Source organism: Malania oleifera, chromosome 9, assembly GCF_029873635.1.
Source record: "Malania oleifera isolate guangnan ecotype guangnan chromosome 9, ASM2987363v1, whole genome shotgun sequence".
Classification (NCBI taxonomy): Eukaryota; Viridiplantae; Streptophyta; class Magnoliopsida; order Santalales; family Ximeniaceae; genus Malania; species Malania oleifera.
The window spans coordinates 86,268,260-86,340,348 of NC_080425.1; the positions used below are offsets into that span (position 1 = coordinate 86,268,260).

General features: G+C 36.3%; 4 protein-coding genes across 5 annotated transcripts in view; 3 read left to right on the plus strand and 1 right to left on the minus strand.

Moving 5' to 3' along the window:
• Positions 1 to 1,770: 1,770 nt before the first annotated feature.
• Positions 1,771 to 4,367, minus strand: LOC131164138 (growth-regulating factor 5-like). Of its 2 annotated transcripts, XM_058121122.1 has the most exons (4): positions 3,613 to 4,367; positions 2,944 to 3,445; positions 2,403 to 2,842; positions 1,771 to 2,288 (listed from the first exon to the last, which is right to left on the minus strand). In XM_058121122.1, the coding sequence occupies exons 1-4, from the start codon at positions 3,794 to 3,796 to the stop codon at positions 2,281 to 2,283; spliced, it is 1,134 nt and encodes a 377-aa protein (XP_057977105.1). In that variant the 5' UTR covers positions 3,797 to 4,367; the 3' UTR covers positions 1,771 to 2,280. The 2 variants fall into 2 exon arrangements, with proteins under 2 accessions (XP_057977105.1, XP_057977104.1); XM_058121121.1 differs by having other exon boundaries at positions 1,771 to 2,842.
• A 30,720-nt stretch (positions 4,368 to 35,087) lies between these two features.
• On the plus strand, positions 35,088 to 36,146 carry LOC131164154 (auxin-binding protein ABP19a). The gene has a single exon (XM_058121146.1). It carries the CDS (start codon positions 35,248 to 35,250, stop codon positions 35,998 to 36,000), a length of 753 nt encoding a protein of 250 aa, XP_057977129.1. The 5' UTR covers positions 35,088 to 35,247; the 3' UTR covers positions 36,001 to 36,146.
• Positions 36,147 to 43,074: 6,928 nt separating this feature from the next.
• LOC131164357 (uncharacterized) lies at positions 43,075 to 45,494 on the plus strand. The gene has a single exon (XM_058121484.1). The coding sequence runs from the start codon at positions 43,319 to 43,321 to the stop codon at positions 45,380 to 45,382; it is 2,064 nt and encodes a 687-aa protein (XP_057977467.1). The 5' UTR covers positions 43,075 to 43,318; the 3' UTR covers positions 45,383 to 45,494.
• A 23,923-nt stretch (positions 45,495 to 69,417) lies between these two features.
• Positions 69,418 to 72,089, plus strand: part of LOC131164215 (uncharacterized) — a 5,207-nt gene continuing 2,535 nt past the window's right edge. Inside the window, exons 1-2 of the mRNA XM_058121235.1 lie at positions 69,418 to 69,527; positions 69,919 to 71,954. Of these exons, the coding sequence (XP_057977218.1) occupies positions 69,962 to 71,954 (1,993 nt within the window). The 5' untranslated portion in view covers positions 69,418 to 69,527; positions 69,919 to 69,961. The remainder of the gene's footprint in view (positions 69,528 to 69,918; positions 71,955 to 72,089) is intronic.

Here is a 72,089-nt window from a genome sequence, read left to right on the forward strand (position 1 = left end):
TATTACAAAAATGATCATTTATTAATAGGGAAAGGAAAACCAAATGACTTTCGGTTCTGGAAATTAGTGATGACCACCATTCTGGAAGTTATGTATAATGTTAAAATTTTGGTGAGAGGTGGGAACTCTTCTTTTTGGTTTAATTGGTGGTTTACATCAGGCCTGTTAGCGGTGCACATTGAGGATATTTCGAACAAGAATCTGTGTATTAAGGACTGCTAGTTGAATAACAACTGGAACTTTGATTTATTAATGGAATTGGTTGGGGCCGACAAAACAATGGAAATCTTGCATAATGTGCCAGCTGGTAAAAGGGCTCAGGGTATATTCATCATAAAGCCTGCCCCTGATAGCAAGTTCTCTACAAAAACGGCATGGGAGGCAGTGAGGAGAAGAAGTGATAATTTTGAGTGGAATGACTGATTTTGACATTCTCTATTGCCTAGAAGAATCTTAATGTGTTTATGGAAAGTCTAATTTAGATGTTTGGTAGTAGATGATAGAATTCAGGTTAAAGGAATATCGATGGCTTCGGCTTGTGATTGCTGTGTGTAGAGAAGTTAGGAAAATATTGATCACATTCTTTCTTTAGGTGAGGTGGTTTCAGAGGTTTGATGTCGGGGTAGTATGGTGTTGTGGATTCCTTTCCAACGATTCCTTCCCTGTAAAAAAAGAATTGCAAACTGGTTCCACTATGCTCGAAAATCATCTATTAAAGGTATTTTAATCGGTTTGATTCCTTGTTTGATTACGTGATGCCTCTGGAATTGAAGATGCAAAACGATAATGGAAGGAGTTTATCAAAGCACGGATCAGACGTGGAGAAGTGTTTAATACTGGGTTAGTTCTTTAGTTGAGAGCTCTAATTCTTTTCGAAAATTGAAGATATGAGACATTATGATTTTAAAAGAGTTTCAAATTCAACATTAGGGAGTTTGCACCAGACCTGAAAAAATTATTTCGTGGGTTAAACCCATCAAGGTAGATAAAACTTAATTGTGATGGAAGCTGTAGGGGCAATTTAGGTACTTTAGGAGGTGGAGGAATTATTCAGGACTGCCATGGCATGATGAAAGCAGTTTTTTCAAGTTATTTTGGCACTGGTATGAATAATAGTGTGGAATTAAAAGCAATTCTGGAAAGAATTCGTTTATACAAATAATTTCATTATTTTAATGTCATTATTGAAAGTGACTCGCGAATTGTTATTGATTGATTTCGAAAAGGTAAATGTACCTTATGATATGTTTGAGATTTTTGCGAAGACCTCGTGGCGAAATTAGAATGAGTAAACTTCATAGTGATCTATCACTATAGGGAAGACAATAGTACGGCTGATTTTCTCGCTAGAGAAAGAGAAATGGGAAACGATGTCATTTACGAAAAACATCTTTTATCACTCTCTCTGAGATGTATCTTTTGGATAGATAGGTTGGATCTCACTTCCTTTCGTTATTAGTTCATCCTTTTGATTTCTGTTTGGTTGGTTTAGATCTTATGATTAAAAGTGATTACTTGTGGAATCACTTGATCCAATTTGCCTAGAAGACTAGAACTAATAATACTAGCAGGGATGCTGTTCAATTAAACTGCATTTGAACTGTAATACTGAAAATTTACCATTTCATATTTAAATGACTTTGAACTACTTTATATATGTCGAATCCATTCCCTGGGAAGGCTAATCATGAAAGTCACAAAGAAAAAATTCACAGCGAATGAACTTTTAAACTGGTGAAATCACTCGAGCAAGAAAGTGAAGCCCACCCATGATTCAAAAGCGCTTACATTACATAATACATATCCTGTCCTCTGATGAAAGCAAAGGGGGTCCCCATCACTTTTCAGGTTAAGCTGGGGAAATTTGATGGTGACAAATGAGCTAAAGCCATTTATTTATGTACTCAGTTGGGTCCCTCGACCTGGATCAGAATAGGCACGAAGAAGCTGAAAGAAAAGATGCTTAATACTGCTCCCCCACTATGGGAATTGGGAGGATGGAGACCCCAAAAGCATACAAGATCGATATTTTCAGTCAAACAAAACAAGCCTACAAATCCCAAACATGTTTCTCCATGGGGGGAGCAAAGCAGAAACGAGAATCAAGAAAAGCGCAAGACAGAAAACTTCCTGCGACCCTACACTATTCATCAGCAATCCACCAGCAGAACACAATTAAGCATTTCCTCCAGCACAAAACCAAGGAGGAAGAGACTAGAGAGGCACTGACGCACACCTAATTGTACTCTTTTGTCCATGGCTTGAAAATACGTCCGGACTTCATCCAGCTGCACAAACAAAACCAAGTTTTTATAAAAAAAAAAAAGAGAGAGAACATAAATAGTTAGAGCACCCAAAACAATCAATATCCAGAAGTCTTTGATCTGAGACGTTTCGATTACCAGTGTGGACTCTGGAATTGGAGGCAAGGAAGTCTTGTGAGGACATTGGAAGGGAAATGGACAGCTGGGTTGTGGAGAATGACGCGTGGGTGGAGGGGTCCTCCTCAAGATCAAGCCAGGAGTCTCTGTTCTTCAGCGGCCAGTCTGTGAAGAAGTGGTACTGTTGCGGCTTCTGGGCTTCTCTTTCTCTTTCCCCATCTCCCTTCGTTGGTTTCGCTGATTTGAAATCCGTACCCATAACAAAACAATGCTGCTCTTGCTGCTGCTCCTGCTGCTGTTTGGAGTCATCAGTGAGGCTTTGGTACTCTAACTTGGAGTAGCCCTTAGAGGAACTCATTGTCAATGGCGTGTAGTATGCATCATTTAGGCTTTTCACATTTCCCGAGGCTTCTGGGAAGAAGGCTCTCTCATCCGCGCCCTCCCTCATTCCCTGAAAATACCTGTTTGAAAGAAAAACAATTGTGCGTTTGGAGTTTTTAGACTATCGCAGGAATGGAGAACTGAAATATGCGAACCATAATTGTTTTTTTTCTTAACAAACCTGTAATCCTTATCAGCTGCCTGGGAGTAGGGCCCGGAGTCAAAAAACAGGTTGTGGGTAGTATTAGATTGAGGTGATGGATAAGTGCATGGGGTTGTAGAAGATGATGAATGAGGATACAGAAATGGGTAAAGATCTGGCGGGTTTTGGTAATTAGGGTGGTGATGGAAATGTTGGGTTTCTGCAGAAGCCATTGATGATGAAGAAAGTGAGGAGAGAGAATAAGGAGGCGGGTTAGGGTTGGGAGTGGGCGTGGGGGTGGAAGAGCAGATGTTACTGTTGAATGATGAGATGGATATTGATAAAGGGTTATTGGTTGTTGACATAACTTCTACAGGCTTTCTTGAGCGATTTTTGCCCCTGTGCATGTGCCTCTCGCAGTACTTTGAGTCTGGGAATGCTTCCTTGGAGCACCTCCATTTCTTCCCATCTGTTCTTCTGCACCTCCCTGGCTCTGGGTCTGTTTTCCTGCCGAAACCCATCTGAAAACAGCCCCACCCAACTGATGCAAACCAGAGTACACCATTAACCATTCCAGTCATTTGACCCAAATTTGTTAGCCCCAAAAAATACCAAAAAAGCAAAACAAAAAAGAACTGAACTATTTATGAAGCCGTAGAAACTAGGAAGGCATGAATATTATGTATATAAGCTTGCTTGAGTGCTTACTGGGTTGGTGAGGGAATAGCCTGGAAGACATTGAAGAGTCCAAAGTTAGGCTTCTCTTGGAAGGGTAGATGAGATCAGGGGGGACGGGAGCTCCTGACTCCATGTATTTGAAGATGAGAGCCTGGTGTTCGAGCTCTTGCCACTGAGCTGCTGTGAAAGGGGACCTATTCCTTGCGTTCATCATACTTGTGGAAGAGCAAGAGATGCTCCACAGAAAGACCAAGAAGAAGAAGAAGAAGACTAGGGGGGGGGGGATAGAATTAGAAGAACAAATTCTTAAAAGATTTTCAGAGAGAGAGAGAGTGGGAGAGGATTTGCTGTTGTTACTGTTGGGATGGAAGCTTTGAAGGGCGTATTTGCAGAATTGCAGGGCCCTTTGGCTGCAGAATCTTGGGTCAGTGCGTGGATAAAACTAATGGCTCTGATGATAACACTGCCACCCAGCTCCCCCTCTCTCCCCTGACTCTGCTCTTATTATGACTGGACCTCTGTCGCTTCTGCGTCTGCTCTGCTCTGCTCTGCTGCCCCTGCTGTCTCTGCCATGCATCTTTACGGAAATTCATAAACAAATGTACAGGCGAGAGAGGGAGAGAGGGAGAGATGTCTTCGGTCCACCCTCGGCTTTGCTGCTTCCACATCATATTAGAAGCCATATTACCGCAGACAGTAATAAAACCTTTTGTGTTACATTAGAATCAGGGTTAGGATTGGGATTCTGAAACTTGAGAGAGAGAGAGGTGTCGTATCTCAAGTTCAATTGTCACACACCCACGCACAAAAAGATATCTGCTGGCTTGTACGGATGGATGCTTTTCTCTATTACTTTTTTTCCGCTTTGTCCACCAGAAGCCCTCCCCCTCCTTGCATTGCCACTGGATTCTGCATTCCAAATTTCGAGGGGGAAAGTTGGGGGATCAAAGACGCTGCTTTCTTTTCTTTTTTTTTTTGGATTACGCACCTGTGATAACATCATGTTGTGCTACTGCTGCCCCTTTTCTTTGTCACTGTTAAATTTCTCAAGTATGCACCTATACTTTCTTTCTATTATCTTAATAGAAATACTTTGTAGTTAGCACATGACTTGCAAGTTGATTTATCCCCCAGTGCATTTGGAGGCTCCTTCATATGGGCTTTCATACAAAAGCGCACTCATTCAAGATCAAGACACATAGGCTGGCAATAGATGTATAAGTGGTTTTTTTTATTGCTTCTTTTGGTTCATTGATGAATCCAATTTTGATGTTATATATATTTATGTCTGAAAAATTCGTTTCTAATTGATTTGAGATGTTAAGAGATTTCTATAGATTATGGTGACATTTTTTTTATATAGCCAAAGAGATGGTACTATGATCATAGGTCTCAGCTAGTAAATTTTACTGATCTCCTCTGTATTTGACTTTTTTTCTTAAGAAAGACACTTATTGTCTAAACCTTTAGGTTTTGTTAATAATGACATTTTGTGATAATGATGTCTAGTAAGATCCCTCTTTTGGGGTTAACGAACTATCTTTGTTGAAAAGTTGAAAGGGCATAGGGGCAGTCTTATCTTCTTTTTCCTTGTTAGGCCCTTTTGTGGATCACTATCACATTGATTGTTCATCCTTGGTGCAAAAATATGGCATGTAGAATTGCATTTTAAGAAAAAAAAGGCAAGTAGAAATGGAGTGGAAAGGGCATTTCTGTAAGTTTGCTAGTAGTTTTAGGTCGGTGGAAGTGATCAGCTATTGGGCAGAGCAAGGGTTTGGTTTTGTTTGTTTGCATTTTTTTTTAAAAAAATAAAAAGAGCTTCCTTTGTTGAAAGTCGGCAGGAGGTGGAAGGGGGAAGTGCATTCTGAGGACTGTCCAGCCTCTGTTCCTCTGCTCCAAAACACATGCCCTACTCCTTTATTGTACCTCAACCAACTCACCCCTTTCTTTTCAATATACAAATTTAATCCAGAGCTTGCTTCTTCAATTACACACCTCAGAACGCCTCTCTTTTCCCTATTAGTCATAGTCATCCCTGTCATCTTTCCTTAAGAAGCATTTCTTTTGGCAGCGTGTGTGCAGCTCACAGGGCCTAAAGCTTTGCCTGCAGTGCAGGTGAATGGGATATCTTGACTGATCTGCAGCAGCAGAACAGCTTCAGCTTGGAACCCTTTACTCAGTCAGCACCATATATCAACAACATGCTTGCATAATTGATACTCGGCTCAAAGTGTTTCTTTTTGGCCAAAGCAAGCTTTATGAACAGGGGAGGATAGGGATAAAGATAATCATCCCTTCCCAATCCTCTCCCATAATTTGAGTGTGAGGCTAGACTTTACAGAAGAAGATGTCATTGTGTGTATATATATATATATATATATATATATATATATATATATACATGTATGCATGCATGTATTTATGTATGTGTGGTATGCCTATTAGCCTATGCACAAAAATCAACTTGGCATGTTTGAGGCAAGGCGCCAATGCCATAGCCAAGGTCATGTGAACAGTGAACCATGGACGAGGACCATGGCCAAAGTCTGTTGCTGTTGTTGTTGTTCCTTTGGACTTGGCTAAATATCTCAATGTGTTCTCCTTTAATACCTACTTCTACCGTGTAATGGGATGAAATTTGAACGTCTTAGCAATAATTGACACTATGTATGTCTGGGGGGATATCTTTTATAATATAAGTCATCGATTCTAGCAATTTTTCCCAAAAAAAATTTATTTATATATAGATACATAATTTTTTTTAACAATTTTCCATATTATATCTGAGTCTATTTCCCAATAGAATTATCTATATTATACATATATATATATATATATATATATATAGAGAGAGAGAGAGAGAGAGAGAGATGATTCTCTTACAAATGTTTTTTGCAACTTAAAATATCTTATTTTAAGTTTTTTTTTCTTTCTATATTAGACTGTCTTATCTTTATTTAGGCAATTGTAATTAAAAAATAAATATTTTGATACTTTTTTCTTATTTGACCTTAATTAAGAGGTCTTGGTATTAGTTTTTGTATGGGTCTTAAATTATTATTTCACATATACTTTTCATTGGTTACCAATTTTGGTCAAGATAAATTAGGTGGATATTGGACGAATACACCCATAATTTTTTGGTCAAAAATCCACATCAACCTAAAATGCATAACTTAGGTGAATCATCTCCCATATGTATCTCCTCTCAATTCTCAATTTTCACCTAAGCAAAACTCAAACTTAAAACTTTTTACATGAAAGACTCAAACTTTTAACCATTCCAGGACAGGATGCGTTTAAAAATTAACAATATATATACATATAAATTGGGCGTCCTCTATTATGAAATTCTCACTCTGTCCCTGCCCGGTGCGTAGGCTCACATAATTACAATTATAGTTATCTTAAAACAAAAGTAATCATGGTCATAATCATAATTGGAACTCATACAAGGCCACCTGGCCAACCTCAACCTTGGACTTCCAGTCAGGTGTCCCTAAACTCTGTTTGGGCATTTAGAAGAAGTTGAATAAATTTGAGTACTGGAAGAGAAGGGGGGTGGGGGGCGGGGATCTTTTGCTGGGCAATGTCATGATTCTGTGCAGCTGACCCAGCAGGCCACCAAGTTCAGCTTGGACCATGTGCTTGCCATACATACTTGACAGATAGTACTGGGGAGGTTCAGGTCAGAAGTGTTCACCCACCAGCATCCACCATGCTCATGTGTTTTTCTTCAGATTTCTAGCCACGAATGAATGCCTGCACAAGTCGTCCCATCAGCCCTTTACACATCCCACTTCTGATTGTTTTCACCTTCTATCATATTTATTTCACCAATGTAATTCATGAACTGTTTTGCTTTTACTTTCCACTTTCCATTTTCAAAATTCCATGGGTTGGGCTATGGCTTTTGTTCGCAAGTTTGGGAATGGACTAAAAAAAAGTTGAGCTTCAGTTATGAAGTGTTTCGATACTTTTTGACTGACAGTCTCAATTAAGATATTACATTTTAAAATGGCCCAATAGTCCTTAATCTACATCAATGTTTTGTTATTAGGTCATACATGTTTAAGTATGTAATGCACTGACATAATGAACTATTTATAAGTACTTATTCAAATTTAAACGAAACATTATTTATTGGTACAAGTACTTATAAAAAGCACTTTTTAAAAAAAAAAAAAAAAGAGTGCTTATTTTCTTAAGGCATCCAAACAGGGCGTAAAAGCCTTTAAAATTGAGAGACCGCTTAGTGTAAATGGTTGAAAATATTCTTGCAGTCATAAGCTATTTTTATGATTATAAAAAGCTCATTCCTTACCTTAACAAATATTGTATACATATGGCACATAAATGGTTAATAAATTTTTTAGATAAAATTATCCTTGCAAGTGTAAGGAACATTATTATTAATAAATTTTATGGAATGAGTAGGCAAAAATGGCCATAAGGAAAAAAATGATAAGAAAAAATTTTTTTTTCTGATGTGAATGATTAAAAAAATAACATATTAAAAACATTGAAAAATTAATTAAATTATAAGAATAAAAAGGATAGAATGATTGAGGGATCAAATAATTAATTCTATAAAATAGAAATACACTGTATATGCATTACACAAAAAGTATAGTATATGTTAGTGTATTTTAATATTATTATTTTATCTTGAAAAAGAAGATGTATATTATTATTTTATCTTGGAAAAATGAAGATGTACCTTGGATTGGGTGATGCATCTACATTTAATTATGGTTATTCATTCATGTATTTGATAAATGCATAATTAATTATATGAATTTACCTTGCATCTAAGTATGTATTTACTTAATATATACATATCATATTTATTAAGTACATGGAGAATGAATGGTCATTTTGTGCCTATAAATAGACCCTTGAAGTATTAGCACAATACACTAATTTCTTCTCTTCATTCTCATCATATAATTCTCATCTTGAGTCTAGAGAGTTTGGCAAGCAAAGAAAGGTGTTTTTTTTTTTTTTTGTGGAGCTTTAGACTCCTTTGTTTGTGCAGAATTGGGGGGATTCATATGATTCAAATCCGACTGTTCTATCCCGGGGAAGACAAATCTTGAGAAGTTCTACTGCACCGGTTCGTGGGCTAAGCCAATAAACCATAGAGGGCTTAAATTTCCTTAAAGTGAGCGAGATATTTGTGCCTCAGCCTAATTCTGAATCGTGATTTATTTTTTATTTTTTATTTTGTAAATTTATCATTTTATATTACTAATATTTCTAACAATTTTAAGGAGATTCAAAGTATGGAGTCTACAGTCCTTGAGAAACCGAGTGAAAATGTTGGAGATCACGACAAGCATTTTCAATTTAGAGGAGCCCACTTCAAAAGATGGAAAGACAAACAGATTTTACATAATAAGTATGACACCAAGGAGGAAAAAGGTAAGATGTAATTCTGTAAGAAAATGGTAATATCAATAATGGTAATACCACAAAAGTAAATTTTATTGCTTCCGAACATAATACTTTGCCCAAAGGTCTTTTGTAACGACCTGTATAATTTACAATATATTTTTTTCCATAATAACATTTAATATAATAATAATAATAATCTTAATATCTTGTTCAACTGAATAACATAATCAACCTGGAGCCATGGGTACTAGGAATATACCCAAAATACAACTCTGATACCTATGCAGCAGGAAACGTAATCACATACATATCATCTAGCCAATCATAATACCGAAGTTCTACTAAAGCTTTTATATATACAATCATTCACCAAAAAGGTCAAATGTACCCTAGGGTCTTAACGCAAAAATAAACCTGACTCTAGCTTAACAACTCACCCTTCAGACAGGGTAGCCCCACCAGTCTCTACTGTTGCGGAATTCTATCCGCTCCTCTACCTGAATTTCCTGAAATGTGTATACAGCTGGGGTGAGACACCTCTTAATAAGGGAAATAAACTTGTTGAATCAGGTGTAATCCCAAGAGGGGGGGTGAATTGGGTATTTAAAACTTCTTTGCCACTTATTCAACACTTAAACTCTTCTTATCTATTTACCAATGAATTCTTGTTACTCAATTACTTATGTGCAATAATATCCAACCCATACATACGATATAAACAATTTAAATGCAGTGCTGAAAGTAAAGAGTAAAGGGAAGAAAGAAGACAAACACGATTTTTATGATATTCAACCGACTTAGCCTACGTCCTCGCCTTGAGTAACCACTCAAGGATTTTACTAAATCTTTGCTTCATAAATTGGGACAGAGCTTCCCTTACAATCCGCTACCTACAAGAGGCATAGCTCCCTCCTATTCCGCTGCTTACAAGAGATATAAGTCTCTCCTCAAACTCTGGTTCACACACCGAACCGTGTATACAATAAAAATATGAAACACTCAAAATTGCTTCCAACAAAAAGCTTGTAAGTATAATTCAAATTCCTAATACATTAACATATAATATAAACTTGAAGCTCAAAATGTATGAAAACGATACAATCATTTATGTATGATATGCTTCAACACACAAATCCCTCTTTGACCAAAACTCCCAAGTAATGATGTATTTAAAATGCTTTGGAGAATTTTAGGGTTCCTAGTTCGCTTTACACAAATGCACAAATATGTTTGATGTGAATTTACTAATAAAAACTTTGTCTTGAATATTAAATCAATCAAAATCACAAAGTTTTCTTTCAAATATTCAATCACAACACAACCTTTGCAATCTGCAAATATATATAGATATGTATTCCAAAGATCAAAAACCAATGGGATCTATTTCAGAAAATATCATTCAACAATATATGTATTTAAGAATTTCAAGGATATCTAATCAAGTGGATTTGTACTTATTAAAAATATCAAGTCTTTGAGTGGAAAAACTCACTCGAACCTAAAATATTTAAACAATAGCTAAAGCTCTTTTCAAGTGGTAATCTTATCAAAGTGATTTAATATATAAATATGCACACTCAAGATCTTCCTCTTAATACTTAATCAAAAAATAGATTTTGTAATAATAAGCTTTATGAACAAGTATATATATATATACTCTTGAATTAAAGACCAATCAACCAATAGCTAAACAACTTTCTCAAGTAATGACCTTTTCAAAAGCAGTGTTTATATGTATGTGCACACTCAAAAAACTCAAAAAAAAAATTTCTCTAATGATATTCAATAACAAGTAATGAGATGAGAAATTCTTGAAAATAATAACTTGAATAATCAAACCTCAATACTAGAATGAGAATTTAGATTAGTAAACAAGTTCCCTTTGAGATTCTTAGATGATTTGTCCAAGTTCGATGATTAGAAATTGAAGTGTAGGCAATCGTATAGCAATTGAAGCAATTTTTTTAATATTCTTTCAACAAGATGTGTTCTTATCTTTCTTGTGTGTCTTAGCCTCATTCTAGGGTTTAGATATTCAGTATATATAGTGTCTTACCCTTAGGATTGAGCTTAACCATTGGATCAAAGAAATAACTCACGTGTTCGTTTAATAAAAATCAAAATTTTAAGTTTCCCGTAGGTTTAGGCGCCTAAGGGTGAATGCCCAGGCGACCGAAGTCCCTTGATCCTTTGAAAAATTAACTTGGAATGCAGGGTGAGGCGCCTAAAGATAGGGTCAGGCTCCTGAAGTGGTTCAGGCGCCTGAGGTCTCAAGGTCAGGCGACTGAAAAGCCTCGGCCAACTTGCTGTGTTTCCCATTAATTCTTCAAGCTACCAAACTTAATCTTCATGCTCCTAAAGAAATTCTTCAGGGTACCGAAGTCCCCTTTTTCTTAATTTTTTTTTCTAATTTAAAAATCTGCTTCGCTCTTTTTCTTGGGTCTTTTATAAAACATATTTTTCATGATTTTAAAAGCATTTCTAAGTCCATGAAAGTTCTCTAATGATATACATGAAATGCATGAATCCTAAAATCATTCTAAGTTATGTTGAACCTCAAATTAAATCATATGCAAATGTAAGTACATAAGTTTTAAATACCCATTCCCAAGATGTTCTTGAACTTTGCCCCTTGTATCTTGATTCTAGTACTTTTTGAGTTCCATGGATCTTGCCAAGATATGTTAGCTTTACTTTTGTGGCTTTCATGACTCGTTATCCTTCTGTGCATGCTTAATATAGTTCTTGTTCACAAACTTAATGCACAGATCAAATACCAAGTGATTTGTCATTATCAAAACCGGATTGGACTCATAGAGTCAACAATCTCCCCCTTTTGATGATGACAAATGCACAAACAAAAATATACAATGGGTTACGCCTAGCAAGGCTCCCCCTCAATTGATGCATCAAATATTCAATAAATGACAATATGCTTATGATATTTCAACACTTTTTGTTATTATACTTTTCCCCTTTTTTGCACAATTAGTTTTACCAATAGTTTTAGCTTCCATTTTATTATTTTTGCTCCTAATTTTCTCCCCATTTTGACATCAACAAAAAGGTGTAAAATAATAAAACATGAGTATACGTACCCTTATGTTCTTCTCCCCTTAGAAATCTTAAGGTTTTAAACGTGTTCAATAAAAATAAAAATAAAAACCTTTTCACACTTTTTGACATCAACTATCCCCCTTGCTAACGCATACATTTCAAAGGTTACATGAGGATATCAAATGTTAAATTAAATGTTATGTCGGATTTTTGATACCAAGTGTTTATTAATGCAATACCAAGTGATTATATTGTAAGTGGCGTTGCTCCCCTTGAATTATATCATCTAACATAATTCTAAGTAACCTCTCAAATATGCATGAGACCTAATTCACGCCTAATTTGGATAAACCTATCCTACGCAAGTGGTTTCGTGAATATATCTGCCCATTGTTCATCTGTGCATACAAACTCTAGTGTTATATCCTCTTTTTGTACATAATCATGAAGAAAGTGATGTCGTGTTTCTATGTGCTTAGTTCGTGAATGTAATATGGGATTCTTTAAGATATTTATTGTACTTGTATTATCGCATCTAATAGGGATTGTTTCATAACTTAATCCAAAATCCTTCAGATGTTGCTTCATCTAAAGCGTTTGAGCACAACAACTACCTGCCGCTATGTATTCAGCCTCAACTGTGGAGATAGCAACTGAATTTTGTTTCTTGGAAAATTAAGAGACCAATGAATGTCCTAAGAAATGACAAGCACCACTAGTGCTCTTCCTATCCACTTTACTACCCGCAAAATCGGCATCTGAATAACTAATAATATCAAAGGATGTGTACTTAGGATACCATAACCCAATTTCTACGGTTCCTATCAGATATCTAAGTATCCATTTAACAGCTAGCAAATGAGACTCTTTTGGTGCAGACTGAAATCTTGCAGACAAACATACGCTAAATATTATATCAGGTCTACTGGCAGTCAGGTATAACAAGCTAACTATCATTCCACGATATAGCTTGATATCTACTGGTATATCTTGTTCATCTTTATCTAATTTCAATGAAGTGCTCATAGGTGTACCTAGTATTTTTTCCATCTTCCATATTGAACTTTTTGAGTAAATCTCTAATATACTTTAATTAATTTATGAATCATATACTTTGTTGACCTTATAGGTCACGTCCGGTTTTGATAATGACAAATACTCTTGTATTTAATGAATATCTAATTCATGTGCAGGTCCATATTAGTAGATACACTGACGGCATATGAAAGCTTGAAGTGGGTTCATGTTTTCAATTGTAATATTCAGTAGTTAAATTTGTCTGTAATAGTAATTAGGATATTTGGTTTGTAATAAGCACACACAACACATGCATGGTTTATTATGTAAGTTCAAACCAAATACAAACTAAAAGTGACCGTAGAAAAACCTTAGGGTTTAGCATTCCGTCAACCGAAGGTCAACCGACACCGGATTCTTTCGGTGTCTTTATTTTGGACATAAATGACCCTAGGACACTCACCTTTGTACTTGCATGTATTAGGAACTTGAATAGGGTGAATGTGTATTGAAACAGAACAGAAATGCATACTTTGTGCACTTTCGGGCAACCGGCCAAGGCAGTTCATCCTGCCCTGGTTGACTGAACAGGCCTGAGTCAACAGTTGATCAAGGCTCTGGTCGACCGAATTAATGTAGTTCAAAACCCCCCGGTCGACCTAAACACCCTGAGGTCAACATAGTGACCATTTGGTCGACCGAGAAAAAATTGTACTCCAACTACCTGGTTGACCAAGGGTCCTCCAGAAAAATCCCAGCGGTCTAGTTGACCGAACCAGCTAGTTCAAAATGGCCTGGTCAACCAAACCTCGGAGAAATGGGAAATCGCCTACTTTCGATCGACCAAGCCCTTAGTTCAAAATTCTCCTGGTCGACCAAACCATATGAGATTTGGTCGACTGAAACTATTCTGGTCGACCGAACCTCTCGAGTTGCTTTGATTTTTACCAAGGTTAAATATTTTTAAACAGGGTTAAACTATTTAAAATGTCATTAAAATTTTTCTAATAATTCCTAATAGGTCCCCAATGGTTAAAAATTATGGGGTGTCTATATATACCCCTTCATTTGGGAAAATTAGAGACAGATTAGCAAATCAAATTCTCTCAAGCCAAAAATTTCCTATTGCTTTTATTTTCTCTACAAACACTCTAGCTTGTCTTTTAAAGTTACAAAATCCTCCATAAGTGTTCTTGAGTGTTTAGATAAGAAGGTTTGCTCTCTCTTTATTGTGAGATTGATCCATTTTTATTGAGAGTCAAACCAAAAGGCTTTTTAGGGGACTTTGCTAATAAGTTGATCCTAAGAAGACTTTACTAGATCTTCTGAGATTGCATATTCGTTGCAACATCTTGAGAAACTCGTATTTGCTTTTGGTTGTGAAATATTTTCAAAATCATTTACAAATATCTATTGTGCTTTATCTTGAAAACCATTTGAAGCATCTTTGTTGCAATATTTAATCACTTACATATTATTTTCTGAAAACAAAGATTATATATATTTTGCAGTCTAAGCATATACATATTTATGTGATTGAGATATTCTGCCGATTGATATTTTTGAGGCTTGCTTGATATTCCGTGTGAGCACGCTTGAATGAATATTTTGAAATACACAGATTGTCGTTGACACTCTCACGTACTCACTACATTGATAGAAAATACATTTGAGAGTTGAACTATTTAGACCACACTAAGCTTACATTTTAAATCATCTGTGGTATATGTGATTGAACGCATTTGGGTACAAATCTGCTTTACGTGAAAGAACTTTGATATTGTACCATTTGATTGTATATCTGAGTGTTCCAGGCGTGACCTTAGGGGGCGGTAATCCAACCCGGTAAGGATTGATGTAAAGGTTGAGGTCAGCCCTGTGCTAATTGACCTGGTTTATATAGGTGTTGCTCCACTCGTTTAAGTGAGCAAGTTATTGTGATAATCCTTGTGCTAGTTAGCCAAGGTGGGGACGTAGGCAGTTGGCCGAACCTCGATAACATATCTACGTGTCACACTCTCTTTATTGCTTTCTGGTGCTTATGTGAGTAATTAAACTGCTTTACTTAATTTCTGATATATTTATATTACTTGTACTAGATTGACCATAGGTTTGTGAACATACTGCTGTTAGGAGGAGTACCTACGAGATAAATTTTAGAAATACCAATTCACGCCCCCTCTTGGGATCACGGTAAAGCTAACATACTTTGACTGATTTATGAATATTCCATGATTTGCTTGTTTGATCTGAAGTCCTTGGAAGAAATTTAGTTCACCCATCATGCTTATCTCAAATTCATTTTGCATGGTATTGGCAAGTTCATTACACAATTCTTTATTTGTAGCGCCAAATATGATGTCATCTACATATACTTGCACTAAAAGAATTTTATCTTTCTTAGACTTTATGAACATGGTTGTATCTATCTTTCCTATTATAAATCCATTTTCTAATAGAAAATCGTTTAGCCTTTCATACCAAGCTCTAGTAGCTTGCTTTAAACCTTACAAGGCTTTTGTTAGTCTATACATGTTATCTAGATTCTTATGGTTTTCAAAGCCTGTGGGTTGTTCTACATACACTTCTTCATTTATGTAGCCATTTAAAAATGCGATTTTGACGTCCATTTGATATAGTTTGAAATCCTTAAAAGCTGCATATGCTAAAAGCATTCGTATGACTTCCATCCTAGCTACAGGTGCAAAGGTTTCTTCAAAATCTATACCTTATTCTTGATTATATCCCTGAGCTACTAATCTAGTCTTATATCTCACAACTACTCCATGTTCATCTTTCTTATTCTTATATATAAATTTGGTCCCTATAATTAACTTATCCGCAGGTTTGGAAACAAATTTCCATATTTTGTTTCTCTCAAATTGATTTAATTCTTCTTGCATGGACAATACCCAAGATTCATCCTCTATAGCTTCACTCACATTCTTAGGTTATTCTTGAGATAGAAATGCAAAATGACTAACCATGTTCCTAAGAGAGGAGCGAGTGGCTACTCCACTTAATGGTTCACCTATTATTTGATCAATGGGATGATTCTTTATATATTTCCATTCTCTAGGTGGTTCATTAGCCTCATTTTCAGTTTGATCAGTTTTAATGGATGGTTCCTTAAGTTCATTTTTTTTTTTCTGAATCATTCTTAATTGATAGTTCTTCAAATTCCTTGTTTAATTCAATTTCATCTTCATCAGTTCTTTTGGAGAAGGGGTTTGACTCATCGAACACTACATGAATAGATTCTATAACCGTCAATGTTTGTTTATTATATACTCTATAGCCTTTACTATCTAAGGCATACCCTAAGAAGATACCTTCATCAGATTTTACATCGAATTTTCCTAAATGCTCATTGTCTCTAAGCACAAAACACTTACAGCCAATGACATGAAAATATGATATGTTTGGTCTATGGTCATTCGATAATTCGTAAGGAGTCTTACTAAGTGATGGTCTGATTAATGCTTTTTTTAGAACATAGCAAGCGACATTTACTGCCTTGGCCTAGAAGTACTTAGGTAATTTATGTTCGTTAAGCATAGTTCTGGCCATTTCTTGTATAGACCTATTCTTCCTTTCAACTACAACGTTCTGTTGTGGTGTTTTAGGTGCTAAAAAGTTATGGGCAATTCCTAATGAATTACAATAGTCTTACATGCCTTGATTTTTGAATTCTCTACCCCTATCACTTCTAATTTTAGTAATTGTATATCCCTTTTCATTTTGGACTTTCTTGCACAGGTTTATAATTTGTTCACATGCTTCATCTTTGTGATCTAAGAATAGTACCCCTATGTATCTTGAAAAATCATCAATTATGACAAAGGCGTATAATTTTCCTCCAAAACTCTGAATTGGGTTTGGTCCAAATAAGTCTAAGTGTAGCATTTGGACTGACCTAGTAGTGGAGATCTTTTTATTCTTCTTAAAGCTTGTTCTTACCTTTTTTCCTAGTTGGCATGCATCATAGATTTTATCTAATTTAGTCTTAGGAAGTCCCTTAACAAATTTATCTTCCATGTTTGCGTGTCCTAGTCTCCTATGCCAAATCCATCTTATTTCATTCATAGCAGATAAGCATGTCACACTCTGTGAAGTTAAGTTATCAAAACTTGTGGTATATACGCTTTCATGATGCCTAGCAATGAACAATATCTTATTATCAGTTTTGTGTTCAACTATGCACTTGTCATGTTCAAATGATACTTTGTAACCTTTATCGCATAGCTGACTTATGCTCAAGAAATTGTGCTTTAAACTTTCAACTAATAAAAAACCTAGCCGCCTCCCCCCTCTCTCTCGCTGCTCCAGACTCGCTGCAATAGCAGCAACTTCCCGACGCCCCCTCTCTTTTACTTTCTTCTACCTCGCAATCTCCCAAGCTCCCTCAGCCCTCAGCTCTCTCCCCTTGTTCCCCTCGGCCACCACATCAGCCCCGTGAACCTCCAAAATTCCCCAGCAGCAGCAGCAGCAACCTGCTGCCTCTCTCTCCACCGACCAACATACCCGAGCACCAGCCACCCCGAGTCACTCGCAGCAACAGTTGCTGCCGTCGTCCTCGCCTGCAACTCCAACCACTCATCAGCAGCCCCATCTTTGTCAACATCACCAACGTCACCGCCTTCAAGCACCGGCAACGACGGAACCATGCACCAGCACAGCAACCAGAGCACCTCAGCAGCAGAGAGGCCATTCTTGGCCAGCCAAACCATTCCCCTGCAAACACCGACGGCCACACCCATCTCAGACGAATCTGCAACTCCAACAGCCCCCTGCAACTCCGACGAACCTGCAACTCCGACGACCCCCGCAACTCCCACGGCCAACTCCAAAACCACAGCCGAGCCCCCCTTCTGCAACTGCTACTGCTACCCCTCTCCACGCTGAACTCCAGCCACCACCGACCAGTCCCTTCGGCCGCACCCCACTGTGAGTTCCCTGATTCTCGGCCACCCATAGCACACACACACACCAGTAAATAAGCACACACAGACAACACACACACACCAGTAAATAAGCACACACAGACAACACACACACACACACACTTACACGCACACACACACTAAAACACACACTCTCTAAAGGTGTAATTTCTTTTGTATGTTTTCCTCCTTGTTATTATTATTTATTTATTGATCTTGTATATTCATATTGGTCATACTGTATCATTTAATATTTTACCATTTGCAAGAGGTTCATGTTTATTCCTTTGTATATTTATTTAGAGCATTTTTATTGTTAATATTTCATCATTGTTATATATGCATTTTTTTTATTGTTTGTATATTGTTTAGGGTGATTTAGTATTTTATTATGGTTATTTATTTGTTTGTATATTGGTTAGGGTGGTTTAAGGTTTAATATTTTTGTTTGTATGTTTATTTAAGATGGTTTAGTATTGTTGTGTATGTCATCATTGTTATTCCTTCATTTTTTATTGTTTGTATATTAATTTAGGATATTTAATTTTGTTGTATTTTTTTTTACCATTGTTACATATTCATTGTTATTGTCTGGGGCATTTTTAATATTGTAATATTTCATCATATCTATTTTTATTATTTGTATATGTATTTAAGGGGTTTATATGACAATATATTTATTTTTATTTGTATATTTATTCAGGATATCCATATTAATGTTTAATCGTTTAATGCTTTATCCTTATTATATATTTGTGTTTATTGATATTGTATATTATTGCATATTTGAAATTATTGCATTACTGTTATATATTTTTAACATTGTATATCATATTCTGATTTATTGTATTATCATTGCTGTTATGCATATTAAGGTTAGGGTTGATTTTGTTACCATAATTTCATTAATTGTTTTCCATATTTATTATTGTATATTTACATGTTAATTTTCAGGTCGATTTGTCTCCATAGTTTCAATTATTTCCATATTTATTATTTTGCATTTTGTACATTAATTTTAGGGTTGATTCTTTCCATATATATTATTGTATATTTACAGATTAATCTTAGGGCTACTTGGTTTCCATAATTTGATGAATAGATTGTTTCCTTAGTTTTAGTAATATTGTTTCTATATGTATTTAGTATATCATTAATTGTGTGTTCATATTAAGGCAAGTGTATTTTAGTTAAAATATGCATATTATCTTTATTACTATTTTAATATTATTATTATTATTGTATTACTTACTATTACTGCTAATACTACTATTATCATTATTATTACTATTAATATTTATTATTATTATTATCATTTTTAGTATTGTTATCAATATGGTATTAATTATTATCACTATTATTATTATTATTATTATTATTATTATTATTATTATTATCACTATTAATATTATTATTACTATTGTTAATTTTTTTTGTTATTTGGTCTTATATGTACTAGAATATTTATTTTTATTAAAATATTTTCTTGATTTTTAATCCCTATGATTTTATTGCGGGGGTATGAGCCTTCAGGCATCACGTACCTTAAGCTCTGAGGGAATATATATATAGGTATGTATTATATTTATTTATTTATTTTGCATGTGTATTTATAAATTCATAAAAAGGAGTAATTTAAAGATTTATTAGATTAACTTAGGGATAATTTCAAATTAATTAGGTACCGTTCGTAAGAACGGGCGCGTAGGGGGTGCTTGTACCTTCCCCTCGCGTAACCGAACTCCCAAACCTAACTCTGGTAACGTAGACCCACTCTACTCCTAACAGGGTAGTAATCATGTGTTCTAACCACACTAAAAGATTAGTGGCGACTCCGATATTCTCATTTTTCCTGAAAATATTAAAATTGATTTTTATTTCGCCGCCCGGGGGCACACGCGCTCCTGGGACGTCGCGACATATGGTACTGTAATAAACTCATGCCACACATTTGAATAAACATAGTCTCATGCTCAATTTCTGTAATTTCTGTTATAAGGTAATATTCATAAATCTCTGGAAAATAATATGTTATACATGCTTGAAACACTCATTCATAATCATCTGTATACATAATAAAAATTGCTAGCATAGCATATTTCCCTTACTTTAATTCTGAAAAGCCCTTATTAAATTCAGGCCTTATACCCGTAGGATTCCTAACTCAACATCTTGAAAACAATATCCCCTAGAACAAAATATCAGTATTTCCTTACCTACAACATTTCTCATAACTACAAGGAAGACATAATCTGAATAAAATACCTTACCCTAGATTTGGGATGAATTTCAAATCAACTCTCCCCACGATATACTTTGGCAGACTTGCATAAAACTTTGCTGGGAGCGTCGTGGTGGCCTCAGATCTTCAATCCGGGGAGAAATGGGGCCAGGATCGAAGAGAGAAGGGGAGGGGGTCGTAGGAGAGAGAGAGAGAAAGAGAGAAGGGTTATGAACTGAAATTTTGGTTTAAAATCTGAGTTTCAGCTATTTATAGGACTGAATTCGTCGACGAGACATGTCACCTCGTCAACGAGTCCTTCAATAATTTCGTCGACGAACTTCCTCCCTCGTCGACGAACTTCTTCCCTCGTCGATGAATTTCAGACTATCGGTATCTTCTCGTCAACGAAACTTGTCTAAGTGGACGAGGTCCCCTTATGCACTCATCAACGAATCCCTGTGTTCGTTGATGAGGCCCTATGTAAGAATCCCGGGTTATTCCATCCAACGTTCGTCGACGAAGCCTACTACCTTGTTCTGTTCCTGTTTCCATTTTTCTCTCTCTTTATTATTCAAATACCAATATTTTTTGCGTCGTTACACTTCATATGTAACTTCTAATTTTTTCCAAATTTCTTTAGCTGAGTTACATGTCATTACCTAATTAAATTCATTGACATCTAATGCACAGAAAAGTAAGTTCATGACAATGGCATTGATTTGTACTGACTTCCAATCCTCTTTAGTGTATTCATCTTCAGTTTTAGGTACATTAATCTTATCAATTACTTTCATGGGAATGTGATTTCCCTTAGTCACTATTTTCCAAACCTTCCAATCTATGTTCAATAGATATATGCTCATCCTACGTTTCCAATAGGTGTAATTTACATCACAGAAAATGGGTGGTCTAGTGGATGAGTGTCCCTCGCCAAATGGAGTTACACCAATGTGTGTCATGTGATCGTTTTACAAATTAACTATCAAGTCTATGTGAACCCATTCTGATACCAATTGTTGAATCAGGTGTAATCCCAAGAGGGGGGGGGGGATGAATTGGGTATTTAAAAATTCTTTGCCACTTATTTACCACTTAAACCCTTCTTATATATTTACCAATGAATACTTGTTACTCAATTACTTATGTGCAATGCTATCCAACCTATACATGCAATATAAACAATTTAAATGCAGTGCTGAAAGTAAAGAGTAAAGGGAAGAAAGAAGACAAACATGGTTTTTACAAGGTTCAACCGACTTGGCTTACATCCTCACCTTGAGCAACCACTAAAGGATTTCACTAAATCCCTACTCCTTAAATTGGGACGGAGCTTCCCTTACAATCCGCTGTCTACAAGAGGTACAACTCCCTCCTATTCCGCTACTTACAAGAGATACAATTCTCTCCTCAAACTCCGGTTCACACACCGAACCATGTATACAATAAAAATCTGAAACACTCAAAAATTGCTTCCAACAAAAAGCTTGTGAGTACAATTCAAATTCCTAATACATTAATATATGATATAAACTTGAAGCTCAGAATGTATGAAAACGATACAATCGTTTATGTATGATATGCTTCAACACATAGTATGCTTCAGCACATAAATCCCTCTTTAACCAAAACTCCCAAGTAATGATGTATTTAAAATGCTTTGGAGAATTTTAGGGTTCTTAGTTCACTTTGCACAGATGCACAAATATGTTTGATGTGAACTTAATAATAAAAACTTTATCGTGAATATTAAATCAATCAAAATCACAAAGTTTTCTTTCAAATATTCAATCACAACACAACCTTAGGAATCTGGAAATATATATAGTTATGTATTCCAAAGATCAAAAACCAATGGGATCTATTTCAAAAATATCCTTCAACAATATATGTATTTAAGAATTCCAAGAAAATCTAATCAAGTGGATTTGTACTTATTAAAAATATCAAGTCTTTGAGTGAAAAAACTAACTTGAACCTAAAATATTTAAGCAAGAGCTAAAGCTCTTTTCAAGTGGTAGTCTTATCAAAGTGATTTAATATATAAATATGCACACTCAAGATCTTCCTCTTAATACTTAATCAAAAAATAGATTTTGCAATAATAAGCTCTATGAACTATATATATAATCAAGTGGATTTGTACTTATTAAAAATATCAAGTCTTTGAGTGGAAAAACTCACTTGAACCTAAAATGTTTAAACAATAGCTAAAGCTCTTTTCAAGTGGTAATCTTATCAAAGTGATTTAATATATAAATATGCACACTCAAGATCTTCCTCTTAATACTTAATCAAAAAATAGATTGTGTAATAATAAGCTCTATGAACAAGTATATATATACTCTGGAATTAAAGACCAATCAACCAATAACTTTCTCAAGTAATGACCTTTTCAAAAGCAGTGTTTATATGTATGTGCACACTCAAAAAACTCAAAAAAAAAAATTTCTCTAATGATATTCAATAACAAGTAATGAGATGAGAAATTCTTGAAAATAATAACTTGAATAATCAAACCTCAATACTAGAATGAGAATTTAGATGAGTAAACAAGTTCCCTTTGAGATTCTTAGATGATTTGTCCAAGCTCAATGATTAGAAATTGAAGTGTAGGCAATCGTATAGCAATAGAAGCATGTTTTTTAATATTCTTTCAACAAGATGTGTTCTTTTCTTTCTTATGTGTCTTAGCCTCGTTCTAGGGTTTAGATATTTAGTATATATAGTGTCTTTCTCTTAGGATTGATTTCAACCATTGGATCAAAAAAATAACTCGCAAGTTTGTTTAATAAAAATCAAAATTTTAAGTTTCCCGCAGGTTCAGATCCCTGAGGGTGAATGCCCAGGCGACCGAAATTCCTTGACCCTTTGAAAAATTAACTTGGAATGCAGGGTCAGGCACTTAAAGATAGCATCAAGCTCCTGAAGTGGTTCAGGCGCTTGAGGTCTCAAGGTTAGAAGACCGAAGAGCCTCGGCCAACTTATTGTGTTTCCTATTAATTCTTCAGGCTACTGAACTTAATCTTCAGGCTTTTGAAGAAATTTTTCAGGCTACTGAGGTTGAGTTTAGGCTACCGTAGTCCCCTTTTTCTCAAATTTTCTTTTCTAATTTAAAAATCTGCTTTGTTCTTTTTTTTTTTTTGGTCTTTTATAAAACATATTTTCAATGATTTTAAAAGCATTTCTAAGTCCATGAAAGTTCCCTAATGATATACATGAAATGTATGAATCCTAAAATCATTCTAAGCTATGTTGAGCCTCAAATTAAATCATATAAAAATATAAGTACATGAATTCTAAATACCCATTCCCAAAATGTTCTTGAACTTTGCCACTTGCATCTTGATTCTAGTACTCTTTGAGTTCCATAGATCTTGCCAAGATATGTTAGCTTTACTTTTGTGGCTTCCATGACTCATTATCCTTCCATGCATGATTAATATAGTTCCTGTTCACAAACTCAATTCACAGATCAAGTACCAAGTGATTTTTCATTATCAAAACCGGATTGGACTCAAAGAGTCAACAAAACTAATATCAATGTATGGCGATATGAGCATTATCATGTTATACATATAAATAGTATAATAAGCATATTTCGTAAAAACTATCTGTAATGGAATTGTGTAAAACATGATTGTCATATCATACAAAGCACATTAGATTTCTATACATGAAAATCATCTTATATAACTGTACAACACTGAAATAATAACCAAGATGGATAGCTAGCTGATGTCATATCTTACCCCCACATGACTGGATTGTGCAGTCTGAAGGCGGGACCTAGTAATGACTGGCCAACCATGCTAGATCAATCATAAGTCTATAAGTACGATGGGCCTGCTCCTCCTGATCTCAGACTACCAGGGGAATAACTCCACTCTACATTAAAGCCACTTCAACTGCCCTCTCCCACACTACTAATCGTGTGGTAGCACTATCATAATTCTGAATATATAGCTACGGTACCGTGCTCCTGAAATTGAACTAAATCATACCATCCATGTAATGACCCAAAATACAATGGTATTTAAATAATAATTAGGAGAGAGAACATGGGAATTGAAAAGAGGGCGCAGCAGACTTCACGTTCGTCGATGACGCGACAATTGGGCTCGTCGACGAGGGTATGTCTCGTCCATGAGAAAATACCGAGGAAGGTTTTGGCAGTTCTGAATTTCATTGACGAGGGGTGAAGGTTTGTTGATGAAACTCTTCAGGGACTCGTCGACGAGGTGAGGTGTCTCATCGACAAATCTAACTCTATAAATAGTGCAAAATTTTGATTTTACGCAAGAAAAATTAGATATTCTCACTCTCTCTCTCTCCTCCCTACGATTTCTCTCTCTTCTCTCTTTGATTTCAGCTCTATCGTTCTCCGAATCGACGATCTAAGGCCACCACGACGCTCTTGGGCAACTTCTCTCCAAATCTGCCGAAGCGGATCGTTGGTGGAAGTAAGTTAAAATTCATCCCTAAGTTGAGGTAAGGTTTTTTAAGTCAAATTGGGTCTTCTCATAATTATAGGAAATGATATTCACGAAAAAATACTAAAGTTTAGTTCTGTGAGTTATTGTTTTTAGGGAGTTGAACGGGGAACCCTGCGAGTGCAGGATCGGAATTTTTAGGGGGTTTCTTTCTAGTGTCAGGTAAAGAAATAAACTAAAACAGTTATTTTTCTATGTAAATTAGTATTATTTATCAGTAAATTAATTTTCAGGAAAACATGTTAGAGTTGGAGACGAGCCTCTCAGCCAATAGGTAAGGGAAATATGTTATGCTAGGAATTTTTACTATGGTTATTAGTAAATTATATGTTTTTTTAGATTATTATTCAGTTCACAAATTATTAGTATATTAGAAAATACATATTCTAGAGCATGGGAATTGATTTATTTAGTTGTGTGGCATGAGCTCGTAACAGATCAGTACAATATTTACACTGCTTTCAAAATCATGTTTTACAATATATTAGCAGAAAATATCATTATACAATTTCGGACTATCATGATTTATAGTATTTACAAATTACCATGATTTCCAAAACTTTGAAGCCATAACACTATAATATTACAATTTGTACAATTCAGATATTACAGGTCAATTATTATAGATATTTTAGTTTAGTTATTACAGTATTTTCATATCAGTTTGCGATGTTATGGTTATTTTTGAAATCATGATGAAACAGAAGATAATACATATAGTATATACAATATTAGATCCTGATGAATTAGATCAGTTGTCGGTAAAGCACGATACCGTCGCTATTTCAGATCAATGTGCAACCATATAACTTAGATAGTATATAGGAGGTTTCCATCTACCTTGCCTGGAAATTGCAGTCTCCCAAGAATTCTGGGTTGAGGAGGCTGGTTTGATGATGTAAATACCTGTTACCGTGCCATGGAGTGGTTGTAGTAGGGTCGGGCTAAGGATTGGTGGAGTACAGATTGATTTATCCTGGTAGGTCAACCAGTGTTAAGTCTCACCTACGGGCCGCACAACCTTGTCATGAGGGGTTAAATCATTATGTACAATTTTTCAGGGTATTATCACCGTCATTTCTATGTATATAGATTTACAAAACAACAACATATATTTTACAGTACTAGAATTATGAATAAATAGCACCCAAAGATGTCAGTTGTATTTTAAACTATATGGGTGTACGATGTATTATGAGATGTTTTACCAGCTAAATTTAGTTTCAGTTATTTGTTGATAATAGTCTAAAAATTCAGTATTTTTATAGACTTCATAAGACTTTATTACACTTCCATTATATTAATACTCATACTTTTGGTCAAAATAGAAACTCATGTCACAACTTTAATTTGTATTGACTTTAATTGTAAAAATAAGATTATGCATACATGTTTAGGTTGTCTTGAGTATTATTCATAAAGTATAATATTTATGTAGTGTATTTGTTGTGTGCAAATGGAAAAAAATGTGTGAAAGAAAAGCCAACAATTTCAGCTTGCTTACCTACTGCATAGCAGTCAATATTTTGAACATATATGAAGTTGTAGATCTCCAAATGAGTTGATATTTTATATATAGAAAGACAAGACATATATCTACAACTTTTATCTTTTTAATAAATTCAAATTTGGTGTGCATGTAGGTGAAATATGGCAATCAATCTGTGTGCAAAATGTGGGCTGCGTATAGCTTGCTATTTTGGACATAGTTGGAGCTGTAAACCTTGAATGAAGATAAAATTTGATATCTAAATGTCTAAGACATTGGGTTACGACTTTCATGTTTTTACCAGCTCCCAATTCCATGTGTAAAGGGGTAAAAATGGAGCAATCTCGTGGAATTTGATAAAATTTCAGCTTGTGTTCAAACTTGTGTTCACACTTGCATAAGGTGTTTGTTATGCCTATAAAAGGAAACCTTGGGAGAGTTCTAGGGACACGAAATTCTGACCATTATTCTCCCAAAAGTGTTGTAGAACTTCTCTCTCAAGTTTGTGAGATGAATTGTAAGTTAGGATAGAGTTCTTAACAAGGTTAGAGATGAACATCTATGTGTAGTATTTCTACTTCTCTGTTTTGATTCAAATTGGAGTTTAATAAATGTAACTTTTTTTTATTATGTATGAAGCTCTTTATCATTTTTAGTTTCAATTAAATCAAAGATTATGATTTTCAAGTTCGTATAAATTCAGTCATGCTTTCTTTATGCTATTTCTTTTTAATCATAGTTTTATTTTATAGGTTGATCTTTTACTGCAATATTGTCAGTAGATATATTGTCGATTTTGGATAACCTATAAGATAACATTTTCTTGTTCTCAAGGAAAAAGATTTTTATGCATATTAAATACATTTGCTTATCATTTGTTCTTCAAAGAAATACTTTCCGATTGAAGGTTTGGGACGTGAAATTTTTAGTTGAGTTATAAAATTGAATCAAAATAGGAAATAGATTTACGAAGCATAGAAGGGATTCTCAACGCGTTGTTATCCTTAATACTTGAGTCTCTTCAACTTATTTTGTTGTAAACACTTCCTCGTGGGATCGACACCTCAATATATACTTCAATAACCGCTAGTATATTTTGAGTGTAATCATTTGTCAGTATAATATGTATGTAAGCTCACTTGCCACACACTAGTAATAGCATATTTCTTCTTATTAAGAGTTGTCTCATCCTAGTAATTTAATATTTTTTTCAAGTGATCTAACTAAATAAGTAGATCAGGCTCGCAGATAGTGAGGTTGTCTACACTACCTTGTTTGTAGGGTAAGTGTTAACAGGAGATTGTATTTTTGGGTAGTAACCAGGAGTTTTAGGTATATGATACTGGGATGATGTGTAATTATGTAATTATGTTTTGGAAAAAAATTGGATTCTGGTATTATAAATATGGATTTATATTTTTATATTTTCTGCTGCTTAGGTATGTAATATGAGCAGGGTTTCCTCAGTGCTCACTTGGGGCCTAGGAGGTTATAGCATATAATTTAGGGGTATCAGAGTAAATAGGTAAAAAAAAAAATGGTATAATTTTTGGGTCGCTACATATACATACCCTAGTGAACACACATACCAGAGTACTAACCATCCATATACATGTCTAACACATTCTCAAAAAGAAATACAACATACTTTAGGGGAATCCTCCATCCCTAGTTCAGAACACTCACCCTGACTACGCAGGGTATTAGCTCCCCTCTATCTCGGAGCTCTATTACCTGGTCTATCTCGATTTCCTGAAATATTTATAAGTTTGGGTGAGACACATTTCAATAAGACAGAAGAAATTATTTATAGTGTGTGGCAATATAAGTTTCATTATATCAGGACATACTCTTTAAAATCATCATATCATATGAGAAAATAAACTGGTATATGCTCATAATCATATAGATATAAAACCCAAGCTTTCATAAGCTTTTAATTCCATTTCCAAATCCATTCACATGCAACCCACATTTACCAATGAAATTCCTGAGAATAAAGGAGATTACACACCTATACATGTCGCTCTCCTCTGCTTTTATATCGTTTGCATCCTTACCCGATTAACTCGGGTTCGGCTACAACTGATACTTATTAGGGCACTTACCTTACTTAGTAAGCCCTAAAACGAAGTGTTTTACTTCACTTTAATTATTTATATTATTAACTCACGCTCTTTCATTTCTCATTTCCATTCTCATTTCCATTTTCATTTCATTTTCATTTCACATCTAGCTCATGAGTGTCCTTGGTAACCGATACATCCGCGTTTGTAACTCATGGCTGCCTTGAGGATATTTTCCATGCCATGCTTCACCCTATGGTCAAGGTCACTCTCCATACTCCACGCTATGCTTCCCCCCATGGTCAGGGCTGTGCACTTTGAAGGCTAAACCTAACCGGGGTTGGCCTACCTGGTTAGATCAAAATGAACATACCATATACTCATCTATAGTACGAATGACCTGCCATATACCTTAATCCGAGCTCAAGGGGCAAAAACTACCCTTCTCCCTAGCTCATTCGAGTTGTCACACCACACGCTCCATGAGTCCATGTAGTTGCACTTAATCACCACTAGCAATGATACCGTGCTCATTTGAACAATACATCCATCCATCAGGGTTCCCATTTCCACATTTCAATATTTCATAATTGCAGTATTCACAATGCAAATTTTTACATTTCCAGTCTTCTCATTACACATTCATATTGTAGTATTCACGTTGCAATATTCACATTTCTAAAATTCACATTTTCATATTCACATAGCAGTATTCACATTTCATCATTCTCATTGCAGCACTAACATTGCAATGTTCACATTTTCAGTATTCTCATTTCGGTGTTCACATATCAAGATTTACATTGTAGATTTCACATTGTAATATTTTCATTTTCTACATTCACAACTCATTTCACCATTTCAATGGTATTTCATCAATTCAATACTCATTTCATCTCATAGTAACATATACATATCTCATTTCACAATATTCATCATTTCTCAATAAAACATTTCCATATTTCATATTTCATCATTTCTCAGAAGGTACTTTTCAGTACATATCACTTTTCATTATCTTTCACATTTCAAATCTCATATTTCAATACACATTTCATAGCCTCATTCTTCTCAATGTAAACCATTTAACTCAATTTCAAATACATTTCAGTATAAATCATATGTCACACAATTTTCATCTAATATTCATATCATAATAAATTTGATGTAAAATATCATATTTCCATTTCTCATATTTCTCAACCAATAATTTTCAGAAAAGACTGCAATAATTTATTCCCCTTACTTGACTTACTGAGAGGTCCACTAACACCCCAAAGCATATGCTCCACGACGTTCACAGTTCAAAAGCCTAAAATTCACATTTATCCCAAATTATTCAATTAAACTCCGAGAAAAATTTTCGTTTAACACTTCCCAGGTTTCGTATATTCCAAATTAACTTTAAAACTCTAAAATACACTGCTTACCCTGATTTTGGGATGGTGCCCAAGAACCCCAAGCTAAAACTCTACTCTGCCTAAGTTGTAGAGAATCTTCCTAGAAACCTCGTCGTGGTTCTTAATCGTCAATCTAGGCTTTAACGAAGATGGAATTAAGGAGAGAATAAAGAGGGGTTCATAGGGTTTTAGAAGAGAGAGAGAGAGAGAGAGAAGAATTTTGTTTTGTTAAATAAAATGAAGCTCGCAGGTTCCCTTATAACACCCACTACAAAGAAAACCGTCGATGATTTTTTGCACTGTTCACAAAATCGTCGACGGTTTGGGCTTTAATCTGCCCATTTTCATTGTTTTACCTATTCCCAAGCCACGATAAAAAGAAAACTGTCGACTGTTTTCTGCGGCCCTCACGAAACCGTCGACGATTTGGGCTTCCCAAACTAAATTTTTTCCTTTTCTTATTTTCCTTATTATTTAAAATTTCTCGGGTCTCTATAGCATTTGTTTCTTGGAATAGTGAGATTTTGTTATGGCATTCTAGGATAGGTCATCCAAATTCTCAATACTTAAGACATTTATTTCCTTCCATTTGTTCAAATAAAATGTCTTCTAAGTTTCATTGTGAGATTTGTGAATTTGCAAAAAACCATCATAATTCCTTTCCAAAATCCAAATACAAATCATTCAGACCTTTTACTATAATTCACAGTGATTTATGGGGGCCCTCACGCTCTCTTAATCACACTTACACGAAATGGTTTGTTACTTTTATTGATGATCAAACTTGTATTTGTTGGGTTTATATGTTGAAAGATAAAACTGAATTCCGTTCTATTTTTATCAATTTCCACTCCATGATTCAAACAGAATTCCAAACTCACATTCAAATCTTGCGTACTAATAATGATACAGAATATTTCAATACTATCATGGGAAATTATCTTCAAGAAAATGGAATTATCCATCAACGTTCCTGTGTGGATACCCCTTAACAAAATAGGGTTGCTGAACGCAAAAATAGGCATATTCTTGAAGTAGCTTGGGCATTGATGTTTACTACAAATATGAAAAAATATTTTTGGGGCAATGTCATTTTAACAGCTACATATCTCATTAATAGAATGCCTAGTCGGGTTCTTTCTTTTGCCACACCTCTCCAAAAATTTCAAGAATGTTTTCCCATCTCTTGGCTCAACTTCATTCTCTCCCTGAAAATTTTTGGGCGTACTATATTTGTACATGTTCATGCTCACAATAGGGATAAATTGGACCCTCGTGCCATTAAGCGTGTTTTTATTAGTTACTCTCCTACTCAGAAATACTACAAATGTTATGATCTTGCCACAAAAAAAAAAAAAAAAAAATGTTTGTTAACCTTGATATCACATTCTTTAAAATCACTCCTTACTTCCAAAAGCCCTCTCTTCAGGGGGAGAATTAGAATGAAGATCGGTTCTTTGATTTCTATGTTAATGAATCTGTGCCATATACTAAGTTTGCCATTACACCATTCCGTGACCTGTCATGTACAAAAGATCACTTAAACTCAATGGGAGGAGTAGAAAAACAAAATAACAAGGAAATATGTGTTTACTCAAGGAAGCCAAAAACAAAGAACAGAGAGAATCTCATACCTAAGGCACCAAGAGAGTTGGAACCAGTGATAGCTTCGAGCAACCATGATTCCACACCCAATCCCAATCCGATAATAGATGGTCATGAGCTTCCTTCTAATAAGTCTACACCTAATGACATCAATTTACCCATTGCAGTCAGAAAACAAACTAGGAAATGTACTCTATAACCCTAGTAAAAATACATGTCCTATAAAACTTTGTCTACAGGGTGTCGTGCTTTTACTTCTAACCTTGATAGGATAAAAATTCCAAAGAATATTCAGAAATCCTTGGAGATTTCTGAATGGAGGGAAGCTGTCATGGAGGAAATGTGGGCCCTGGAAAAGAATAGAACTTGGGACGTTATGAATTTTCCAAGAGGGAAGAAGTTAGTAGGCTGCAAATGGGTCTTTATAGTGAAATACAGAGATGATGGGACAATTGAACGGTATAAAGCTCGAATGGTTGCAAAAGGGTTTACACAGACCTATAGCATTGACTACACGGAGAGGTTTTACACCAGTGGCAAAATTGAATACAGTTCAAGTCCTCATTTCCTTGGCAACCAACTTGGATTGACCACTACAGCAACTCGACATTAAGAATGCATTTCTAAATGGTGAGTTAGAAGAAGAAGTCGACATGACGACACTGCCAGGTTTTAGTAAGAAGGTGAAGAAAACAAAGTATGTAAACTCAAGAAGTCCTTGTATGGACTCAAGCAATCTCCTAGAGCATGGTTCGACGGACTTGCTAAGGTGATAAAGAACCAAATATATCGACAAGGGCAATTAGATCACACTATGTTTTTCCAATAGTTTGAAAGTGGTAAGAAAACAATTCTGATTGTGTATGTTGATGATATAATCCTAACTAGAGATGACACAATGTAGATGGAAAGATTGAAGAAAGTCCTAGTTGTTGAGTTTGAAGTTAAATATCTAGGAAAAATGTGGTACTTCTTGGGAATGGAAGTTGCTAGATCAAAAAAGGGTATCAGTGTCTCTCAGCAAAAGTGTATCCTTGATCTCCTAACCGAAACTGGCATGCTTGGATGCAAACCTAGTGAAACCCCCATTGAAGCAGTACAGAGAGTTGAAAACTGTGGAATATCGATTGAAGAAGAGAGGTTTCAGAGATTGGTTGGTAAACTAATCTATCTATCATATACCAGACCCAACATTGCATTTGCAGTAAGTGTGGTAAGCCACCACATGCATTCACAAAAAAAAAAACTCACCTAGATGTTGTGTACAAGATCTTTAGGTATCTCAAGGGCTCTCCGGGTAAAGGACTCTTCTTCAAGAAGTGTGAAAGTAAGGAAGTAGAAGTTTTCAAATGCGGATTGGGTAGGATCAGTGGAAGATAGAATGTCTACCACTGAATATTGTACCTCTGCATGGGGAAATTTGGTGACTTGGAGGAGTAAAAAATATAATGTAGTAGCTCGAAGTAGTGCTGAAGCTGAATTCAGGGCAGTTGCATAAGGGATATGTGAAGGACTGTGGTTACGGAAACTCTGGAAAGAATTATAGATCTTGGTGAAATCCCCTATCAAACTCTACTATGATAAAAAAGCAGTCATTAGTATCTCTCTGAATCCAGTTCAACATGACAGGACTAAGCATATAGAAGTGGACCGACGCTTTATCAAAGAGAAGGTTGAAGAAGGAACCATTGGTATGACTTATGTACCTACCAAAGAACAAACAACGGACATCTTTACCAAAAGGTTAGTTCGATAGGTTTTTGATGATTTCATCTGCAAGTTAGATATGATCAATATTTATAATCCAACTTGAGGGGGAGCGTAGTATTTTGGAGTGATTTAGGGGATATTTATGTAGATAATTGTATATTATTGAGAGGGATTATTGTAAGAGATTGTTTCTATATTTAGAATACACGATTGTATTATAAGTATTGTATATTGGCTTATACAAAAATTATTCAAGAAATATAGAAATTATTCATTCTGATTTCTGTTGGGATCTTCATATTAATATGCGTGGTTGAAACGTTGTCGGCACTGAAGAGCAAGATGGCCGGCCCTGTTGCAGCGATGGAGTCGACAAGGAGACGAACTTTGCCAAAGTAATCGGAGATGGATTGGTCACCTCGGGAAAGATTTGTGAGTTGGAAACGGATTTGAAATTCTTTGGCATGAGCTTGATAGGAGAACATGGATGAAAGGGAGGTCCATAATTGATGGGAAGTTTTGGAGGACACAACGTGACCTAAAATGGAGTCCGAAAGAGAGGAGAAGGGAATGCTAAGAATCAGTTGGTCGAGATGCCTCCAAGAATGAAAATCAGGGTTGGGTTTTGGGTTTGATTGGGAGGAATTGGGAAGAAATTCTGAGGGAGGTGTGGAAGAACTATCGACAAAGGAGAAAAGGTCTTGTCCACGAAGGTAGGTGGAGATTTGAACATTCCACAGTAAATAATTATCTGTGGAGAGTTTTGTGGTAACTATGTGAGAGAAGGAGGAAGCAGCAAAAAAGTGAGAGGAAGAGGAAGAAGACAGACCGGTTGCCATTGAAGGAGGATCGGCGAGACTGGTGGTCTGTAGCTGTGATACCATGTTCAAAGGAGAATGAAAGATACTGGGATACTGGAATTCTTCTTCTTTGATATTCTCATTGAATGATGTACGTATATATATATAACACAATAAATTTGTTACATATTGGTTGTATAAAACAGAAAAGGAATAACAGATTACAAGACTTCAGATTCCTGAACATCAAGTGCTTGTGAAAAGGTCTTCTTATGTGCAGGTGGGTTGTATAGCTTAATATGCATCTCCCCACCAGCCTACATTACAATAAGCTAGAAGGTGACTGCCAATTTCTCTTCCTCGTCTCATGAATGTGATGAAGAAAGGAAAATAAATGAGAGAGGCTTTTCTACTCCCCGCAAGACCAATACATTTAAAGTGGAAGGAAAATGTATGGAAAGAAAAAGGAACCTACTAAATATAAGTAATAATCATTTCTTTTTAACTCTACTGTTTTTCATTCAAGCAGAAAATGACGAGAAAATTAAGCCTATTTTATTCCCTTCAGCACTTTTCCCCTGTTTCACAGCAAACAAAGTGTAAATGAGACTCTCATATAGTCTGTCCCACTCAACATCTTCCTTTGCAATCCTTAAGACATTTGTGTTACTTCATCACTCATTCTGAAAATTTTAACATGTGCTTTTGGACCTTAGCTGGAGGGAAATTTCTGGAAAATTTACTCTTTTTGAAAATGCTATCACCAAAAACCTTAGCAGGAAGGGAATTCCCGCAGTCCATACAATTTTAATGGTTGGCATTTAAAGAACTACTAGACTCTTATAACTTTCTTAGGATGTTAGCTGTCAAATTGTCATCTTGCACCTTCCCTCTCATTCTTCCCATGTGATCTTGGACCACAATCCAACAAATTTTCTCTTTCATTTGGTAAACACATTAAACCCCCATTGATAAAGTCACTACTATTAAAATATCAATTGTATTCAAAACAATGATGCCCTAGATAATAGCTTGATGCAGGAATAATTTCTGTAACTATAAGAGGAAGATTACTTAGTGAACTAATGTTGATTTAAATGAGGCTCTTTCTGGTCCCCAAATCCAGAGTGATCCATCATTGTCGTGCTTGGAAGTGTGCTGTTGACGTTGTAAATTCTCATGGCTTGATTGTCCAATATTATTCAGAGTTTTTCCCGCTTTTTGGGCTTAAGATCATTAAAATCCCTTAATATATATGATGGGTTTAATAAATTTTTGAGTTATCTCATAGCCTTCCCCGGCCAATGCATTTATACCAAAATGAAGTTGCCTGTCCTATGCTGCAATAGGCCAAAAGGGCCTCACCAAGGGCCAACATAGTTCACAAGCTCTGCTCTTTCTATTTTGGAACAAAGTTCACCAAGAGCTTTGTAGGTGTGTGGTTCTCATTTTCTCATTCTATTTTGGATGGCATTGCCTAACTACAAATTGCATCAAAGCCCATTAATTCATAGCCAAGCTCTGCTCTTCCTATATAAGCCTACCCAAACACTGCAGAAAAAAACCACTCTCTGCAAGCTCAAACCAGTGAAAAAAATGCTTCACATTGTCTTCCTCTTTTCTCTCCTACTGTCCTCACATGCTGCAGTTCAAGATTTTTGTGTTGCAAACTTTAAGGCCCCAGAAGGCCCAGCAGGCTACTCCTGCAAGAAGCCTGCAAAGGTCAAAGTTAGTGACTTCGTGTTTACTGGCCTCGGCATCCCTGGAAACACTTCAAACATCATCAAAGCTGCAGTGACTCCGGCATTTGCAGCCCAATTCCCGGGTGTGAATGGGCTGGGCATTTCCATGGCACGGCTAGACCTAGCCCCCGCCGGGGTTGTGCCAATGCACACCCACCCGGGTGGGTCAGAGGTTTTAGTTGTGGTGCAGGGTTCAATCACTGCCGGTTTTATTTCCTCGGCCAATGCTGTTTACGTGGAGAAGCTTAAGAAGGGAGATATTATGGTATTTCCAAAAGGGTTGCTGCATTTTCAAGTGAATGCTGGTGGGATTCCAGCAATTGCTTTTGTCAGCTTCAGCAGCGCAAGTCCTGGACTCCAAATCGTTGATTTTGCACTGTTTGGCAACAACTTGCCATCTGCCTTGGTGGAGAAAACTACTTTCCTTGATGATGCTCAAGTGAAGAAGCTCAAGGGAGTTCTTGGTGGTTCTGGCTAATTAAGATTGCCCAAAAATTGCCTCTACCTTGTTCACATGCATTGATTCTTTATATTGGTTTCTTTTAGCTTGTTCCATGCCTTGTACTTGGTTCTTAGAGCTTTGTTATTATTCTTCTGAACAATGTCAATGCATCAAATTCAATACTTGGTTCGGTTGAGAAGTGATCTACGAGCAACAATCGCACAAGCCAAATTACCCAATCAAAAATATGAGACGAGATTTACGTGGTTCGGTCCACTGTGACCTATGTCCACGAGAGAGCAAAAAATCTACTATAATTGCCGTGAGAATTATACAAGGAGAAGGAGGAGGCTACTTCCCTCAACTCATCTCTCATTCTCTCTACAAGGATTCACTCTACCTTACACACAGCACACAACACCTCTCTGCAACACACAACTCTCAACTTTCTCACAATATAGCTCTCTACACGCACACAACACAACCCTCTGCTGCACACACATTGTTAGGAACCTGTAAGCATCCAGAAAAATGTGACACCAGAAATTTAACATGGTTCGGTCAATATCGACCTACGTCCACGGAACACACACCAAATATTCACTATTTCGCCAAAAAATTACAATTCTCACTCTCTCTCTCCCTCTCTTCCTTCTCTTTCTCCTCTCTACTCTCTAAGCTTCTCACTGTACATATCTTGTATTTCTCAACCCTCTATTTATAGGGCTGATGTTTAAATCATAATTAAATCACAATTTAAACATAATCAAACATAAATGGGAAGTTACAATAGAGAGATAAAATGGAGATTCACCGCGTGAGATTAATTGCACCGCGTTCCAACTCAACTCTAGTTCCTGGCTGTCTCCTGGCTTCAGCTATAACTATCTCCCACTTGAAGACAGAGACGCTTCTTTAACCAGTATCATGAATAAATAATGTGCTCAAAATATATGCCTTCAAGCATGAAGACCGACTGATTTTTGTAGACTAATCTGATGACTGTCAGCTTCACAACTGATGTAAAGATGTCGGTGTAGTCAATCCCTTCCTTCGGCTCAAAACCTTTGACTACCAACCGAGGCTTATACCTTCTGAAGCAATCATGCTCTTCTTCGATTCTATACACCCACTTGTTGTAAAGGCCTTTGGGCAACTTCCACGTTATGTTGGAGGTGAAGGACTTCATCTCATCATTGCTCATATCTGCCACCTAACATGCTTCATCATAGCATTCGGGCTCTCCTTCATCTATAGGAAGTAAGAAATTAATATACCTTCTATTTGGTACATGAGACCGAGTAAATCTCCTAAGCTCTGGAGCTGGAGTAGGAGACGGTGGTGCGACGATCTGCTCCACTGGTTCCTCCACCTGAGGATTCTCGGCATTCTACTGTTGTGTCCCGACACATTCTGAGTGGAATAGTTCTAGTCTCTTCTTCTTTGGGGCATGGGTGTTTATCTAGAAACTAACCCTCTTCTGTTTCTCGACTATACAATCCTTACACATGTCAATCTGCACTGACTGTAGACCACTCAATTTTTCTTTTGAGTGCATCACCCTAAGTCCCTTCTCACTCATGTGACCAAGTCATTGGTGTCAGATGTTACTGTCATCATTTCTTGCAGCAACTGAAATAGACATGGAGGCATTGGAGGTTAGAAAAAGTGTTTCGCTTTTCTTACCTCGCACAATCGTTAGTACACCCTTTGAAACTTTCCATTCATCACCAATGAATTTCGTCATGTATCCCTCATCTTCTAGCTCACCAACTGAGATCAAATTCTTTCTCAGGCCTGTAATATATCTGACATCCTTCAGCTTTCATACTGACCCGTTTCTATTGATATTCACAACTCCCTTACCGATTACGTTGCAAGGTTGATCGTTGCCAAGGTACACCTTACCAAAATTACCTGGTTTGTACTCCTCTAGGCAATCTCTGCAGCAAGTGGCATGAAATGAGGCTCCGGAATCTAAGACCCAAGACTCTTGCTTGCTCTCCAAAAAGCATATCAACATCTCATCATTTTCGGAAGCAATATTTACTTATGTCTTTGCCCTTATCTCGTATTCTTCCTTCTGACTTCTGCACTGGTTCTTGTAATAACTAGTTTTTCCACAGTTTCAGCACTCAATAACTTTTGTGCTCTGGGAACCTATGTCCTATGTACTTCTGGGATTTTGGATTTAGACCGCCTTGGCCTAGATCTACCGTGATTGTTTGATCGTCCATGCATGTTTCCTCTGCCTCAACTCTCCATGTTCAAGGCTGAACTTGAAGTTGAGCCATGGTTCAACTGCATTCTGATTTTCTCCTTCAAAATCATGCTAACGACCTCATCATATACAAGTTTCGATTTTCCTACGGAACTACTGATGGCAGTAACGACATCATTCCAACTTTTAGGCAACTAACTAAGAATCAGTAGGGCCCGAAACTCATTATCAAACGTTATCCCGATTGAAGCGAGTTGATAAGACAACTTATTAAAATTATTCAAATGTCTACTGAAACTTTCACCTGCAGACATGTTCATCATAAATAGTCTTTTTATGAGATGTACCTTATTTTTAGCTGAAGGCTACTCGTACATAATAAAAAGCGCATCCATCAGAGACTTAGTGGATGTTATATGCTTGATATTGAACGTCACAGATTTCAACAACGTCATTATAATGGCTCCGAGGGCTTTTCTATCAAGCAACTCCCACTGGTTGTCGTTCATGGATGATGGCTTACCCTTCAATGGTAAGTGCAATTCCTTCCCAAACAAATAATCTTCTATCTGCATCTTCTAGAAACCGAAATTGTTGTCATTGAACATTTTGATTTTTGAGCTCTTTTCATTCGACATCTCGGTTCACTAATCTAGAGATGGAATTTTCTCAAATGGATAGTGCGGGTAGATCCAAAATGATCGAAAACCCTAGAAATGGTTCAAGTCACTCGAAAAACGGACCCAAAAGAACTCTAAAAAGCTCAGTCAAAGTTTGGTCAAACCTAGTCAAACCTTGGTCAACTCTATTGACATGGCAGCTGACGTGCCACGATGACGTCGCAACTATTATGGCATGCTACCGTGGCAATGCCTATTGACGTGGTAGTGGGGTCCACCTACTGACGTGTCAGTGGGGTCCACCTACTAACGTGTCAGTGGGGTCCACCTACTGACGTGGCGTTTGATGTGGCACTCTACTGGCGTGTCTGTTGACGTGGCAGTGGAGCCCGACTGACGTGGCGACTGAGCCATGCTGACGTGGCCAGGTTCTGAGGTAGCTTGTCGAATCTGGGTCAATGATCGAATCTTGGGTTAACCAGGTCTAAGTTTGTATCCGGGTTGGGTTGGGTTCCCAGCGGGTTGGGTCCAGGCTATCCGAGCGAGGAAAACATGTGCAACTGCGTGCAGCGCGTGACCGGCGCGGGGAGAAGCGTCTTTCTCTGGCGAGGCGCGTGAGGGCGTGTGAGGCTTTGTCTGGACTCCGTTCGAGCTTGGGTCTGCACGGTTCTCTTCGTCTCGACGAGCTGAATATGATGGTGGCCTGAAAACTTTGTTTTGATCCACTTGACAGAGCTCTGATTTTGGGATCACTTCCGATTTGGCTTTTCTGCTCCAACCGGGCTCTAATACCATTTGTTAGGAACCTGTGAGCATCTAGAAAAATATGACACCAAAAATTTAATGTGGTTCGGTCAATATCGACCTACATCCACAGAGCACACACCAAATATTCACTATTTTGCTAGAAAATTACAATTCTCACTCTCTCTCTCCCTCTCTTCCTCCTCTTTCTCCTCTCTGCTCTCCGAGCTTCTCACTGTACATATCTTGTTTTCCTTAGCCCTCTATTTATAGGGCTGATGTTTAAATCATAATTAAATCACAATTTAAACATAATCAAACATAAATGGGAAGTTACAATAGAGAGATAAAATGGAGATTAATTTCACCGCGTGAGATTAATTGAACCGCGTTCCAACTCAGCTCCAGCTCCTAGTCGTCTCCTGGCTCCGGCTATAACACACACAACCACAAAGCCCACCCACTGCAACTCTACACTCACACATATATACACATATGGGAAGGGGATAGTCAAAGACGATGGCTGCAATTTTAAACATGGTAGGCAGCTGTTTGGTGGAGGGCTGCTGGTCTTCTCAGCAATATCAACATAAGTTGCTAGGTGGTGCGGCTGCCTAACCCATACGAGCCACACCCTGACAGGTTCCAGTATAGAAATTTACGCTGGCAATGTTTTGTTTCTTTTGCAGACAAAAACCATTAATTGCTTTTGATTTACAATGACAAATTAACGTAGAAAGTGGCTAGTAAAGCCTGTAATCGTTAAAGAAAACCATCAATTGATGTTAGTTATGGAATCCTCTGTGCACATTCTGGGCATGGTTTCCTTTTTCTTTTTTGTCCTCACCAAGATGACACAGCACAATGTATTGGGTTTGTTGGTACCTCCATTGGGTCCTTGCTCAGGAGCTTTGAACAAGCTTGGAAAAGCTTTAAGCCTGTATTGAATCAGTCATGTTGAACTCTCCCCTGCGATGATGCACATTATTAAGGATAATGATTAGGAAAGCGCTAATTTTTTCACAATAGTAATTAAGAAAATTCTTTTTTTTTTTTTTTGGAAGTTGGTTGAGGTGTGATCATCGTCAAACCTTGTTCATTTGTATTAATCATTTTCAATAAAATAAGTGAACTTCATGGTGATTCATGAATATAGGAAAGGCAATAGTGCGACTTATTTTTTCGTTAGAGAAGGATAAATGGAAAATAATGTCATTTACGAGAAACAACATTTTTTTACCATGTTCTCTAAAAATATCTTTCGAATGGATTAGTTGAGTCTCACTTACTTTCGTCATTAGTTCAACCTCTCGATTTTTGTTTAGTAGATTATAGATTTTTTGATTTTATGCTATTTTATTATTTTTATTTTTGATAGACCTGTTTAGATTTATTTCTTATTTATTTTTATTTGAATTTGTAGTCCTATTTTGATTGGTTGTTGGTATTATTTTTGGGAGGACTTGAATTTCTTTATCTGTAATCTATGAATGCTTGTCTTGTTGTCACGGTATTCCTCCACCAAAAGTGAGGGCATATCGATGAAGTTTGTGTTTTTCTAAATAAAAAAATATATATTCTTCAAATTTAAGAGCTCTTCTTTTGTTCCTCATTGCCTACTTCTTCTTTATTTCTTTTCTTTCTAATGTATGCTCCTTTTTATTTCACACCAATATGCTTTGCTGTTTTTTTTTTTTTTTTGAAAAAGGAAAGAAAAGAAAATAACAACAAACTTCATTTCCTATTGTATTCTCTTTCTATGTCAAATACTATTAAAAAATAAAAATTTGTTCTAAGATTATTAAAATTGAAGAAAAAGTAAAATGAAAATTTTTTTTTCTCATTGATTTATTCTGTAACACATTTTCTTTCTCATTCTTTGGCATAACCAAATATGGAAAATTTTATTAATGTTTTCTTGCTTCCAAATAAGGCTTATGAGTTTTAACACAAACTATAAAAATGAAATAAAAGATACATCCTATTAATTTTAAATATGGTATTAGAAAAGAAGTAGAATGTTATAGCTACACCAAGTTATTCATGTAGTCAATTGACATAGTTGGTCACTAGTTTTTAAACCCTAATCCTGTCTTTTTGGTAGTTTAAAGTTCAGACCTGAGGTTTGAATTTATGTGGATTTGGTAAAAACACCATACAAATGTATTGAGTTTTTCTATTCAGAAAAAATAATAATTTGGAACATGAAATTGGAACTCTGAAATGCAGCATTAATTAAATTTTCAGGGATGCTTTGTAAGTGAAATAGTGTGCAATGACAATATGAAATTTCCAATTAGCTTTTTTTAAACATATTGTTCTAGGTCAAACAGCCCTAAGTAACTCAACTCATGAAAACTTCCCATGCCATTTAGAACTTTCTGTCACAAACGAATATCATTGACTAATTGTCATGTTTAGAGAGTTGTTCAACATCCTGCTGCTGCTAGGTGCACCTTTTAATTGATTCATTCCTTCTCCATGGTCGCTTGAATGGATTCCCTTCTTTGCATCAGTTCATTTCCTTGCCACCACTCCAAGCACTGGCTACTCAATAAATTAGATCTTAAAGCAGTCACATGAGAATACAAAAAATTTATCAATGTTAACTAAACTAGAAGAAAAGAATTCTACTTTATACTTTATTAGTGGCTTGAATGGATTCCCTTCTTTGCATCAGTTCATTTCCTTGCCACCATTCCAAGCACAACTACTCAATAAATTAGATTTTAAAGCAGCCACATGAGATGTTATCTAAACTGGAAGAAAAGAATTATACTTTTTACTTTATCCATCTTTCTCAAGTTACTGCTTTCTTAGGGTCTATTTGATATCATTGTTATTTTTTATTTTCTATTTCTATTTCTCTACAGTGAATATTATAAAAATATGTTTGTTTCTATTGTGAGTTTTCTATTTCTGTTACCGATTTTTAGCTGTTTGTCAAAAAACTGAAAATCAAATTTTATAATTTTCAATTGTTCTGACAACCTATTGTCGGAAATTTTATTATCCAAAAATTGTTTTTTGGATTAAATTCTTCATTTTATAAACTTTTAAATCAAAATCAAAAGTAAATAATCATATGAATTTAATTATAATTAAAAGAAAAATATACATAATTTTAAAAAAAAAAGGGCCAATTATAATTTTTTTATTGTAAAGTAAAATTTGAAAGTAGAACAATTAAGTAAAATAATTATAATAAATTTTATTTTTATTATAGTAATTGTTTTAATGTGTATTATTTGTACTTTTATTATTTTAATGATATTTTTATAATATTTTTAACCAAATAGGCTGCCAATTTCTAGTTATTAGTTTTTAATTCTAGTGTTTGATTTTGGCTTTTAATTTTAGTTTCTCTAATTTTTAAAGTGATAGATACCAAACCACCCCTAATGTTTCTTGCTTTTTGTGATACATTGAGAATAGGCAGCTGCAATTGTCAACCAACACAAACTAAACATTACTGCAAATTGGTCCCGGCAAAAGACCAAACCGTCCTAATTTGCAAGCTTTCAAGTTTCCAGGTTCTGGTGGATGCATTTTGTCAGGCAGTGAGTAGAATCACCAATGCTAATTACATGTATAATAATCAACTTTTCACTTGCAGCAAGAAAAGATTTCAACACAAGTAGTCCTACTATGTTTGATATTCTCTCTGAAATTTGCACTGATAAATTCTTCAGCGCTGACAACGCACCGACTTCAAAATTTTTGCATTTACAGTTACTAGCTGTTTGAAAATTTTCTCCAAAAGGGAGCCATGCAGATTTTCCCGTTAAGCGTGAGAAAACTCTGGCACGAATGGGAGCTGCGCATGATGATTTTACTCAGCCTCTCCTTACAAATTGTCCTCATCGTATTTGGGAAACGGCGAAAGCATGATGGTAACGCGTGGGTCAGGATCCTTGTTTGGATGACATATTTGTCAGCGGATTGGCTTGCAACTGTATGCCTTGGCACTCTCTCCAGTAATCAAGGCGACTCTTTTAAAGATAATTTTGTGTATCCTAGTGACGAGCTCAAGTCATTCTGGGCACCGTTCCTTCTATTGCATCTTGGTGGCCCTGACACCATCACTGCTTACTCCCTAGAAGACAATGAGTTATGGTTAAGGCACTTGCTTGGGCTAGTTGTACAGGTTGCAGTGGTGTTTTATGTGTATCTCACATCTTGGACACGAAGTGGCCTAACCTTTCTAACGATTCCAGTGCTTATCGCCGGAATTATTAAGTATGCAGAGAGGACCTGGGTCCTCAGGTCAGCAAGCAGCAAACACTTCAGAGACTCCCTGCTCCCACCCCCGGATGCAGGACCTGATTATGCTGCATTAATGGAGAAGATTAGTGCAAGAGAAGCCCAGAGGTTGCCAATAAGAATGTCTATGTTGATTGAACCCCTCTATTTCCGTCTACCCCAGCCCTTCACAACTGAAGCGGGACTTCTATATGAAGGTTATTTCTTATTTAAAATGTTCAAACGTCTTTACGCCGACCTCATCCTCAGTTTCCATGATAAAAGAGACAGTGACATGTCCATTTCGAGTGGGTCACCACAGGATGCCTTCAAACTAGTAGAGATCGAGCTTGGGTTCATGTTCGATGTCCTTTACACTAAAGCAACCATAATACATTCTCGGTTTGGTGTCTTTCTCCGTTGCATTACCTTTTTGTCCTGTACTTTCACATTGTTAGCCTTCTGGATCATCATTGACAAGCATGCTTACCCAAAGACTGACATAACCATAACATACTTATTGTTGATCGGATCTGTTTTTCTGGAGATACATGCTGTTATTATACTTATTTTCTCGGACTGGACAAAACTCTGGTTGACTAAGCACAAAGAGGCACCGCTAGCTAATCTCATCTCCCGAGCTATCTCTTCGTCTCGATTAGTTTGGGCTTATGAAAAGAGGTGGTCAGGATTCATGGCACAATACAATCTACTAGACGTATGCCTCAGGAGTAAGCTGCCTTGTGACGGAGTCCAGAAGTTATTGGGCATCCATGAAATGCTAGAACAGTATAGCAACAAGACTTGGGAGAAAGTGACAGTTGAATTGAAAGAATTGATCTTCGAACATTTGACACGACTCGAACATTCAACAAGACACGGGATGCAGTTCAATAATAGGCAGCGCCACGCCTCGAGAGGTCCTCCTTTACTTCAAAGTAATAATTACCTTGATAAATTTAGTTGGAGCTTGATAGATCAGGTAGAATTTGATGAAAGCCTTCTTCTTTGGCACATTGCAACAGACCTTTGTTACCATTCTGACCTCCACAAATACCAAAATGACATTCATCTCAATCCAAAATGCAAAATAAGCAAATCATTATCCAATTATATGCTGTATCTTCTAATAATATGTCCTTTTATGGTGCCCAAAGGGATTGGAGAGATTAGACTCCGTGACACTTGTGCGGAGGCCATCAGATTTCTCCAGCAGCGGAGAGGGTTCATATCGAGTGACAGAAGCAATGCTCGCATGCTATTACTTCAGGTGAACATACATCGCCCTCCTTCTGAAATGAAGGGAGATAGAAGCAAGTCTCTGTTATTTAATGGGTGTAGACTTGCCAAACAATTACAATCACTAGTTACTGAAGACAGATGGGACAACGAAGAGAAATGGGCGATGATAAGCAATGTGTGGGTGGCGATGCTATCTTATGCTGCAATTCGATGCCGATGGAAACACCACGGACAACAGCTTAGGCGAGGCGGAGAGCTGCTTAGTCATGTTTGTCTTCTCATGGCACATCTTGGCATGAGTGAACAATTTCAGATTCAAAGAGGCCATGCACGTGTCGGAGTTCATTAAAATTGCAAAAGAATTTCAAATTCTGTATATTATCTGAAGAATGAATTTACAATTGTATATATACAAGATTTCAGCAACTGAATTAACAAATCAGAGAATAAAATTACAATGTGGATAACAGAGTTTAAACAAACTGTAACGGCCTATTGCTGACTCTGTTTGGTTCTAATTTAATTAATTCATGCTGATACTGGAGAGAATAAATTTCTGTTGTTGATGCATTCGTTAGAGAACTGAAGGATGGAGAACTAATAAACTGCTGCTGTGCATTGCAGGAGATGAGAGCTGTTACAGCATTGTGATGAAGAACTGGAGAGCTACTGTATGATACAATATCTGTTAAAAGAGTTCGTTGAGTTAGCATTAATAAGATCCTTAATTTGCTGTTGAAATCTCAGCCTTGATTACTTATGTTGTCCTTCACCCACAATAACTTTTTTTTTTTTTGTTTTGAGTCAGCAAAAAAAAAAAAAAAAATGGCTTCTTTTGTTATAGTTTGAAATGTTAGTATCTAAGAAATTAGGAGTTTGTTGTAGTTTCAAACTCAATCAGCACTTACATAAACAACACTTCACAGAAACTTCATTACATATAAACTCACAATATGTCTAGACTTGGTAAAATGATTCGAATCTAACCTGCTTGAACAGCTCATAATTCGTATATTAAATGAGTCAAATATGATTTAAATATTTTTTTATTCGTCTCTAAATGAGTAGATTGACGGATTTAGGGTTTTATCCTATGTATATTCGCATATCCGCAAACAACTAATGTTTAAATTCATTGATAATCTCATATACCCATACTTATTAGACATCAATTCAATTAGCATAAGTTTTGTTGGTCAAGACCCTATCTCACACTCCCAATTCTTGCATATTCAAACTCACGCCTAAATACTCAATTTTCTGGTGATTAAAACAAAAGCCTCTAAATTCAAGTTCTAAAAAATAATTAAAAAATTATAATTTAGTTATTAGTCATTAAATATTTAACAATTATCAAATTATAATTTTAAAAATAATTTCATTTATTATGTTACAAAATAATTTGTTCATCGGATAGTAAAAAATATTATATTAGGGATGAGAATGATAGATTATCCGACATCTATCACGGACTATCCAATTCAAACCGTCATAAATTTGCAATTTAAATGGGTCGTATTTGGAGTATAATATCCTCATCCGAAAATCTGCCTAATCTACTACAGATTATCCGATCCGAGTAGCCATAAATCCACAAATTAAATAAGTCGAATATGGATTGAAATAAACTCACCCGATAATCCTCCTAATTTGTCATGAATTATCATACCCGATTCGATTTACTAGGACTAAAGGCGTCAACTCATATTGACACAAGTATATTACTCAATGGAAATAGACACACTATATGAATATTTCAATCCAAGTAATCAATAAGTGATTACGCGCTAAAACTGCGTAATTAGGCATCTTAATCCGGGCATTATGGCTCCTATTTTTAATTAAATATTTAATTGCGTACAATATTTTAACGAAGTGTCATATTTATGATTTTTGAGTTTTATTGAATAATTTATGAATTTTTGGCATTTTTTTATCACAGAAAAAATTCTCGAAAGCCAAAACCGATATCAGTTTGTAATTCGCATATAACTTTCCCGTCCGAGTTCCGATTGAGATGATTCAAATTTCTAGAGAAATACGAGAGGATTATCCACAACTTTATCCACAACTTCCATGTTTTGATTTTTGAGAGAAACGGGTTCCAAGAAAGTCAAAATTGGCCATGATCGCGGAAAGGAAAATGAAAAAAAAAATTTTAAAAATATAAAGGATTGGGTTGATGTGACCGGGCCATGCAGGCCGAGTCGAGTTGGGTTAGATGGGTCAACTTGCCAAGTCTAGGGCTTTCTTCCCCCATCTCTATTTATCCTTCTCTTCTCCTCTTTCCTGGTGTGCCCCAATTGCACCCCTTTGCTCCCTCTTCTCTCCCATACCCTCCTTCCTTACTCTCTCTCCCTTACTCTGCTTCTTTTTTTTCTCTGACCTCCTTCTCTTTCAATCTCCCTCTCTTACTTTCCCCTACTCTCTCCCCTCCTCTCTCGGTTACTCTTCTCTCTGTTTCTAGCCATGCACAGCTGCAGCACCAGCGGCTTTCCTCTGCAACACCCGACCTCCAGCAGCAACCAAGCGCCCAGCCACCATTCAAAGACCACACAACCAGAAGCAGCCTGCCTCCTCTGCTCCACTCTAGCTCCACACCAGTGAAGACCCTCCTGCAAAGCTGTTGTTTGCCAGTACAGCCTCCGTGAGCCCCATCTCCTTCAACCAGCAACCACCCGGGAGCCATCGCTGCTGTGGTTACTGCTGCCTCACCAACTCCACCCTTTGGCTGCCACAAAACCACCACCATCCACCACTCCACATCCAGCACAACAACCTCAGCAACTCCCCTACGACCAGCTATGCCAACCACCATGCTGTCACACACCTCAACACCAGCAACTCTCTCTGTAACGACCCGAAGAAAATGGTATTTAAATAATAAAAAGAAAGGGAAATGGAAACTAGAAACAGAAGGAGGCAATCGACGACGTTGCATTTTGGAAAGGATAATCCCGAGGAATTTTTCAGCTCCTCATCGACGAACACAAGGGACTCATTGACGAGGGTATAAGAGGAGCTCGTCGACAAGGATAGGATTCGTCAACGAGAAGATACCGAGAGAGAATTTGTGGAAACCTGAAATTCGTCGATGAACTTTGTACAGGACTCGTCGACGAGGTGGCGTGGCTTGTTGATGAATCCCGCAGTATAAATAAGGTTAAACGTCATTTTTCAGTCATTTTCCTACGCAAAACTTCTCTCTCTCTCTGACCCTTCTGTTCCTCCTCCTTTTCTCTTCAATTTCGGGCTGGATTTCTGTCGATTCGATGATTTGAAGCCACCACGACGCTTCTGGGAATGTTCTCTGCAAATCTGTCGGAGCGGATCATCGGTGAGGCTGAGTTGGAAACCATCCCAAATCCAGGGTAAGACTTTCTACTCAGTATTTGCCTATTTTATAGTTGTAGAAAGTGTTGTACGCATAGAAATACTGAACTTTTGTTCTGAGGAATGTTATTTCCAGGGTGTTGAGTAAGGAACCCTGCGGGTGTAAGATAGATTTTCTTAGGGGCTTTTCAAGAATCAGGTAAGGGGATAAACTAAGTTAGTATTTTATGATAAATATGTATATTGTTATAGCATTTGATTTCAGGAAAATTTGTAAGAACCCGAAATATGAAAAATGGGTTTAAATATTAAGAGAGGGGCAAAATTGGAATTTTCCCGAGTCAAAGGGCTATAAAAGGAAATTCTCATTTCTTCCAAGCTAAGCAAACTTAGATTTTGATCTCTCTCTCTCTCTCTCTAAACCTCTCCCTACTCCTTCTCTCTAGAATTCTTCGCCGATCGTTGACAGAATTGGAAAACGGAAGCTACCATGAGGATCGTGGAAGGATTCTCTACAACTTCTACTGATCGAAATCTTGTTTCGGAGATTTTTGGGTTTGGGTATAAAATCAAGGTAAGGCTCGGTTTTCAATTCTGATTCGGTAGATTTGTAGGTAACTGTCTTGTGAACATATTATGTACTGTGATTTGTAGGTTTTGGAACTTGGTTCGCTGTTTAGGGACCTTGGAGTTTGGGATTTGCTTACTTAGTAAGGGGAAACTGTGTTATATTGGTTATTTTGAAATCGGATTCGGTGGAACTATGGTCCACGGTCCTGTGTGTGTTTTGACTACTCATTTGGCGGGATCTAATGGGGAAAACTATGTGTTTTTCATTATTGCAATTTTGAGAAAAAGGGGGTGACGAGCTGAATCCCGGGTTTTGTTGAAAATCGAGTATATGTGTGATTTATACTGTGATATTGGGATAGTCGTGCCTTGACTTTGTTTAAACTGTATTTTTTTGGAAAACCATGATTTAGATTACCAAATGAGTGTGGTTTGTTTGGTTATATGAGCATGCATGTGTGTGTGATGTACTGAATTGCTGATGGAACCGCGATTCCAAAGTGAGTCTAGGTACTGAGAGTGTCCGACTTTATATCCGAGGGCGTGAACCTATTCCGGAAGATCAGGCCGAAGGGTGTGGATCCACTAGTTTAGCGTCGGTACGATACCATGGGAGTTGGGGACTAGCCATGTTCCGGTGGCGCCGTGTTCGCAAGTTGGCTACAGGCCAACGCCGTATATCGCGGGCCAACTTCGGGCCAAAGAGTGTGGCGACACTGAGGATTACTGATCATGTGTATGTATTGTGACGGGGCTATGTATAAATGGCCTCCGTATGTGTGCGTGAATGCACTGTGTAAATTAGTACCAGAATGCATTTAACTGCGTGTATGTTGTATCATGATAACACTCAAATGCCACACACCGATATAACTTGTGTTCTTCCTTACTGAGAGGTGTCTCACCCCTACTGTATGTACATTTTTATAGGTCATTCGGGTAACCGGAACTAGCGTCCTGGTGTAGGGAGTGTAGTGGCCAGTGTACTACGTTAGCGTTTGGGTAAGTGCTATGACTGTAGTTTTGTTGGGTTCCCATTTTGAGTTGTATTTGGGCACCCAGTTTGTACATTTTGTTAGAGTCATGTTCTGCTCTTGTATAGACTCTGGTATGGTACTGCATATGTTGATATAGAATGATTTTTTCTGCTGCGTATATGATTCTGATTGGATGTGTTTTGGGTGCCTGGGAACCCCATGGGGTCGGACCCTCATCCTTTGTACTGTATCTGTGATGATTTGTATGATACAGGGACATGTTAGATTATATTTTCACCCTCGGGTCCCATTTTTGGGTTCGGGGCGTGACAAAATAAATATATTTATATATGATTTATATTTGGGAAAATGCTGTTGAAAGTGATGATATGTTAAATATACGAAAAACCTATTTAGTGTGGCATGAGTAGAAATTAATATGAAATACTGTTTTTAGGGAATGTGAGTATGATGCGGATTTTTATAATAAAAAACCAGCGTACAGGCAGAGATTCTTGTAAATGTTTGCCAACGTACAGGCCGAGCTATGTGTATGATTTGCCGGCGTACGGGCTGAGCTATAGAAATGATTTGCCAATGTATGGGCTGAGTTATATATATGATTTTTCGGTGTACGGGCCGAGCTATGGAAATGATTTGCCAGCGTATGGGCTAAGCTATGGATATGATTTCCAGCCAGCGTACGGGCCGATGATTTTCATGATATACGTATATATGCAGAATGATATGATTGATTTGAAAATTAATGATATGAGATATCCATGTATCACAGTTTTAGTATATGTTATATGATATCAGAACCTGGTTGGCTTGGTCTAAACTAGCACTTGCACAGTACCGTTGCTATGTGTCCATGGTCATCATGATCATGATATTTGTGTTAACGCCACTGTATGGAGTGGTGTGAGATTGGATGGTCGATATGGTTTTTATGAAGTGTGTGAGAGCCCCTGGTGTACAGACCAGGTCTAGCAGACCCATCAGACTTACAGACTATACTTTTGACTTGTCAATGGTCGGCCAACCATTGTCAGGTCCCGCCTTTGGGCCACACAACCTAGTCATGTGGGGATAATACATGACAACAACCAACTAACCTACTATGAATGTTTTTGTATTATTATTATATGAGATGATATATGTTTATAAAAATGCAGTATATTCTACCTTGTTTTGATGATATATATGTTTTCCCTGATTTGACATAACAGTTTACTAAATATGTTCTATAATGTGTATGTATAACATGGAATACTCATGTTGCCACATACTAGTGTTAGTTTATTTCTTTTACTGAGAGGTGTCTCAGCCCGAATATTATAAACATTTCAAGAGCCCCTGATTGGAGAACGGATAAAGCCCCGCTGATCTAGTACAGTTAATCTGCCCTTCTAGAAGGGCAAGTGTTTTGATATGGCCGGATGTATTTTGTGGAAATGGCCCTAAGACATCTTTTGGGTTATGTATTGAGTATATATATATAGTGATTGTAGTAACTCTGGTATTGTGATTTATGGTATAATGAGGTGTTTATGATTTATGTTTCCTGCTGCATATGCTTCCGTGAAGTGTTTCTGATGTATCCCTGCTACCCACGGGTCCAGTGGATTACGATTTTCTGAGATTTGTGATATTGATTTTATTATATTTTGGAAAAAAATGTGAAAATTAAACAAGTCGTCACAGTTTGGTATCAGAGCCTAGGTTGTTAGGTTCTTTTAGAATGCAGCGGAAACAATACCAAAGTATAGAAAATGATTTGAGGTTTTGTTCTACAGTCTAAAGGCAGGACTTCCGTAGTAGTTTCTATGTTTTTCCTGGGGCGACGATTTCAGGAAAGTCATAGTAAGTTATTGTCGAGTTGTGTTCCTAGAAGGTAGAACTAAGGATTAGAAACAAGTTGGGAATGTTGAGGTAAGAGGCTAGGTTAAGCGGGTAAATTATAAGGATAGGATTTCTAAGTGGTGTTTGTTGTTTTAAGGATGGATCGAGGAGGAAATAGTGCCCATGCGAGTGGTAGTGATGGAGCAGACCATCAGGTGCAGCTGGGACCGACGGTGACGCGGTATTACGTAGCGTGGCTTAGCAGGTTATGGATGAGATCGCTAGGAGCTCGAGGGAGCAGGGTGGTCCATCTGCAGGCCATGGGTGCACCATAGAAAAGTTTACGAAGATGAATCCTCCGGTATTCTCAGGTGGAGTTGATCCTGCAACCGCTAAGAACTGGATGCAGGAGACTGAGAAAGTTTTGGTTGTGTTGTAGTGTACTAAGGAACAGAGGGTCCTCTTTGCCACTTATAGATTGATGGGAGAGGCCGAGAGGTGGTGGACTACGGTGAGACTGCTGGAGCAGCAGAGAGAGACTTCGATAGCCATGACATGGGACTGGTTTAAGGAGGTGTTCTTCAATAGATATTTTCCAGCTACTGTCAGGGAGGCTAAAGTAGAAGAGTTCCTGAGTTTGAAGCAGGGACAGTTATTAGTTCAGCAGTATGCAACGCGTTTCATCAAGCTCTCTCGTTTCGCCTCGTATACTGTTCCTAATGAAGTAAAGAAGGCGAGGCAGTTTAAGAAAGGCTTGAGGTGGAGTATATTCAAGCAATTGGTGGTGCTGCAGATCCAGGACTTTGCTGAGCTAGTTGATAGGGCAGCTTTGGCAGAGATTGGTGAGTGTCTCGATGTAAAGGAGTAGGGACAGAGGAAGAGATCTGCATCTACGGGCTACCAGCAGGGTCATAGATCGGGCCAGTGGAGGAGAGGTAATCATGGTAGAGGGTGGAGGCAGGAGATGGGAGGATGCGAGGTGCAAGCAGTGCAGGGTTCTCCAATCTGTCAGACTTGTGGTAGGAGGCACTGGGGAGAGTGTCGATCTGGTGGTGTGGTGTGCAATCGCTGCGGTAGATCGGGGCACATGGTACGAGATTGCCCTACTCCACCAGATGCAGTTCCAGCTCCCAAACCATACCAAGGAGGTCATCAAGCGCCACGTGGGGGCCAGTAGAGAAATAAGGCTCCAACCAGGGTGCTCACTCTAACGCCGAGTGAGGCCGAGACGGCAGGTGACGTGGTGACAGGTATGGTTATTATGCTTTCTTTTAGAGTTATTGCATTGTTTGATTCAGGAGCTACACACTCATTCATGTCTTCGGGGTGTGTTAAACTATGTGGGATGGAAACATAGTTGTTGAATACTAAACTGTTAGTGTCTACACTGATTGGATCTGTAGTAAGATGTAGTAAAATACTCCGGGGTTGTCCAGTTGATATCCAAGTGGAAATTCTGTTTGCTGATCTGATAGTGCTGGACATGCACGAGTTTGATGTTATTTTTGGCATGGATTGGCTAGCAGCTAATTTTGCCAGCATAGATTGTCGAGTACAAGAAGTGATATTCAGACCTCCGGGGAAAGTGGAATTCAGGTTTGTAGGGTCGCAGGTGCAATCCCCGCCTTAGCTAGTTTCAGTTATTTAAGCCAGGAGACTACTGTTGAGTGGTTGTCAGGGGTTTGTGCCAATTGTGAAGGAGATGTCAGAGAATGAATTGAAATTTGCTAGCATGCCTGTATTACACGACATAATTCCTATACTTGGTTAGCTTTCAAGCTGCTCATTTTTCGAGTGAGTCAATAAGGATAAAAAAAAAAAAAGAACTACAAGTTGTTGCCAATGATAAACAAAAGTAAAAGAACCAAGAAGATAATACATACCTGCTACATGTTGGGGGATTTAGGAACAATAATCACACACAAGAAAATATAAACATTACAAATTAAACACTAGATTTAACATGGTTCAGTCCAATCTGACCTATGCCCACGGAGCACACCAATCTCACTATATCTGAGAGAAAAATACCAAAAGGAGGAGCCACCGCTCAACTCAACTCTCTCTCTCTTTCGCACACACAGCACTCTGTTCCTCACACACTCTTCCACGCAGCTCTATTCTGCACACTAATTATGCACACACGCATCTCATTTATATAGCCATGGATAGGGGTGAAATTCAAAGGTAGATGGCTTAATTCAACCAAGGTGTGTTGGGTTGGTGGTTGCCAGTCTCCAAATTCAGCATAAGCGGTTGGATTGGTGGTTGTCGACGTCTCCACCTTTTGTAGCTCAATAATCTCCCATTTGGAGATGGAGGCATCATCTCAACCAGTGTATAGGTAAATGATACATTATGCTCATATTTGTCTTCAAACATGAAGATCAACTGAAGTTGAGCACAACTTCAACTTCTCAGTAGTCACCACCTTTGTCAATATGTCTACTGGAATCCTATTACCTTGAATTTTTTCAAGTGCCAACACTCTGTCCTCTAATAGAGATTTGACGAAGTGATAGCGAAGTCCAATGTGTTTTGTTCTTGAATGAAATGCAGAGTTCTTTGCCACTTGTATCACACTCTGACTGTCACTGTGCAAAACATTCCCCTTCTGCTTTATTGCAAGCTCTGTCAACAAACCTTGAAGGCAAATAATATCTTTGTTACCTTCTGTCACTACTATGTAATCAGCTTTTGTAGTTGATAGGGTAACAATCTTTTGTATCTACGACATCAAACTAACAGCTGTTGTGCCAACAGTGAACACATATCCGGTGATGCTTCTGTGGTGATCAACTTCACTAGCAAAATTGCCTTCTACATTCCCTTTAATTTTCAAGGCTCCTTTGCCAAAACATAAGCACTTAACAATAGTGCCTCTAAGGTACCTCAAGATCCACTTCACTGCTTCCCAATGAGTCTTCCTTGGATTTGACATGAACCTGCTGACAGCTCCTAGTGCTTGGCCAATGTCTGGTCTAGTACAAACCATGGCATGCATAAGACTTCCAATGGCTGAAGCGTAAGGTACCTTAGCTATGAAATCCTTCTCTTCATCTATTTGGGAAGCTTGATCCTTGGAGAGGTGAAAGTGTCCGGCCAATGGGGTATTTACCGCTTTGGCACTGCTCATGCTAAATCTCTGTAAAACATGACTAATGTACTCTGACTGAGATATCTGCAATGTTCCCTTTTGCTTATATCTAGAGATCCACATTCCAAGTATCTGCTTTACTGAATCCAAGTCCTTCATGTCAAACTCCTTTGATAATTGATGTTTCAATTTTCTGATCTCTTCTATATCTGATCCTACGATTAGAATTTCATCAACATATAACAACAGAATGATATAGTTAGACTGATACCTCTTGAAGTAACAACAGTGGTCGGCGTTGTACTTTTGAAAATCTTTTCTATGCATAAAGCTATCAAATTTTCGGTACCATTGCCTAGGAGCTTGTTTAAGACCATACAAGCTCTTCTTCAACCTGCACACAATATTCTCTTTACCTTTCACAGAGAATCCTTCTAACTAGTGCATGTAAATTTCCTTATCTACATCACCGTGAAGAAATGTCGTCTTCATAATGTCGCGACCTCTCGAATCCACCAAACATGCACGGGTGCGGCTACGAACTGGGAAAAAGGGGGTGAATTTTGAAAAGAATATTTTTGTGAAAAAATAAGGTGTGATGGAGTCATTACTAACCTTTTGAAGTGTGGTTAGAACACTTGAATACTACCCAATTAAGGGTAGAATCGATATGCGTCGCCAAAGTTGGGATCGGGAGTACAGTTACATGAGGGGAAGGTATTAGTACCCCCTACACACCCGTTTTTATGAACGGTACCAAATTAATCGAAAATTATCCCTTAAACTAAACTTAATAAGCCTTTGAAATTACTCCTTTCCAAAAATCAAAAAAAATGAAAATACTATATAGGTATTCTCTCAGAATAGGGCACATCATACAAAGTATGGAAATAACGTTTTAGGAGGCTTTCAAACCCCTTCGGGACGACATAAACCTCAAAAATATTTTTATGGTTTTCCTAAAATTTTTTGAATTTTTTTTGTGATTTTTTTAAGTGCAAAGACATTTTGGGAATTTTTGATTTTTTTTTTTTGTGATTTTATAACGTTTTTCCCGATGTAATTAAATAACAAAAAGGGAATTAAGGAAAAATCTGTGAAAATTGAAAAAGATGAAAAATAAAATGGAAGGCTAAGCCGGTATCATACCTATTCAGAGGACCCAAATTGGCTCGGGAATGAACCGGTTAAAGGGGGTCGACCAGTTTTAGGCCGGATCAAGGCCAACAAGTCAACACGCGGTGTCTTTCATGTAGCGCATGAGAGTGAGTGTCTCGGGATGAAAGGTACTAGAAATAGTCTTCATGCTTCAAAAGCATTTTTCCTGATTTTTTTCTTTTCTAATTTTTTTTGGAATAATATGATCATAATAAGAAAACCTAAATGATGAAAAACCATAGAAAATATTACAACACGGTGACAATAGATACATGACAATAACAAAACAAAACAAAAATTTCAACAATAACATTCCACAACCAATCTAAAATGTACAACAATGTCAACAATAATAAATATACACTAGACAAATAAGTAATAAAAATGAACACAACAATAAACATCAACATAGTAAAAACACCACAATAATATAAACCTGATAATAACATATTAGACCAAACATAAATATGAATATAATAATAAATAATAAACTAAACCCAATCATAGACATCGACTTAATAAAAAAACACCCTAACAATATAGACATAACATAAGAAACCAAAATGCAATACTATGGAAACCTTACAAATCCACATGTAATAATATGGCCCGCAACACAATAACAATACGTAAAAATAAAATAAACATGCACTACAACCACAATATAAACATGCAATCTATACATATAATAAAATAATAAAAATATTCAAACACAATCGACAAAAAATCCCAAAATATATAATAAAATAATGATAATAAATTCAATACCCGAGAAACATTACCATACCATAATAATACTCTAAAACCCATATATGTAAGAAACATGACAAAGAAACCTAAATGTAACCCATAACAATAATCTAACACAAACCTAAACGAGTATAAACAATCCACATGCACAAAACAATGATAAAAATAACATTAAACAACATGTAACTAATAAATAAAAATCTAAACCAGTGAAACATCAAAGAAGTTGGTGTGTGCGCTGAGTGTGTGCGATGTATGCGTATTGTGTTTGTGTAAGAGTGTGTGTGAGTGGTGCATGAAACTGTGTGTGTGCATGTATGTTTATAGGCCTGGCAAAACGGGCGGGCGGGTCGGGTTTGGGCGGGTCACTAACGGGCCGGGTCATAAACAGGTCGGGTCATAAACGGGTCGGTGTTAAACGGATCACACACATGTCAACCCTAACCCGCCCATTTAATAAACGGGCGGGTAACGGGTCACCTGTTTAAAAAATATGATTTTTTTTATTTAAAATTTTTATAAATTTCATATCAAATGACATTTTTTTTAAAAAAAAAAAACTGCATTTTATTTTTTAATTTCTAAATAAAAAGAACATAAAATGTAAAAAAAAAAAAAACATCCCTTTAATGAATACAATTTTTTAAAAATGCAAAATTAAAAAAAAAACACACACACACCTCTAAAAAAATTAAATATGCATAATACATGCATAAAATATGTATATATAAATCTAAATTTAAATGATTCCCATAATATTTACATAATACATACAGAGCTGTGGTCTGTGGAGCCTGGAGGAGACCTGGAGACGACGACTCAAGGTGTGGAGTGGATCGATTGCAGGCTCACAGCACCGGCAGGTCCGGCAACTCGGCAAGCAGCAGCGCACCAGAGGAGAGGAGAGGAGAGGACAGGTCGGGGACTCGGGGCCGTCCGGCACGTTGCAGGCTTGCAGGCTTGCAGCGCACCAAATCCAGATGAGAGGAGAGGAGAGGCTGAGAGCTTGAGACTCGAGAGCTGTGGCGGCGACGGCAGCGGCGATGCGAGTTAGAGTCTTAGAGACTTAGAGCCCTTAGGGTTTTTTAACTTTTTTTTGTTGAGTCTGTTGACTGAGACTCTTGAGTTGAGACTGAATTCTGAAAAGTGAAAATAACTGAAGCCAGACCCTGAGGCCTGAAGGCATGTGCCGTGTGGCCCGTGTGCCGTGTGCGTGCAGCGTGAGTGAGTCGTGACTGTGATTCTGTCAAGCTGGTGCAGCGCCTGGAGTGAAGAGTGGTCAATGGAGGCTGGAAAGGGCATTAAGGCAAGGATCCAAAATAACGGGTCACCCGCCGGGTGACCCGCCCAAACCGATTAACCCGTTTATAAACAGGTTAACCCGTGACCCTCCCAAATATTAAATGGGTTATCTTCTTTAAACCCGAACCCGTTTTAAACGGGCGGATCCGGGTGACCCGACGGGTCATAACCCGTTTTGCCAGGCCTATATGTTTAGGTGTGTGTTGTGGTGTGTGTTTAGGGGTGTGAAACAGTGCGTGTTGTGGTGTGTATTTAGGTGCGTGTAGCAGTGTGTGTAATTGGTACGTGTTGTAGCGTGTGTGCGCACACGAGTGTGTGTGGCAGTGTGTGATTGGTGCGTGCATAACCGTGAAAGATCAGGGAAGCTCACCGTTGGGGGTTGCCGGAGCCAGTTGTGTGAGCATGGAGAGGGAGCGGTGTTGTGAAAGGCTGTGTTACGGTGCTGTAGAAGTGGGAGACGTTGGATGCTTGAAGAAGCCGTGTGAGATGGGGTAGCGCCGGTGAGAGAACTCACAACAGATGTGGCCGGTGGTGGCGAAAGTTGCTGCTGCTGTCACCGGTGCTGCGACCCGAGAAGGAAGGAGGTGGTACGGCTGGGTCGTAGAAGATGGTCAGAGTCCTAAGATGGGGACTCAAGCTCGGTCAACCAGGAAGTGGATCGCAGCAGCGCACCAGTAGTAGGCGGCCAGAGCCATTGCACCGTTGGAGAAAGATCGTGAAATTGAGAAAGCCATTTGGATCGTGAGGGAACTCGAGAGCCATGGGGGCTTACGACTTGGGTCTTTGATGGTTTGAATGGGGGAGAGGGTGGCTGGGAGCAAGTGGACTGCGAGAGAGAGACCAAAGAAAAAGATGGTCAGAGATGGGGTCGGAAGTGTGAGGCTCTAGATCTATATCTGGTTAATATGGGAGAAATTGGGTGGTTGGGAGGGTTGCTGGAGGCCGTGAAGGTGGTGAGGTGCTTACGACTCTGTTGCTGTGCGTAGGACCAGGTAAAGGTGAAGCTAGCTTGTGGTGGTTTTGCTTAATGGAGGAATAGGAGCTGTGAGGTGAGGTGAGTGTAACCACATGCTTATTTTATCATAATTTTTTTTTATAATAATTTTGACAAATCATAGTCAACCTGGACCCATGAGTACCAAGGATATACCTGAAATACAACACAGATTCCTAAGCAGCAGGAAACGTAAAATCATATACATAACTACTTGTCTATCCAACACAATCTTTACCTTTTGTTTGTTTTGTTGCTTGAGATTTGTTTTGTAGGTCCTTGTTTTATTTTATTTTGCTTGGACTTATAATCCTATTTTGGCGGGTTGTTGGTGTTATTTTTTGAGCAGGCCTTTATAGCTTTGTTTTTTATTCCTCCCATTGATTGTCTTGTAACCACGGTATTCCTCTACCAAAAGTGAGGATTATCAATAAATAAATGAAGGTGTCGCCCTTCTTTAAAAATTAAAAAAAAAAAAAAACACAATACCAAAGTCTTACTACAACTATCATATACACACACATATCCCAACATCCAAAAGTGGCCTAAGTCACCACCCAAAAATCTGTCAGACTCTAGCAATAAGACTTACCCTTCAGATAGGGTAAAATAACTGAACTCTAACATTGTGGAGCTTTATCAACTCTTCTATCTGGGACTCCTGAAATGTTTAGATAATTGGGTGAGAGACCTTTCAGTAAGGGAAATAAACTAGTATCAGTGGATGGCAACATAAGTAATTCTATGATATACATATAATCAGTATAAAAATCATACTCAGTAAATCTACCCATATCATATCTGTGGAAAACATATTTTATCATATCATAATATAACATAATGAATTTATATACATATAAATTATCTCATATAACCGTACATAGAAAACAACCTAGGTAGATAGTTGGTTGGTGTCATGTCTTACCCCCACATGACTGGGTTGTGTGACCCGAAGGCGGGACCTAAGAATGGCTGGCCGACCATACTAGATCAAACAAAAGTCTGTAAGTATGATGGGTCTGCCCCTCTTGGTCCGAAAACCAGAGGGACCCCTGCGTTACAATAAACTACATCGATTGCCGATCTCCCACTGCCCCGTATGGCAAGCGGTAACTCTAACATAATCATGATCGTGATCATATAGCTACAGTACCGTGGTTCGTGAAAGTCTAAACCAAGCCAACCAGATTTTGATAACATATAACATATTTTCAAATAATAATACATAGTTATTTCATAATCATATCTGTAACGCCCCGAACCCTTAAACCCGGGTCCGGTGCGTTATACCTGATAAAATCCCTAATAATCCATAATTAACATATATACGCAACGAAAAACATAAATATAAACATAAATATAATCTCCCAATTATAATACCAGAGTTTTCTAAAATCTATCTATAATCCATAATAAATTATCCATCACCTGCATTTCCATAAATACATAACTCCCAAAATAATTCAGTATTTTCACAATCATTCCTTACTCAATAGCCTTAAAACATAAAGATATAAAACATAAATATTTACATTCCCCAAAATTAACATAGAAATATACCCTTTTCTTTTTCTATTTCCCAATAATACTATAAAACCTCGAGCTCTCAAAGCTCGACCTCGAGGATGTCCTGAAAAAGAAATACACTTATATTCGGGTGAGACACATCTCAGTAAGGGAAGAAACAATATATTAAACTCAGCGTGTGGCCATCATGAGATTATACATATCATTTGATAATATTTGCAAATTATTAACATAATACTGAACGTCATTTTATGAACCTAACAATCACATGCAAAGATTTACCCACGAGACTACCCAAGGATAGGGGTGATTACCCGCTCATACAAGTAGCACCCCTCTGCTCTGATACTTAGGTAACCCTAAGGTCACTGATAAAACATACCAGAGCACTCACCTTACTCAGTAAGCCCTCAAGTGTAAGATTAATCTCGTACTCACACAGTTCAACAATAGTTTACCAGTAAAGGCCCTAAGGATAGGAAAATCTACCTGTCCATACAAGTAAGTTCCCTCTGCCGTAGTACGTTATGCGGTTTAGCTACTAGTGCACTCGTCTTACTCAGCAAGCCCTCAGGCGAAAGGTACGCCTCGCCCAATCATAACATATTCTACGTACGTACATATTTCTAATATCATAATACATCATTATTCAATCATTCAACATTCTCTCATGTTCATAACTTAACATTTTCTTGTAGTTTACTTTAAGTGACTCTTTCCCATTTGTATCATTCACATTTCACATTTCATTTCATTACATTGTCATTCATTGTCTTTTCATTTCATAACATTTTCATTTCATTCCTTTGTACTACAGCCACTTTTTAGCCGTTATTTGTTAGTCCACATAGAAATGCGTTAGAATCTGCTAACCCGACTTTCAACTGTTGTATTTTTACATGGTTGCATTTAACATACACAGGCAACATTATCCATATCATATTTTGTTCTCATTGCTTTACTTACTTAGCCTGCATCTCATACATTTAACATATATTTGCACGGAATCTCATGCCACACAATTTAACAGTAAAATTCATACATATTCTTGCAAAATAGGCCAATCCACATTTAGCATTTAATTACTGAAAATATAAATTTCCATTTCTTACATAATTATCCAGAAAATTCCTTCCACTTTGTTCAGTTCATTTCCACAAATTCATAACTAAATAAGTGGTCTTAGGCTCAGAAATCATAATTTTACATAGTTGGCATTTTAATAATTCACACCAAAACATACATATAATATAACATAAATTATTATCTTTAATTTCATAAAATCTGATTTAATATATAATTTCATCTTACTTGATTTCTAGCACTATGCCAACAGGGACCCCGAAAAAATGCTTGCGGCACTCACCTAGACCTTGAAATTAAATTCTTAGTTCCAATAAATTATTCCTGAATAAAATATTATTTAAATATTTCCTATGACCATAATTCTCAAATAAATAATAATACCTGCAAATATAACCATTTTTCTAAATTTTCCAAATCTCACTCTTGCTTTAGAATGAGGTTTAGAAAATCTCAATTGAAAAATTACCTACGCCGAAATGACGACGATGACTATAACCCCGTGGTGGAGTCTGATCGTTGATTTAATAGTATATTTAAAGCGAAATTGAGAAAATGGGAAAAAGTTATCTTTCCCTAGAAGCAGTACCTAAGTCATTCCCATGACAAATCTACTCTAGTAGAAATGTCAATAGTGGAACCAAGAATCCAACGGCACCTTCCATTTTCCGATCTGCTGCAAATCTGCCGAGAAATTAAGAGAAGGAGAGAGACAGAGATGGAGGTGGCTGGCACAGGAAAATAAAAATTTCATAGCAGAGGGAGGGTTGCGTCTGACTTCTTCTTCTTCTTTCTTTAGTTATCTTTATACATATATATAATATAATATACTATATTATAACATTATGATATTATAACCTTTATATATATATATATATATATATATATATATACACACACACACACACACATATATATATATATATATATAAACATATAAATATCATATATTTAATTTTATTAATTCAATTAAATAACGATTAATTAATTTATTAATTCAATTAAATAATATTTAATTAATTTATTAATTCAATTAAATAATATTTAATTAATTTATTAATTCAATTAAATAATATTTAATTAATTAATTAATAATTAATCTAATTTTATTTTTTTTCATACTATTCTTTTTATCTGTTCATTTATTATTTTATTTATTATTATTTTTAATTATTTTAATTATTTAAATTTTTCGAGTCTTTACAATATTTGTTATGTTAATATTATCATACATATTTGGATAACATATCATATAAAATTTACAGCATTTACGTCGGCATTTTGTATCTTGTAAATCACGAATCGTACGCCAGTATTGCATATCACAAAAACCTCGACCTGTACATCGATATATAATATAAAAACCTCGGCCTATACGCTAACATATCATATAAAAATCTCATCCCGTACGCCGACATATCATATAAAAATCTCGACTCGTACGCTGACATATCATATAAAAACCTCATATTGAAAAATGCCTATATCATTTAATATTTTCCCAGAAGCAGTAAAAACATGCTTATTTTGTAAACATAATATTCCATCATCATAATTTTTCATGGTGAATTTTACTCATGCCACACAAAAGAGGTACTAAACATATTTCTAATCAACAGCATTATTGCCAACATAATTCTACATTATACATATTTATTTGAAATAAAATGTTGTAAAATAACAAATACATTTTCATGAAATCCTGACTTAGTTTATCCCCTTACTAGACTTCTAGGAAGCCCCTAAAATAACCAGTTCTGCACCCGCAGGTTTCCTCGTTCAACACCCTGTAAACAATATCGCTCAGAACAAAACTTTAGTATTTCTTCGAGTACTACCTATTCTATAACTGTAGGGAAGCCAAATACTAAATAAAAAATCTTACCCTGAACTTGGGATGGAGTCCAAGCTAGCCCCACCAACGATCCACTCCAGCAGACTTGAAGAAAACTTCCTCAGAAGTGTCGTGGCAGCTTTAGATCGTCGATCCGGTGAAGAATGGACCCAAAATCTTAGAGAGAAAGGAGAAGGGACGAGAAGGAGAGAGAGAGAGAGAGAGAGAGAGAGAGAGAGAGAGAGAGAGAGAGAGAGAGAGAGAGGGAAATTCCGTATGAAAATTCTGTGCTGAAAATCGAGTTTGATCTATTTATACACCTGCACTCGTCGACGAGCCACGTCACTTCGTCGATGAGGCCATGAAGGAAGTTCGTCAAGGAATGCTGATTCCTCGTTGACAAAATTTAGAGTTGAAAATAGCCTCTTAGTAACTTCTCATCGACGAGACACGTGTCACAGTCGAAGATCTCAATTCGCATTCGTCAACGAGGACCTGCTGTGACCCCCTTTACAATTTCCCTTTTCTCCCTCTTTTATTATTTAAATACCATAATTCTTTGGGTCTCTACATTCTCCCCTCCTTATAAAAAGTTTATCCTTGAAATTTACTATCTATATGATTTACCATCCCTTGAAAATAAACAGTCTACTTATTTTATTACTTACCTTCATTTATGATCTCAACCAACACACCTTACCAAGATGGCGCACCTAACTTTCCTAACCGGGTCTAAGTCAGTCCGGGGTTAGTCACCAGGGCTAGTCTCTTTCTTTAGGCCTATGCCTAGAATACAACCAATGTGTATAAATTTTTGCATACATGAAAATGCTTCTTACACTAAGCAAATTATGTACCACTAAGTACAGTATAATCAATCAATCAATGCACATCAATAATATAAGAACTATAAGCTCAATGCAAATAATACTACAACTCTCAAGATAACGTCACTAGTCAATCCAAGTGTGAGAGTGTGCTTGCAATCTATCTTTGAAATAGTATATATATATATATATATCAACCACAAATAGGGTTTCAAATATTTTCAAAGATTGTAATCAAAATATCTCTAAGAAGATTCTAACATAAAAGATATTCGAAATCAAACTTGTTTGAAAAAATATTTCACAAAGTGCAAGAACTAGCCTTTGAATACTTGCAAAAATAATGCAAGATTCACAAGCTCAAACGAGTTATCCCAAAATAATATTTTTCAATGAAATAATCTAGGATCAACTCAATCTAACTCTCTAAAAATAATTTCAACGGTAATAAATGAAAGAGTATACTATCTTTAAAACAATATATGAAAACACACAAATATATTCACTCTTCAAGTTGTAACAATAACCCAAATGAAGAGGATACAATAAATGCTCTCTTTCTCAAAGATGGTTTTGTAAAGAAGAATCAAAGAGAGTGTGAAAAAATTTGCTTGGAATGTTGAGTATATAGCAAAAGGGGCAAAAAATATTTGAGAGAAATTTTCCTAATCACTTTTGCTAATGTCTTACTAATCTTTTCAAATGAGGGGGTATATATAGAGTACCCCTTGATTATAGTCGTCTAGGACATATAGGGAACTATTATAAATATTTTAAAACATTTTAAAACAATTAACCTATTTAAATATTTTAACCACGGTAAAAATAATAGGGCAACCTGAGAGCACCGGTCTACTGAAGGCAAGGTTCGGTTGACCAAGTGTGCAAGTTCGGTCGACCGAGCAAAATTTAAACTAAAAGTTTGGTCGACTGGTCAATAGGATTCCAAAGCGAATTTTCCTTTCCGCACGGTTTGGTTGACCAAGTGAATTTGAGCTAAGTAGTTCGTTCGACCAGACCGTTGGCCAGACACACGTGGGAACTTGGTCGACCAGATGGTTAGCTTACGATTTGGGCTTGGTCAACCGTATGATCAAATGTTTGACCTGGAGGGAGTTTGGTCGACTGGGTGATTTGAACTGTGCAAGGTTTGGTCGACCGTGCTATAGTCAAACTGTTGACTCAGGCTGATTCGGTTGACTATGAGAAATTTTGCTTTTAACTTCGATCGACCGAATATGTATTTTTCATACACTTCGATTCAAAGCCCCTTATTATATTAACCTTATTTATATAATAATTAATGTTTAAGACTATATGATATATTTTTATAAATTAAAAAGAGTCCTAAGGTCAGTCTAGGTCTTTTTTAGGACACCGAAAAAATTCGGCGTCAATCGACCGATCCCTAAGGTCTTTCTAAGGTCATGATTTTGTATAGGGACCTAGAGTCGTTCTAAGGTCTTTGAGATTTGTAATTCCTACATGCATGATATGCATTAAATATTACAGACCTTTCCTACTTAAATATTATAGACCCGAATGAAATAATAAAAATGATCTTCAGGGTCTTCAAGTTTTACTTCATGTGTCATTAGTGTATCTGCTAATATAAACCTGCATATGAACTAGATAGTCATTAAATATTTGAGTATTTGTCATTATCAAAATTGGGATATGACTCATAGGATCAACATTGTATCCATGCTTTGTATTCCAAGTATCTGCATGTTTTCTTTTACCTTTTGGTATTATTGCTTTCATTTGCAATTCAAGTTGCGATTGGTTAAGATTACTGGAACTATTAGACTAGCTTAAACTTATTGCATACTCATTTATCTACCAAATCTGTGATTGATTAGAAAAGGCCATAAGTTGTGCTATACTAACTGTGGCTTTAGAAATTAGGACACTTGACCTAAATTTTTTAAAATCTTCAATTCACCCCCTTCTTATGATCATACCAAAAATCACAGCACTTGGTAAATAATAGATTAGTGACGACTTCATCAAATTTTCAATAGTATTATTTCTTCATATTTCGGACCCTTCTCTGGAATTCAATAAGCAAACTACAAATGGGGAGTTGAATCTTAGACCTTGAGGTCATCAAAATTTAATTTCTCCCTTGCCACTCGACTCAAGTACTATTACTTAACTCAAACTCAATTTTTTAAAATACTTGAGTAAAATAGAGTTGAATTGAGTTAGGAAATGAGTCAAATCTGAATAGCTTGCAGGTAAATTTTGATTCACATATACCCTTACATGAATACAAAAATTTTTAATAAAATATCATTAAGTTTTGTAATGAATAAAAAGAGCCATCTATAAATTTAAATTGACATTAAATACATTATAAATTTTAATTTAATTATTAATTACTATTTTCAACATAACTTAATGTGATAATCATATATTATAAATATACATTAATAATATTATTATTCTTAATTAATAAGTAATCATATAATATTATTTTAGTTAACAGGAAATATGTAAATTTTAAATCTAAATTTAATATTATTATCATTTAAACTTAGTTATAAAAATATTATTATTTTCATTTAAAAAATATATTTTAAAATAACCATATACTATTTACCATGTATTATGGTATATTATTCAATTTTGGATTGAACAAGAACTATTTATTAATTTAAATTAACATTAAATAAATTAAATTTGAATTTAATTAATAATATTATATTTATGATAATTTACTATGATAATAATATGTTACAAATAAACATTAATAACAAGATTATTGTTAATTAAAAATAATAATCTTATATTACTTGTTTCATAGAAAATATTTAAATTTTAATCGTAAATAATTAAAATAATTATTAATGATATTGTTAATTTAAAAATACTAATGTTTGTAATCTAAAATATGTTTAAAAGTAATTATATATTATCCTATCATAAAAGTCTATTTATTTTAAATACAATTAAACATCATTTATAACTTTCAGTACCGTTTTAATTTAACATTTATTAAATTTAAAATTTTTTTTTTTTTTGAAAAAACACTTAGTGATTCCAAACAAACCCTTAGACTGAAAGGAGATGATGTAGAATATATATTTATTCAAAAATTAGTCAATGCATGTTGTGATAGAGTTCTACCATAACACGCATAGACGAACACTTATTGTTGGGCATGTAATGGTTATTAATTAATTAAGATGCGACAGCTGACAATGATATTAATTAATTCGTTGGATGCATGTATATTGGGGTATATTCGAATCGGGTGAAGTCAAAATCACATAGTAAAATATTTAAATTCGAAAAATGTTAAGTTTGAAATTTGACTCAAATTTAACCCATTTTATAATTATTAAATTTGAATTCAATTCTATTACAAGTTCATAAACTTGAGCTTGAGTTAATTATAATTAATATAAATGTGTTTATATATATAAAGTATAAATATAATATTAAATATCTTTATAAAATATATATTATGGAACATATATGATATAAAAGTAATAAAATTAAAAAATTAGATTAGACTCGAACTCAAGCACTATTTTTTTTTTTATGATAAAAAAATCCAACCTAAACAAACATTTGTAATCCTGGTACCAAATCAGGGAATGAAAATATTGTTCGTTCACTAATTAACGCATCCTGGTAATTTAGTAAATATATTACAAGTAGGGAATTAAACTTTATACTTTGAGACCATCAAAGCTTAATTTCGCCCTTATCACTTGATTCTAGTACTATTACTAATTTCAAACTCAATTTGTTAAAATATTTTAAAAAAATAGGGTTGAATCGAGTTAGGGAACAAGTTAAATTCGAATAGCTTGCAAGTAAATTTGATTCATTTATACTCTATTTATACAGAAACAAAAAATGAATATATACCTTCGTCTTTAATTGTCATCATTTGATTTTCCTATGTTTTCCTCTGATTTATGTTTACAGGTAATTGACGTCATTTTGTAGGTAATTTGTTAATACTTGTTTTTGTTTGGCATGTTTAGATTAATTTAGTTGGATAATGGTACTAGTTTTTTTTTTTTAAGTATTGATTTTGATATATGCGATGGTTTTGATAGTTTATTTGTAAATCTCATATGTCTTGCTCATAACAATGGTATTTCTTCGCGATAAGTAAGAGTTATTAATAAAATTGAAATTTTATTCTAAAAAAAAGATAAAAAGATAAAAAAAAAAAATAATAAATTTTTTTATATTTTATAAATAATAAATATTTTAAAAATAAAATATTACCAGAGGTTTTTGATATTTTTAAAACTTTAAAAGTGATTTTCACAATTTTTGAAATTTAAAAAACGATGTTGCCTTTTTTATTAATTTTTTAAAAACTTATAATATATATATATATATATATATATATATATATATATATATATAACACTGGAGAAAAGGAAAAGGAAGGCAGGTTGGGATTGACAGCAAGCAAGCAAGCAGGCTGCTTTCCAGAAGCTGTTGATGGATCAGCCACATTTTCTTCATCTTAATTAATTAGTTAGTTAGCTCTCAGTCTTGCTTTCCCCCGACATGGGTATGTGCATCCATGCATAGAGTTGCAATTTAAAATGACCAAGTCAACACCATGTTTTCAATATAATAATGTGAAAAAAAATATTTAAAAAAAAGCATGAATAATTTTATTTTTTCCTATTTAGCATAAAAAAAAATTAAATTACTAAATAAAAATCTAATTTTACATATCCTTAATATTTATTTTTCTTTAATATTTAATTATAATATTAGAGTATAATTTTATTTTAGTTATTATTTGATATAAATAAAAAATATAATAAAAAAAATATTTTTTCAAATAAATTTTTTTATTCAAATAAAAATCTAAGAGATCCACAAAAGATTTTAGTTTGCATAATTTAAGACAAATTAATAACTTGTCACTTCAAAATAAATTAAAAAAAAAAATTATATATGCAATGTATGGACAGGTATGTGTCCTTTTCATATATTACGTTACTTCATTATTATTTTTTTTTTAAAAAAAGAAAGGTGTGGTCATCCCCCTGCCACGTGTGTAACCCTCCCGCCCTTTTTCCATTCTTCCTCGCTGCTTCCTTGCTGCTTTCTGCTTTCTTCTTCCTTCACTGCAAGCATTTTCTTTGGTAACCTCTAACTATCAGTATAGAAATTGAGAGATCAAGTCTTTCAAAGTTACTGCACTCTAAAGGTAAGTCCATGGATATTAATTTTATGAATCTTGATTTATTGTTTTGCATTAAATACTTAATTTTAGTCTTTACAAACTACATGTGTTAAGAATTGATTCATTTTGTTTTAATAATATAAGGATATCTATATATAATGCTGAAACTTATATATGTTTGTTTGTACACTCTAGGTGATCTATTGATTAGTACAAAAACGAAAATTTGAATGTGTTCCATTATGCTCATTTAATTTACACAAATATTTGCTTAATTAGTAGTGTTAGAATATTAGGCTCTTATATATTTTGTGAAAGTAAAATAGTAATCATTTTGGTATTGTGGAGAGATGAATTTTAGATGTATTGTATCACTCCAATTTTTTTTATTTTATTTTTTTTTTATACATTTCAGCTGCTGGCAGTTTGATAATCTTCCCGAAGAAAAAAAAAAAAAAATGGCTGTGCAATTTTTCCCAGAAAGTGTGAGAAAACTATGGAACAAATGGCAGCTTCGTGTAATGATTTTAATCAGTCTCTCCCTGCAAATAATACTAGTCATTTTCGGCAGCCGACGAAAGCATACTGCTAAAGCGTGGCTCAGGATCCTTGTTTGGTCAACATACTTGTCAGCGGACTGGGTTGCGACTGTATGCCTGGGCACCCTGGCTAGTGGCCAAGGCGATTCTCCTAAAGATGCCGAGCTCATGGCTTTTTGGGCACCATTCTTTCTCTTGCACCTGGGTGGCCCTGACACCATCACTGCTTACTCCTTAGAAGACAATGAGTTGTGGTTAAGGCATTTGCTTGGGCTGCTTGTCCAAGTTGGAGTGGCCTTCTATGTATTTCTCAGGTCTTGGGCAAGTAGTCTACTAACATTTCTCACAATTCCTATGTTCTTCTCTGGAATTATCAAGTATGGAGAGAGGACTTGGGTTCTCCGGTCAGCAAGCAGCGAGCACTTCAGAGACTCTTTGCTCCCATCCCCTGATCCGGGACCTGATTATGCAGCATTAATGGAGGAATTGAGTTCAAGACAAGCCCAGGGGTTGCCAGTAAACATTGCTGGCGTAATTGAACCCCCCTATATCCGCCCACCCCACCCGTTTAGTTCCAATGCTGGGCTTCTCGAGGAAGCTTATTTCTTATTTGGAATTTTCAAACGCCTCTACGCAGACCTCATCCTCAGCTTCCAAGATAAAGGAGATAGTTCGATGTCCATTACAAGCGGGTCACCACTAGACGCCTTCAAATTGGTGGAGTTTGAGCTCGGGTTCATGTTCGATGTCCTTTACACCAAAGCCACCATAGTGTATAGTCGGTTGGGTGCCGTTCTTCGCTGTTCCAGCTTTTTGTCCTCCATTTTCACGTCTTTAGCCTTCTGGATCTTCATTGAGAAGCATCCCTATTCAAAAATTAACATATGCATAACCTATGCATTGTTGGTTGGATCTGTTTTTCTGGAGGGTTATGCAATTGTTGCACTTCTTTTCTCAGACTGGACAAAGCTTTGGTTGACCGAGCACAAAAAGGCTCCTCCGGCCAATCTCATCTACCGAGCAATTTTTTCTTCTCAATTCGTTTGGACCAACAAGAGGTGGTCAGGATTGATGGCGCAGTTCAACCTGATAGATTTCTGCCTCAAGAATAAGCTGCCCTGCAGTGGAGTCCGGAGGTGCTTGGGCATCAGTGAAATGCTAGAGCATTACCACAACATGACGTGGGAAAATGTGACAGATGAACTGAAACAATTGATCTTTGAACTTCTGAACTCACATAGGGAGAATTTTGATAGTTGGAAATTTGATAGTTGGCATCAATGGCACGAGGAGGGAAGTAATCATGTAACCCAGATGAATGATTTCCTTGACAAATTTGGTTGGAGCTTGGCAGGGGCAGAATTTGATGAAAGCCTGCTTCTTTGGCATATAGCCACAGATCTCTGCTATTACTCTGATTTCCATGGGCACCAAGATGGCAGCAGTCTCAGTCCAAGATGCAAATTAAGCAAATCCTTATCGGATTATATGATGTATCTTCTAGTGATGCGTCCATTTATGCTACCAAAAGGGATTGGGGAGATTAGATTTCGAGACACTTGTGCAGAGGCAATAAGATTCTTCCAACAACGCAAAAGGTTGATGTCAAGCAGTAGAAGCAATGCTCGTAAGTCGTTACTTCAAGTGAGCACGGAACATTTCGAGCCTTGTAGCATGAAAGGAGATAGAAGTAAGTCTGCGTTATTTGATGGATGTAGACTTGCCAAACTATTGGAATCGCTGATCATGGAGGATGGATTTCACAACGAAACGAAATGGGAGATGATAAGCCAAGTGTGGGTTAAGATGCTATCTTTTGCAGCGATTCAATGTGAATGGAAACACCATGGTCAGCAACTTAGGCGGGGTGAAGAGCTACTTAGTCATGTGGGTCTTCTCATGGCACATCTTGGTATGAGTAAGCAATTTCAAATTAATAGTGGCACCGCACGATGCTGGATTAGTTGAGTTGCTTTTAAAATAGCTTAAGATATTTTGTTGTTGAAATCCTAGCATCGAAACTCATAAGCCAAGTGTCACGGACCGC

Bases quoted from the DNA above. Each gene is read 5' to 3' on its own strand.
- LOC131164154 (XM_058121146.1), top strand. From the start codon at position 35,248: ATGGCATTGCCTAACTACAAATTGCATCAAAGCCCATTAATTCATAGC.
- LOC131164357 (XM_058121484.1), top strand. From the start codon at position 43,319: ATGCAGATTTTCCCGTTAAGCGTGAGAAAACTCTGGCACGAATGGGAG.
- LOC131164138 (XM_058121121.1), bottom strand. From the start codon at position 3,796: ATGATGAACGCAAGGAATAGGTCCCCTTTCACAGCAGCTCAGTGGCAA. The intron at 3,446-3,612 runs GTAAGCACTCAA...GGTTTGCATCAG, and splicing joins GCTATTCCCTCACCAACCCA to TTGGGTGGGGCTGTTTTCAG. The intron at 2,843-2,943 runs GTTTGTTAAGAA...TCTTTCAAACAG, and splicing joins GCAGCTGATAAGGATTACAG to GTATTTTCAGGGAATGAGGG.